The 62,599-nt window shown below is 40.1% G+C and overlaps 1 protein-coding gene and 1 long non-coding RNA gene across 2 annotated transcripts; both read right to left on the minus strand.

Moving 5' to 3' along the window:
* Positions 1-15,739: 15,739 nt before the first annotated feature.
* Positions 15,740-18,890, minus strand: LOC132504427 (uncharacterized). The gene is made up of 3 exons (XR_009534885.1): positions 18,251-18,890; positions 17,611-17,709; positions 15,740-15,950 (listed from the first exon to the last, which is right to left on the minus strand). It is a non-coding gene; the product is annotated as an uncharacterized LOC132504427 (long non-coding RNA).
* A 1,421-nt stretch (positions 18,891-20,311) lies between these two features.
* Positions 20,312-48,886, minus strand: MTPAP (mitochondrial poly(A) polymerase). The gene is made up of 9 exons (XM_060163387.1): positions 48,692-48,886; positions 43,732-43,904; positions 42,973-43,206; positions 41,690-41,914; positions 35,729-35,940; positions 32,284-32,510; positions 23,062-23,154; positions 22,909-22,982; positions 20,312-21,222 (listed from the first exon to the last, which is right to left on the minus strand). Exons 1-9 carry the CDS (start codon positions 48,843-48,845, stop codon positions 20,887-20,889), a joined length of 1,728 nt encoding a protein of 575 aa, XP_060019370.1. The 5' UTR covers positions 48,846-48,886; the 3' UTR covers positions 20,312-20,886.
* Between the last annotated feature and the right edge of the window lie 13,713 nt (positions 48,887-62,599).

The raw sequence follows: 62,599 nt of genomic DNA on the forward strand, positions 1-62,599 counted from the left end.
ACAAATGTTTCCCGGGAATCTCATGTGTCTCTGAGAAGGTTCTGAGGCAGATGAAAGAAAGCCAAGCCCTTGAGTTGATTCCTCAGGGAGTCACCAAATGGATCAAGACACATAACCACAATTATTTGAGAACTGGGTCCATATTACCCCCTCCGCACCAGGAAGCTAACTAAGCATATGGGTTGCTATCTTCATAGTCACTGCCGAGCATAGGAGTAATAAATGGCAAACAGGTGAATTAAAAGGCCACATAACCCTCCCTGAAATTCAGCAGCTTCCTTTTTCATTATGCATCCTCCCATTAAGTTTTTTTTTTGGTTAGATTTCAAACTTCGAGAAAAGTTGATTCTGAAAGATTTTGCCAGCTGAATCCTTGTTTCAGGGGAGGGATGGCATTTCGGAGCTCCCTACCCTACCATGTTCAATGATGACTCTCATGGACAACGGCACGGAGTCAATTTGATGGATAACTGCATGCAAAACAAGGTACTCAATCCATACTCTACACCGCATATAAAAATTAACTCAGAATGAAACATAAACTAAATTTAAAATATGAAACATCTGCAAGATGTAAAATGTAAAAATGTAAAACATCTAAAAGAAAACAAGTGAGGAAATCTGTTGCCTCGGGTTAGGCAGGAGTTAGATGTGACGGCAAAAGCATGGTCCATGAAAGGAGAAACGTGTAAAGAACTTCATCAGAATCTAAAACGCCGGCCCTTTAAAAGACACTGTTAACATAACGCAGAGATAAGCTACAGATTGAAAGAAAATATACCTGACAAAGAACTTGTATCCAAAGTATATAAATAATACTCAAACCTCAAAAAGAAAACAACTCACTTTTTTAATTATGAAAGATTTGAAGAAACACCTCAATAAAGAACATATATAAATATTGAGACCTTCAAGATGGCGGAGGAGTAAGACGCGGAGATCACCTTCCTCCCCACAAATATATCAGAAATACATCTACACGTGGAACAACTCCTACAGAACACCTACTGAAGGCTGGCAGAAGACCTCAGACCTCCCAAAAGGCAAGAAACTCCCCACGTACCTGGGTAGGGCAAAAGAAAAAAGAATAAACAGAGACAAAAGAATAGGGACGGCACCTGCACCAGTGGGAGGGAGCCGTGAAGGAGGAAAGGTGTCCACACACTATGAAGCCCCTTCGTGGGCGGAGATGGGGGGTGGGCAGGGGGGACGCTTTGGAGCCACGGAGGAGCATGCAGCAACAGGGGTGCAGAGGGCAAAGCGGAGAGGTTCCCCCACAGAGGATCGGTGCTGGCCAGCACTCACCAGCCCGAGAGGCTTGTCTGCTCACCTGCTGGGGCGGGCAGGGGCTGGGAGCTGAGGCTCTGGTTTTGGAGGTCAAACCCCAGGGAGAGGACTGGGGTTGGCTGCGTGAGCACAGCCTGAAGGGGGCTAGTGCGCCACAGCTAGCTGGGAGGTCAGACCAGGAAAAAGTCTGGACCTGCCTAAGAGGCAAGAGACCATTGTTTCAGGGTGTACAAGGAGAGGGGATTCAGAGCACCACCTAAACAAGCTCCAGAGACAGGCGCGAGCTGCGGCCATCAGCGTGGACCCCAGAGAAGGGCATGAAATGCTAAGGCTGCTGCTGCAGTCACCAAGAAGCCTGTGTGCGAGCACAGGTCACTATCCACACCTCCTCTCCTGGGAGGCTGTGCTGCCCACCACTGCCAGGGACTTATGATCCAGGGACAACTTCCCCAGGAGAACGCACGGTGCGCCTCAGGCTGCAGCAACGTCACACTGCCCTCTGGTGCCGCAGGCTCACCCCGCATTCAGAGGCCCCTAATCAGCTGCTACTTTAATCCCGTCCTGCCTGGGCGAAGAACAGACGCCCTCAGGTGACCTACACGCAGAGGCGGAGCCAAATCTAAAGCTGAACCCCAGGAGTTGTGCGAACAAAGAAAGGAAAATCTCTCTGTGCGGTATCGGGAGTAGCAGATCATATCTCAACAATCAACTTGATGTACCCTGCATCTGTGGGATACCTGAATAGACAATGATCAACCCAAAATTGAGGCGGTGGACTTCGGGAGCAACTGTAGACTTGGGGTTTGCTTTCTGCATCTAATTTGTTTCTGGTTTTATGTTTATCTTAGTTTAGTATTCAGAGTTTATTATCATTGGTACATTTGTTTATTGATTTGGTTACTCTTTTTTTAGTTTATATATATATATATATATATTTTCCCCCTTTTCTTTTTTGTGAGTATGTGCATGCTTCTTTGTGTGATTTTTGTCTGTAGAGCTTTGCTTTTACCATTTGTCCTAGGGTTCTGTCTGTCCGTGTTTTTTTTTTTTTTCTTTAGTATAGTTTTTAGTGCTTGTGATCATTGGTGGATTTGTTTTTTGGTCTGGTTGCTCTCTTCATTCTTTCTTTTTTTATTACGTTTTAATTTTTAATAATTTAAAAAATTTTAATTTTTTTTCCTTTCTTTCTTTCATGTCCTTCTCCCTTTTCTTCTGAACGGTGTGGCTGACAGGGTCTTGGTGCTCCAGCCTGGTGTCAGGCTTGTGCCTCTGAGGTGGGAGAGCCGAGTTCAGGACACTGGTCCACAAGAGACCTCCCAGCTCCACATAATATCAATCGGCGAGAGCTCTCCCAGAGATCTCCATCTCAACGCTAAGACCCAGCTCCGCTCAACGACCAGCAAGCTACAGTGCTGGACACCCCATGCCAAACAACTAGCAAGACAGGAAAACAAACCCACCCATCAGCAGAGAGGCTGCCTAAAATCATAATAAGATCAACAGACACCCCAAAACACACCACCAGAGGTGGTTCTGCCCATTAGAAAGACAAGATCCAGCCTCATCCACCAGAACACAGGTACCAGTCCCCTCCACCAGGAAGTCTACACAATCCACTGAATCAACCTTACCCACTGGGGGCAGACACAAAAAACAACAGGAACTAAGAACATGCAGCCTGTGAAAAGGAGACCCCAAACACAGTAAATGAATTAAAATGAGAAGACAGAGGAACACACAGCAGATGAAGGAGCAAGGTAAAAACCCACCAGACCAAACAAATGAAGAGGAAATAGGCAGTCTACCTGAAAAAGAATTCAGAGTAATGACAGTAAAGATGATCCAAAATCTTGGAAATAGAATGGAGAAAATACAAGAAATGTTTAACAAGGACGCAGAAGAACTAAAGAGCAAACAAACGATGAACACCACAATAAATGACGAACACCACAATAAATGACGAACACCACAATAAATGAAATTAAATATTCTCTAGAAGGAATCAATAGCAGAATAACTGAGGCAGAAGAACGGATAAGTAACCTGGAAGATAAAATAGTGGAAATAACTACCACAGAGCAGAATAAAGAAAAAAGAATGAAAAGAATTGAGGACAGTCTCAGAGACCTCTGGGACAACATCAAATGCACCAACGTTTGAATTATAGGGGATCCCAGAAGAAGAAGAGAAAAAGAAAGGGACTGAGAAAATATTTGAAGAGATTGTAGTTGAAAACTTCCTTAGGATGGAAAAGGAAATAGTCAATGAAGTCCAGGAAGCACAGAGAGTCCCATAAAGGATAAATCCAAGGAGAAACATTCCAAGAAACATATTAATCAAACTATCAAAAATTAAATACAAAGAAAAAAATATTAAAAGCAGCAAGGGAAAAACAACAAATAACATACAAGGGAATCCCCATGAGGTTATCAGCTGATCTTTCAGTAGCAACTCTGCAAGCGAGAAGGGAGTAGCAGGACATATTTAAAGTGATGAAGGGGGAAAACCTACAACCAAGATTACTCAACCCAGCGAGCATCTCATTCAGATTTGATGGGAGAAATTAAAACCTTAACAGACAAGCAAAAGCTAAGAGAAGTCAGCACCACCAAACCAGCTTTACAACAAATGCTAAAGGAACTTCTCTAGGCAGGAAACACAAAAGAAGGAAAAGACCTACAATAACAAACCCAAAACAATTAAGAAAATGGTAATAGGAACATACATATAATTACCTTAAATGTAAATGGATTAAATGCTCCAACCAAAAGACGTAGACTGGCTGAACGGGTACAAAAACAAGACCCGTATATACACTGTCTACAAGAGACCCACTTCAGACTTAGGGATATATACAGACTGAAAATGAGGGGATGGAAAAAGATATTCCATACAAATGGAAATCAAACGAAAGCTGGAGTAGCAATTCTCATATCAGACAAAATAATTTTAAAATAAAGACTATTACAAGAGACAAAGAAGAACACTAAATAATGATCAAGGGATCAATCCAAGAAGAAGATATAACAACTGTAAATATTTATGCACCCAACATAGGAGCACCTCAATACATAATGCAAATACTAACAGCCATAAAAGGGGAAATCGATGGTAACACAATCATAGTAGGGGACTTTAACACCCACTTTCACCAATGGATAGATCATCCAAAATGAAAATAAATAAGGAAACACAAGCTTTAAATGATACATTAAACAAGATGGACTCAATTGATATTTATAGGACATTCCATCCAAAAGCAATAAGAATACATTTTCTTCTCAAGTGCTCATGGAACATTCTCCAGGATAGATCATATCTTGGGTCATAAATCAAGCCTTGGTAAATTTTAAAAAATGGAAATCATATCAAGTATCTTTTGTGACCACAACGCTATGAGACCAGATATCAATTACAGAAAAAAAATCCGTAAAAAAATACAAACACAGGAAGGATAAACAATACACTACTAAATAACCAAGAGATCACTGAAGAAATTAAAGAGGAAATCAAAAAATACCTAGAAACAAATGACAATGAAAACACGATGACCCAAAACCTATGGGACGCAGCAAAAGCAGTTCTAAGAGGGAAGTTTATAGCAATACAATCCTACCTCACGAAACAAGAAACATCTCAAATAAACAATCTAACCTTACACCTAAAGCAATTAGAAAAAGAAGAACAAAAACAAGCTGACGTTAGCAGAAGGAAAGAAATCATAAAGATCAGATCAGAAATAAAGGGAAAAATGAATGAAACAATAGCAAAATCAATAAAATTAAAACCTGGTTCTTTGAGAAAATAAACAAAATTGATAAACCATTAGCCAGACACATCAAGAAAAAAAAGGGAGAAGACTCATATCAACAGAATTAGAAATGAAAAAGAAGTAACAACTGACGCTGCAGAAATACAAAGAATCATTAGAGATTACTACAAGCAACTATATGCCAATAAAATGGACAAATGGAAGAAATGGACAAATTCTTAGAAAAGCACAACCTTCTGAGACTGAACCAGGAAGAAATAGAAAATATAAACAGACCAATTACAAGCACTGAAATTGAAACTGTGATTAAAAATCTTCCAACAAACAAAAGCTCAGGACCAGATGGCTTCACAGGCGAATTCTATCAAACTTTCAGAGAAGAACTAACATCTATCCTTCTGAAACTTTTCCAAAATATAGCAGAGGGAGGAACACTCCCAAACTCATTCTATGAGGCCACCATCACCCTGATACCAAAACCAGACAAAGATGTCACAAAGAAAGAAAACTACAGGCCAATATCACTGATGAACATAGATGTAAAAATCCTCAACAAAATACTAGCGAACAGAATCCAACAGCATATTAAAAGTATCATACACCATGATTAAGTGGGGTTTATCCCCGGAATGCAAGGATTCTTCAGTATAGGCAAATCAATCAATGTGATAAACCATATTAACAAATTGAAGGAGAAAAACCATATTATCATCTCAATAGATGCAGAAAAAGCTTTTGAAAAAATTCAACACCCATTTATGATAAAAATCCTCCAGAAAGTAGGCATAGAGGGAACCTACCTCAACATAATAAAGGCCATATATGACAAACCCACAGCCAATATTGTTGTCAATTGTGAAAAACTGAAAACACTTCCTCTATGATCAGGAACAAGACAAGGATATCCACTCTCACCACTGTTATTCAACATAGTTTTAGAAGTTTTAGCCACAGCAATCAGAGAAGAAAAAGAAATAAAAGGAATCCAAATCTGAAAAGAGGTAAGCTGTCACTGTTTGCAGATGACATGATACTATACATAGAGAATCCTAAAGATGCTACCGGAAAAATACTAGAGCTAATCAATGAATTTGGTAAAGTAGCAGGATACAAAATTAATTCACAGAAATCTCTTGCATTCCTATACAGTAATGATGAAAAATCTGAAAGAGAAATTAGAGAAACATTTCCATTTACCACTGCAACAAAAAGAATAAAATACCTAGGAATAAACCTACCTAAGGAGACAAAAGACCTGTATGCAGAAAACTATAAGACACTGATGAAAGAAATTAAAGATGGTACAAACAGATGGAGAGATATACCATGTTCTTGGATTGGAAGAATCAACATTGTGAAAATGACTGTACTACCCAAAGCCATCTATAGATTCAATGCAATCTCTATCAAACTACCACTGGCATTTTTCACAGAACTAGAACAAACAATTTCACAATTTGTATGGAAACACAAAAGACCCCAAATAGCCAGAGCAATCTTGAGAAAGAAAAACGGAGCTGGAGGAATCAGGCTCCCGGACTTCAGATTATACTACAAAGCTACAATAATCAAGACAGTATGGTACTGGCACAAAAACAGAAATACAGATCAATGCAACAGGATAGAAAGCCCAGAGATAAATCCACACACCTATGTTCACCTTTTTTTTTTTTTTTTTTTTTTTTTGCGGTATGCGGGCCTCTCACTGTTGTGGCCGCTCCCACTGCGGAGCACAGGCTCTGGACGCGCAGGCCCAGCGGCCACAGCTCACGGGCCTACCCGCTCCGCGACATGTGGGATCTTCCTGGACCGGGACATGAACCCGTGTCTCCTGAATCGGCAGGTGGACTCTCAACCACTGCGCCACCAGGGAAGCCCCTGGTCACCTTATTTTTGATAAATGAGGCAAGAATATACAATGGAGAAAAGACAGCCTCTTCAATAAGTGGTGCTGGGAAAACTGGATAGCTACATATGAAAGAATAAAATTAGAACACTCTCTAACACCATACACAAAAATAAACTCAAAATGGGATTAAAGACCTAAATGTAAGACCAGACACTATAAAACTCTTAGAGGAAAACATAGGCAGAACACTGTATGACATAAATCACAGCAAGATCCTTTTTGACCCACCTCCTAGAGAAATGAAAACAAAAACCAAAATAAACACATGGGACCTTATGAAACTTAAAAGCTTTTGCACAGCAAAGGAAAATATAAACAAGATGAAAAGACAACCGTCAGAATGGGAAAAAATATTTACAAATGAAGCAACTGACAAAGGATTAATCTCCAAAATTTACAAGCAGCTCATGCAGCTCAATATCAAAAAAACAAACAACCCAATCCAAAACTGGGCAGAAGACCTAAATAGACATTTCTCCAAAGAAGACATACAGATTGCCAACAAACACATGAAAGGATGCTCAACATCATTAATCATTAGAGAAATGCAAATCAAAACTACGATGAGGTATCACCTCACACCAGTCAGAATAGCCATCATCAAAAAATCTACAAACAATAAATGCTGGAGAGGGTGTGGAGAAAAGGGAACCCTCTTGCACTGTTGGTGGGAATGGAAATTGATACAGCCACTATGGAGAACATTATGGAGGTTCCTTTAAAAAATCTAAAAATAGAACTACCATATGACCAAGCAATCCCACTACTGGGCAGATACCCTGAGAAAACCATAATTCAAAAAGAGTCATGTACCACAATGTTCATTGCAGCTCTATTTACAATAGCCAGGACATGGAAGCAACCTATGTGTCCATCGACAGATGAATGGATAAAGAAGATGTGGCACATATATACAATGGAATATTACTCAGCCATAAAATGAACTGAAATTGAGTTATTTGTAGTGAGGTGGATGGACCTAGAGTCTGTCATACAGAGTGAAGTAAGTCAGAAAGAAAAAACATATGCTAACACATATATATGGAATCCAAAAAAAAAAAGAAAAAGGTTCTGAAGAACCTAGCAGCAGGACATGAATAAAGACGCAGACGTTGAGAATGGAGTTGAGGACACAGGGAGGGGAAAGGTAAGCTGGGAGAAAGTGAGAGAGTGGCATGGACATATATACACTACCAAATGTAAAACAGATAGCTAGTGGGAAGCAGCCACGTAGCACAGGGAGATCACCTCGGTGCTTTGTGACCATCTAGAGGGGTGGGATAGGGAAGGTGGGAGGGAGACACAAGAGGGAGGGGATACGGGGATATGTGTATACGTATAGCTGATTCACTCTGTTATATGGCAGAAACTAACACACCATTGTACTCCAATAAAGATATTAGAAAAAAATTAGCGAACTAGAAATAATAGGGAAATTCCTTGAAGAAACATTTGCATTTGATATGATTATCTACATAAGCAAATTAAGAGACCATCTAGGCAAGCTGATTTTTTTTAAATTATGGATACAAAGTCAAATAAAATTAGTGTATTTGAACACCACGAACAATAAGTTAGAAAATGTAGTTTTAATGTCTTACTCCAAGTAGCTAACAAAAAATAACATTCCATAGAATAAATCTAACAAAAGATCTGTAAATGCTTTATGAGAACAAATTTCATACTTTATTGAAGGATATAAAGGAAGACCAGTTGGAGAGGTATACCACGTTCATGGATGGGAAAATGCACTATAATAAAGATGCAAATGTTGAAGGTTAATCTATACAATCAATATAATTTCAAAGATTTTTGTTCATAAAACTTGACAAACAGACCCTTATATTCACAAAGAAATGTTGAAGCCCAGAATAGGCAAGACAATTTTGAATAAGAACAGGGATGAAACACCTATAAGATGTGAAGACTGGTTATAAAACTTAATAAAAAAGTTGATTTGGTGAAGAAAGAGATAATTAGAAAAATGTAAAAAATAATTACAAAACCAATCCAGAATATGACAGACTATATTCACAATGAATAAAGCTAGAATACATAAAAAGCTCTTAAAATTAATAGGGAAAATACAAAACTGAGTAGAAAAATGGCAACAGCAATTTACACTAGAGGGAACACAAAATAACTATAAATATTTGGAAAATGTGCTTAGGGAACTGCAGGGTTTTTTTGGTTTTTTTTTTTAAGCCATATCATCAAACTCTCTAAGTTTTTGTAGCGATGTGGAAATTTTGAATTTTTGTATTTCTGGTAGGAGGGAAAGTTTTTACAATCACTTGGCAAAGGAATTTGGAGGTATCTGCTGCATTGCATTGATTCTAAGATGCTTCTCCCTGATCTCCACCCCCTACCCCCATACACACACATTTTAACATTTCTGAAATGCAGATCCATTTTACAATTGTTGGTGTCTTAAGATTTTGAATGATAGCATTTTGGGTACAACTTACATTAAATGTCCTCTCAGTTTTAATAAAATATGTAATAAAGTTGAAAAAAAGGATATATATAAAGTATATAAAGCTATAAGTAGATAATAAGAATGTAATGAAGAAGATATTCATAGGACATTAGCAAGATGGCAGACTAGGAGGTCTCAATCCTAGAACCCCCAAAAAACAACTACTAAAGTTTTTATCTTTGAGGTGTTCTTCGTCCTGTATAGCTTGTGTCCTACGAATCACTGTTTTGCTTTCTTCGATGTAACAGGCTTCTCTCAGCTATCTTGTGTACTATTTTCCTACTGCTGCACGAATTACCACAAATGTAGTGGCTTAAGACACCACAGATTTCTTAACTTACAGTTCCATCGTCAAAGACAGCAGTGCAGTATCTTCAAATACTTCTCCACCTGACCTCTGAATCCCTCATCACATCTTCTTTCCTCCTACTGACCCTTATGATTACATTGCGGCCACTTGGAAAATCCAGAATAATCTCAGGGCCTTTAACTTAATCACACCCACAAAGTCCCTTTAGCCATGTAAAGTGACATGTTCAGTTTCTGGGATTAGAACATAGACATAGTTGGGGCCTTTATTCAGAGCACAGCTATAACCTTTGATTGTTTACTGATGAGGATGATTACTCATATCAATCTTCATCCTTTTTTTTTTTTTTTTTGCAGTACGTGGGCCTCTCACTGTTGTGGCCTCTCCTGTTGCGGAGCACAGGCTTTGGACGCGCAGGCTCAGTGGCCATGGCTCACGGGTCTAGCCGCTCTGCGGCATGTGGGATCTTCCCAGACCGGGGCACGAACCTGTGTCCCCTGCATCGGCAGGCGGACTCTCAACCACTGCACCACCAGGGAAGCCCTCAATCTTCATCCTTTGACTCCAGTCCTGAACAAAGATATTTACACTGTTAAGTGAATAAACAATAATTTAACTTTCACAAGGGAGGTTTTCCCTAATGTATTGATTTTCTATTACTGCATAACAAACTCCCACGAACTTAGCAGCTTAAAACAATATACATTGATTTTCTCAGTTTCTGTGGCTTGAGTCAGAAATCGATTTAACTGGTCCTCTTCTCAGTCTTAGAGTGCTGAAATCGATGTGTTGGCCAAGGTGTCATCTCACCTATGCTCAGGATGCTCTTAAAAGCCCCTACATTTGTTTATTATCTCACAGTTTCCTTGTGGCTGGGAACAAGGCCCCTGATTGCTTGCTGGCTGTTGGTGGGGACGGCTCTCAGCTCTTAGAAGCCACCCTCAGGTTCCAGCCACGTGGCCATGCACAATGAGACAGCTTACTTCTTCGAAGCCAGCAGAAATGTCTCTCTCCAGTCGGCTAGGAGTCATATCAGGTAATAATCACAGAACGATTCAACCATCACCTTCGCCATGTAACACAACCCAATCAAGGGACTGACTCACAGGTCTGATCACACTCAAGGAGAGGGGGTTACACAGGGGTGTCCTCCAGAGGGTGGGAATCTTGGGGCCATCATAGAACCCTGCCTACAACACCATGCATTAATTTTGAATCCTTCTTTTAGAAAAAGAAGTTAAAAATTTTTAAATGGAAGCTGAGCTCTTAAATTTTTCCTAGTACTATTTTTATTTCTTAATACCTTTAAAATCATGGGCTAAGAATGGGGGTGGGATAAGGGAAAGAAAGCAATGTTTATTGATTACCAAATATGTGCCAGGCACTGTGCTAGGTCCTATACTTTCTCCATATCAGAGAAAAGAACTGCATTGAAACCGATGTACTGTAAGAAATGTGACCAAATCAAATATTAAGAGTGTTCTTAAGGCTTTTTTTTTTTTTTCGGTACGCGGGGCTCTCACTGTTGTGGCCTCTCCCGCTGCGGAGCACAGGCTCCGGACGCACAGGCTCAGCGGCCATGGCTCACGGGCCCAGCCGCTCCGCGGCATGTGGGATCTTCCTGGACCGGGGCACGAACCCGTGTCCCCTACATCGGCAGGCGGACTCTCAGCCACTGCGCCACCAGGGAAGCCCTCTTAAGGCTTTTAAGTACAGATAAGAAAATCAGACAATCATAACAAATGCCATTAAATTGATAGGCTAAAACTAGTATTTCAAAATTTTCCTAAATATGTGACCGGGTATGCTTTTGATGGTCTTGGATAACAAATACTCCACATTTTCCAGTGCAATGAACTTTTTATTTTTAAAGCAAAACAGATTTCATTGCACAGAATTTAAAACATACCATAGCTTATGTAACTAAATTTAATGGCCTAAAATATTTTCTCCTAAATCACGCTGCACATATTTTACTAATCTATGAATAAAATTTATTCCAGGATGGTACTGTACGTATTTAATCATAGTCAAATCTTTCTTCATCTAAAGATCAAATATAGCTAATATTGCTTAGAAAACGGAAACTACAGAGGGCTTTAGAATTAAGAAACATTTTAAACCACATTTAAATTCAAATACTACTTAACACAATTTTCACCCTGAAGCGTCGAGAAGTTTGAAGTACTGGCTTTGTTCAGAGCAACCAAGATAAAAACACCGAATTATTTTGCTTTTCAAAATGATTTTATTAAATATTTAGACTTGAGTTAAGGTTTCTGGCAATATGGCAATGCTAGAAGACAAGTATCAAATTATAATTTGAAAACTAACTCAAAATTATGATAGCTATTTTTAATTGCTACCTCTCTGTTACCTAAACAAATATAGGCTGATAATATAGCCGAAAAACTACAAATATGAAATAGCTAAATATTAGAAAAATAACTTATAGAAAAGAAACACGAGTTATTTCACTGATGTAAAAAATGCACTAAAATCTTGCGTTCATAAATAAGATACTCTAACAACATATGCCTAAAATTCAAAAGGGAACTCTATTATAAATCATAAAATTTCCAAGGGGTTTTTGGCCTAAAATGCTTTCATTCTTGGTCTCAGCCCAGATAAATATTTTGGAAAACTGGAAGAAAAATTGTATTTCACAGTTGTTTGAGGTGTCTGAACATGGTTGGAAAAAGAAGATATTTTCCCCATTCTTATTTGGGCACTTTGCCACTCATTCACACATGGCATAAATTTAAACTTTCAAATGGCATGGACAAAATCCTCTATGAGGAAATCACAATCCAGAAGTAAAAGCTGGAAATTTCTGATTTCTGAAGCCGAGCACAGAACAACACCTGCAGAACCTTGTTTCCTCAAGGGTGAACTAGGCTTTCACTTCAGCCAGGTGTCCGCACTGCTAGGTAAAGCCCAACTCAAGGCTTTTTGGCAACTGAGACATCATGTGAAAGCCCCTTAGAAGGAAGTAAACTAAATGAACAGTATACGTCATTCCTATAAAATTAAAAAAAAATATATATATATATATATATATATACACACACACATATGGGATCAGAAGCTGGACTCAAAAAGAACTCAGTGGCTTCCAGTAATGGCAGTCTAGGCAGTACATACCAACTCTCTCTCTCTCTCAGCTGTCTTTGCAGCTGGGCAAGACAAAAAGCAGTTGCTTGAAAGCATCCAAATGCTATCAAGGCAGTGAAAACCTACAGGACTGCAGAGACGCAGACCTACACTAGGTGAGCCTAGCACGTGGGACTGCTTTCCCCACAGGGACGCCTGCGGATGAGGCAATCAGAGCTGAGCAGGGCTTTCAGAAGGATCGCAGGGAAAGGGAGCTCAGGACCTAACGAGGAGAAGGGGCCCCGCTGAGCCCTCCTGGCTTTGGGCGAGGCTGGAATCTGGAACTGAATCCAAATTCAAAATCTTAAGCCCCTTCTGGACCACAGTGATCCAGGATCATAAGTACTCCCACCCACCTTCCAGAAGCAAAAATAAATCCATTCTGAAGGGAAATCAACATCACCCTCCCTCAAGTAATCTATTTTCCACATACAATGTCAACACACAAAACACCACCAGTCAGGCATCCTAGAATAGAAGTCAGCATCATGAAACACAGAAGCAGACCAGATAATCAATCAACTTATCAGACAGACTTTATAAGAAAATCAAAGACAAGACTCAGAATTCTGTCAGAAAATTAGAAAAAATAATTTCAAATACCAGATAGAAATCCTAGAACTGAAAAAACAAAAACAAAAATAAAAACCCTACTGGAATTGAGAACTGAATGAATGGGTTTAAAAAATTAGACACCTCTAAAGAAAAAAACCGATGAGCTGTAATACAGATTAGAAATACCCACAATGAAGAGACAAAGATAGGAAAAAAACAGGAAAGAACATGATTGAAAGTTTTCTAAATCTGATAAATATTCTTCTGTCATTAATGTTGAACAAGTCCACAGCACAGAATCGTACGTGCCAACAAAATCAGCAGCGTCCGTGTTGTGGGGACTCCCTAAGACAGATAACCCCGGATCTTCAATACACCGCGAAAGAAAAAGAGATGGAGTGTAAACCTAAGAATTCAAGAGACCTCAGAAACAGGTCAACCAATCACAACATGGGGACCGTAACTGGATCACAATTCAAACAAACAGTCTTGGGAAAAAACAACTGTGACATCCATAAGACAATGGAAACTTGAACTCTAAGTAGATATGAAGATACTAGAGAATTATTGTTTTGTTTGTTCTTCTTAGGTTTAATAATGATTTGTGATTATGTTAGAAAAAAGCTCTTATCTTTTGCCAGTAACTGACATATTTACAGATAAAATGATAGAATGACTGAAATATACTTAAAATAATAAAGATTGGGTAAGTAAATGGGTTATATATTAAAGCAAATTTGCCACGAGTTAATTATTGAAACAGGTGATGGATTTATGCAAGTTCATTATACTTTTCAGTTTACTTTTGCCTGGGTTCAAAATTCTCCATAATAATAATGTTTTATATAATTATCTGTAAGCTTGACCATCTTTATTACTTGTCCATTTTAACTGCTTCTATGATATAGCTTTGTTCTGCCTATTTCTTATACATTTGTGGAGCTCATTATTAGAAAAATTGGCCCTTTTTCCATTAGGATCAGAATTTTGGTTATGGCTGTTTTGTGGCATAGCTTTCCATTTTAAAGTAGTCAAATTTATCAATATATTCTTTTATAAATGCATGTCATCCTTGAAAAGGCACCCTTCCCTATCCCAAGTTCATAATATTCATCCAGGGTTTCTTTAGGACTTTATGATTTCACTTTCTTCCCCTCCACATTTAAATTCCAACCCACCTGGAGTTTATTTGGGTATTAGAGTGAGACTAGGATCAAACTATTTTTTTTCCAATAGCTACCAGTTGTCCCAACACTATTGAATAATCCATCTTTCTATTGATTTGAAATGTTGCCCTTTATCATATCACTGTAAATTCCCTTATATATCTTGAGTATATTTCTGTTACTGTTCCATTGGTTTGTCTATCTCAAACCAGTAGTATTATTTTAATTACCGTGCCTTATATTTTAATGTTATTTGTTGAATTTTTAAAAATTTTTTCTCCTATTTTTGTATGTTTATTCTTCCTCATACACTTCCAATGACTTTCAAGTTTCTTTAAAAAATTCTTAAAGAATTTTAATTGACTGCATCATCATTAATTGATACGTAGGCAAAACTGTTACCCTTACACTAAGCCTTTCTATCCAAGAACAGAAATCATTTTTCTGGCAATTCAAACCTTCCGTCTCTAGGTATGTCTCAATTTAGCGGGTCTGGTACATAGCAATCACGGGTAAATGTTTACTGAATGAATGACTCTGTTGTACCAGTATTTGGGGGATTAAGTGTCATTAGTAGAGAAGTTTGAAAACTTTCAGAAGTCAGTGGAGTTTATAAACAGAAGACATTTTGATGTTACAGAAAAGAATCCAGTGCTTTGTACTAATTAGAACCTTCAACTGGTATATGTTTTGTACACCTGATATTTAGAATGACCTTAAGCTCTGCACAGTTTCAAGGTATCTTTAGAACTGCAATAAACACATATAATTTAATGTTTATTTACCATAAAAGGTACTTTGACGCCTATTCCTTTGAAAATTGACGGTTTACATGGGTACACAGAAGAGGGAAAACAGTGGGTTGGGAAACTAGCTAATACATTATTGTATTAAGTTAGAAGAGAGGTAATGACATAAACTAAGCTAATGGCAACAGAAATAGAGAGATTAATTAAACAAGGTGAAAAAAAAAAGGAGTCTAAAAGGATCCCAGAGTCTGAGCTATGGTGGCAGAGAATAATGATACCAACAACAGAAATGAGCCAATTATGAGGTTAGCCAGTTTTGAGGAAGAAAATAATTTTAATTTAAAACAGGTTGAGGGACTTTCCAGGTGGTCCAGTGGTTAAGAATCCGCCTTCCAATGCAGGGGACATGCGTTCGATCCCTGGTTGGGGAACTAAGATCCCACATGCCATGGAACAACTAAGCCTGCGCACTCTGGAGCCCGCACATCTCAACTACTGAGCCCGTGCACCACAACTAGAGAGAATCCTGCAACGAACAGCCCGCGTGCCGCAATGAAGACCCAGCACAGCCTAAATAAATAAATAAATAAATAAATAAATAAATAAATAAAACAGGTTGAATTGGAAGTAAAGCACAAAGTCCAGTGCACAATAATGATGAAGTTCTAGAGGTGGGACTAAAATAATCATTTGACAGTCCTATGTCCAGAGATGAGGATAAAGCTCTGGAAATCAGTGTTATATGAAAAATGTGTTCATTTGAACCCATCTTACCACTTAACAACAGATAAGTGAAGTACCACTGCTCACTGTTATTCTAGTCATCACTTTTTTAAAAAAGAAAGATATCAAAATATAAAAATATTTTGATCAAATAAAAAATATACGAAAAATGCTGTAATCCTCTGTTTTAAAAATTCAATTATATAAAGCTGAAGAAGACCCCTCAGTCCTGATAACTGAGCTTTACAACCAGTGATGCCAAGAATCTAGCAGGGAAACGCCAAAGATACTTGCTTTAGGTTTGATTAGAGAACTGGGGGGAAAGGGGACATTATCACATAAATCATAAACAAACAGTCCTTCTCAAATCACCAAAATCAACTGCCAAAGAAGAAACACAAGGTGAAGCTTGTGCTACTTTTAGACTGACAGGCGTATCTATAGAATTATAATACACATCTCACATGAAGTAAAAAAAAAAAAATCAGGCTTTGAGTTTCAAATTCCACTGCAAGACATCAGCCAGCTTCATAATCCACCTTTTACTCAGTTTTTGAGACAAAGAGATGTTAATGTTATTTCACACCACTCTCCAAGCCCACGTGTAAGTTTAGCAAAGATTAATTAAAACTCTAACCATTAGGCACCATTAATCTAAGCCAAGTACCAGTAACTCTGTAATAAGAAGCTTCAAGATGTATGACTTCCATTGTGCCTGACACGTTAATGAATTTGGTGACACAGAACATAACACAAACCTAATTTGTAATCTTTCATTAACTTGCTCCATTTTATTTGACGGCATCCATTGTAGTAAGTTTTCAATGTGTCATACTTCAAAATAAACCCAGAAAATATCATTTATAATTTATATTTTTCATTATGTTGGACTTGCTCTATTCCAAATTAGGTATTTTACCATACTATGTATTCTTCACAGTGTAACATTTACTGTTTCAAATCCCATCTTTCCAATACTCTCTTTAAAACATCTCAGCACCCCATCCTAAAAGATTAGAAACTTTGCCGTGAAAAAAAAAAAAAGTTTAAATGTATTCATCTGAAAGTAGACAGAAAAAGTGAATAATGACTTTAATCTAGTTTTGACCCCACTGAGCACTTAAAGCTGGGTGGATACACATACACACAGATAACATAAGGGATCGCATTTGAAATATAAAGAGTGTATTTTCAAAATAGTTTGTGGTGATTTATATATCCTGTATCATAGATATTTCTGATTAAAGATTCCACCTAAAATAGACATTTTCTGGGAGTTGCTCCATGGGAATTCCAGAGGAACATTGTAATGTTTATATTCGTTGGAATATGTATCCACAAGAAATTGAACTCAGCATGGAAACTAAAATAAGCCTTTCAAGTATTTAAAATAAAATTTCCAACATCATCCCAAGGTGAAAGTGACTTCTGATCATGTTTTCATTCCTGTCCAAGTATATACTGCAAAGAATTTCTCATTAGGAAGGCTTTACATAAAATTACATACCATGACCTGATGATATTTCCTGATGATGGCTTTAAGCCACTTAAACTTTGCCTTCTTGTTAAATACTCTTCTGAGGTATATGAGAGTCAGCTCCTGGACCTGTGTGCAAAATTTAACAGCCAAATTTTATCTAACTCAATGATGGAACCTAAGGTACTCAAATTTGCTAAGAAAAAAGCAGCGGCGCTTGATAACTACTTAGTATCAACAGGTTAATCATCTAAAGTACTGCTTTAACTTTTATTACTCTCGTACACAAAAACCTTCAATGCTCTACCGCTGCAAATATACTCAACCTCCTTAACTCGCTGTCCTTCACCATCTTGCTCAACCTCGACCCTCTGAGTATCACAGCCAAAACCCCACCCCAGCCGGTCAGGCGGCCCGCACTCCAAACGCGCTTCGTCCTCCTGACTCCCATTTACACTGCCTTCTGCTCCCAGAATGACAATCCCTATGGCCCCTCCTTTGGTCTACAGGGATTACAGTTCCTTCAAGGCCTACCCTATTCTATTTGACGAACATCGGCCTCTTCTATCTCGGGTAGAAACAGTTTCTTCCTTGCTACAGCGTTTTGAATGTTCCCCTCCCACAACGGCTCCTGAAGGGGCTGAACCGAGACACTAGGACAGCTACTCACCAACTGAATACGGAACTCTGGAGAGTGGAGAAGAGAGCTGCTACCCGGACGTGCTGCGGCTGCCTGGTGGCTCTTTCTGCGGGTTTTGCTGCAGATGTTCTCTGTGCAGGTTTAAATTATACATGTAAATGTGGCGTTTGCCTACTGTGGCAGCATCAGGCTGTAACGAATTGAATAGAGCTGTATGTCTAAGGCCAAGTGATTTCTAGGAACATGAAGTGACTTGAAACAGTCTAATTCTGGTCTCACCCTAGAGCAAAACAAAGAGCTAAGTAGTGAATGATCGCAGGAAGAAAGTCCAACTGCAACTGTTTTTATCCTCTCTTCTTCTCTATGATGACTGAAGGTCTGTGAATGAGACAGATTACGCGTTGTTTTCCTAGAATGTCTGGACAATTCTCTGATTTCCTAAAAATGGATAATAACTCCACGAATTAGCCTAGTGGGCTATAAAATCAGGAATGATGTATAATGAAATCAATCTGATTCAGGTAGGCTCACATCAAAGTTACTTTCACACAGAGAATAAAACTTATTGTTCATGAGAGTTAGTGGATGAAACCCTCATAATAGCTAGAAAAGAAAAACCTTGAAAAATTTTCCTTACCTTTATTGCTGCAGTTAGTTTTAACTAAGAAATGGCAATGACAAATAACTGCTGATTATCCCCTAAGATGTAATAAAAACTATCTTTTAAAAATTTGGTAAGTGATACAATGAACTTATGAAAAAACATAATACATTTGTTTGTAGTCATATGCAGTTTACTGGAATGAAAACTTCATGTTAAAAGATTAGTGTAGGGACTTCCCTGGTGGCACAGTGGTTAAGAATTCGCCTGCCAATGCAGGTGACACAGGTTCAATCCCTGGTTCGGGAAGATCCCACATGCCGCGGAGCAACTAAGCCCGGGCGCTTCAACTACTGAGTCTGCGCTCTAGAGCCTGTGCTCCGCAACAAGAGAAGCCACTGCAATGAGAAGCCCGCACACCGCAACGAAGAGTAGTCCCCACTCGCCGCAACTAGAGAAAGCCCATGCGCAGCAATGAAGACCAAACACAGCCAAAAATAAATTAAAAAAATAAAAATAAAAAAAAGATCAGTGTAGATTAAAACATCCTATAATTAAACCTCATTCTGAAAAGTAAAACAGACCTAGAGTGTCAAAGTTATTCTATAAATTACAAAAAAGAAAATAAGTGCTAACACATATACATACTTTATGTGCTTAAATGACCATTTTAGACTTAACACCAACCAAAAAATGAAAATGTCCAATCAAATACCTGTGAACAGAAAAAAAAATCATTTCATTTAGAAACTCTTAAATATTTATGCTTTTTAAACCTCTTTTTAACTCTCAATACAGATTTCCGGCCCAACAGAATTAACCTAATTAAAAAACAAATGAAAAACGGCTTTTAATTTAAGGACACCGCCTGTAGAGAAGAACACTGATGCCTGCCTGTTTGTTGGTTTCAGATGTGAAATCAAATAGCACGGCACGTGGGCACAGAACTTACTTGCTTCATGACAATTCTATTAATGAGTTTCCCATAACGCCCCAAGCAGAGCTCATTATCGTTTCTGACCTAAAATTTAGATGGGAAACTATTTTGAAAACCAGTACAAATGCTACATCTGTATTCTGAGTAGCAAGAATAATAATTCTATACCACAAACATTACAAACATGTGCTAAGTGCCAGGCCCATGACCTTGCACTTTCCTATGGGCCTCGCCTAACCTTCACAGCCATCTGGTGAAGGAGGCACTATTATCATCCCCATTTAACAGAAGAGAAAACTGGGGCCCAAAGCGGCTGAGTAATTCACCGTGAAGTCAGCTGGCTCAAGTGTGTATTTTCCAACTCTATATTTGCTGCATAAACTGAAAGTTACTCTACAGGGAATGTAATGGAAATAGTATTTCAATACATACCTATTCCCCACAGGGAGAAAGGAATTCTTAAAAGAGAAGTGAAGGAATATTGGCAATACCACATACTAGTACAAAAAGGATTTTATTTTTGAAAACAGAAAAATTAACTAAGTAATATTTTTAAATACAGCGCACTAGTATTTTCATATATTTGGCTTAGAATACCTAGAATGTAGTAACTGAAGTGTCTGCATTCATCTGTTTTAAAAACATGAACATTTTTGGAAATCAGTACCCATCTGTTTTTATTTATATGTGAATACGAGTACTTTGAAGAATACAAAAATAAAGAGTACTATCAAATTCTGCAACTTTATTGTATTCATTGCCTACGTATGTACATACCTAGAAGTCCTTCTAAATGATTTACACCCAGAGACTGATGCAGATTTCAACAATGGTTTGATTGTAAAACTAATTTTTCCCACTTGCTTTGTATATTTCAATCTTCTTTCACCTGTTCCCATGGCTGGCGTTTTAATACAGTGCCACTGGCTTTCAGACTGAAAACATCGCAGAATGTCAGACCAGTTTAAGGGGCCCAATGAGAAGATCATGAAAAGAGAGACATCGGATGAAAGTGTGATCTGCCAGAATTTCACACCATTCTTCCAGGCAGTCCAGGGATTATCTTAGAGGCTAAAACCAGTTCTGAAAGCGAAGGAGCAGCCATCATGCCTGAGTACTAACTGCTCTTTACCCATTGGTGGCTGTGGAATTTTCTGTACTCTCACTTTTTATGGATTCCAACAAGTTTTTAATTCTTTCACTTGCAGGCTTCTTTTTCTTCTTGGCAAGAGACATACTATTTGCTACAGAAGGTAGCAGCAGGGCTGCCAGCCCCCAGGGCTGATTATTTGATGGCGAAAGGCGATCTTTATCTTCCTGATGTAAAATCCAGGCACTTTCTCTGGCCAGATCTACAAATTTTTGCAGCTGACTTTGACTTACATTTTTGCTAATGTTGAGAGAAGTTTCAAAAGGATTCTGAATGTGCAGTGGAGAAGATTCAGGTTTGTTTTGTTCCCTTCCCTACAGATAATTACAAGGAAGACAAAGATGTATAAATATATGAAGGGCTCAGATATAAAAACTGTTTGGTTTAATAAAACGTCAAAAATGCATAAAATACCAGCATTAACTTTACAGAGTAAAGAGTTTCTTCCCCAAGGGGAGTGGGTATATATGCATGTTATGAGTTAGTGTATATGTGTGTGTGTACTTCTGACTGATTTTTTCCACTGTAGTTTCATGAATATTCTTTAGAGAAAAGTAAATTAGGTTTATGAGCTACGGATGATGATGTCACTGCTCTGATGAGAGGTATCTGGGCTGAGTCAACCAATAAAAGTATTTTTAAAATAACATAATATTTACCTAACAGAATAGAGCTGGGAAAGAAAAAAAATATGAAAAAGAAAAATGGCAGAAAACAAGATACAGTTATGTTTGAAACTTGCTAAAAACATACTTATTACAGTGGGAATAGAAGCACACAAAATCAGAAGCCTTAAATTAAATATAGTAATTAATGTTGCACAAATATGAAATGAGAAAGGAAGAGAAGGAACAAAGGATTATTCATTTAAAAACACTAGACGTTTCCCATCTACATTCCTAAAGATCCAACTTAAATAAGGCTCTGCCAGGTAAGACACAGAAATAAAAAGAAAAGCTAGAGCTCGAGTCACACAAACATCAGTGATCCACTAGCCTATATAATCGTTTCCTCTTGCAAATGACACCACATATATGACTCAGACACTGCAAAACCAGCAGTCAGGTCTCCAACGCGAGCAGCCCGTTAATTCCCTAACTCCTCTCAAGCCGCTGCCCCGCAGGGTCCTGCCTGACCACCATCCCCGAACCTTAAGGGGTAAGGGTGCAGAAAGGGTGAAGAACTCCCTATGCTCCGTGCCCTTTTCCTTCTAGACTGCAGTCCAGAGCGCTGTGCCTCTACCCTCTCCCAACCCCACACTTTCTTTCTTTTTTATTTGTTAAAAACAAGATCTCCATGAGCAGGATAAGGGTTAGGGAAGAATGAAAAAAGGAGAGTTGAAGAAACAAAAACAATATCTGAGTATGTGCTTTATGAAGCCCGTCTTCTAAGGGCTGTAACCAGATACCTACATGATGAGCAGAACAGACCCGGAGCGCCATCTCGAGTATTTCCCACGTGCAAACAAGTTTTGCTCAGGGTTTACTCTGATAGATTCTCTTTAGGGAAAATGTCTGTCATTCCAGCTACTCAGATGAACCCAAATCATAATTCACTTGCCTAAGTAATTTAAACCCTAAGGGTTCAAACTGAGGGAATCACTCACATCTATCTTTGGGACTAGGTATTCTGTTTCTTTCATAGAAACCCAAATCCAGTTTAAAGAGAACTATATGTAAAATCATGCTTTCTAAAAAACTTTCAGAATATATTCCACATTTTGAAGGACACAGTATTAGTAGTAAGTGACACAAAGTTACTTGGCCACGTGACAAAGGCAGAAGTTGAAAAGAGCTGGCCTTTGCTCCTCCAGACACTAGATGACTGATCTTAGCCAAGTCATGTAGCTCCACTAAGGTACCAGCTTTCTTATTACCGTCTATCACCATAGAGGTGACATGCAATGACATTTGTTACAGTGCTTTGAAAACTAAACTCGTTAAATATTAGTGCAGTAGAAGACCATGTAGTTAATAACCAAACATTGAAACAGTATTTACCTGTCGAATATTAATGGAATTTTTATTGAACGCGAAATTTCCAAAATATTCAAAAAATTCTTTCAGTAGTAATTCTGTAAGAAAATAAAACAAGGAAAATAATAAAAAAGTCTGTTTCAGTCCAAAAGGAACAAAGAGCAAGAAAACACCTACCTAGTGTTTCTGAGTTTCCTGAAGGTTTAATTCTATTGAAGTCGCGAACAAATGTACAGTTGTGGCCTTCTATTATACACTTATCTTCTGCATCTTAAATAAACAGAAATGAAAAATATTTAACGTTCTATTTCAAAGATATTCCCTATTTCAGAAATCTATAATCACATAAATCAAAGTTACAGATAAATGTGCCCTATTATTAGTCAGTGTTTTTTATATATAGTATAGACGGTTAGTAGGATTAAAACTCGATTAAAAAAAGATTTGAGAGCAATTTTACTTCGGTAAAATTAACTTCACATGTACTTTAGCAAACTAGAATTGTCTATCAACACTCGATGATTCCTAATCTATCTTTTGAGGTCATCAGTTTTCTAGCTGAAAATGTAGACAGTTCCCATCTTTCACCAACTTAAATCCTGGCACTATCTTTGATCAATAATATTTAATTTCCATTTTCATTCTTATCACCCTTTTGTGCGTTTACTTTCAACAATTCATCCACGATACATACAAATTGAATGTTCTAAGAATTTTGAAAAGCTTCCAGTAATTTCTAAGATGCAGGCCTCTAGAGTGACTGGGATTCAGTACCACACATTTAACAGCACAGTGGACTTAAACATTCACCTTTCCTAACAGTATATACATCTTCAGAGGTAATCATTTCCCTAGTTATCAATAAATATACAGCTACCATGAAATCCTGCAACCATTTTAACCTACCTTCCACGGTACAACATGCAGGCAAACTCCCATTCTGGAAAGTCTAATGAGTGGCCACCTAAAAACGGCTTTCGCCTTCCCTAACTCCAAGCTGGCGCTCCAGCCTTTCTGTTCTGTGCTCCATCGGCACTTGCCCGACTGCGCTATGACTGCGTGCATGCTGTCTGCCCCCTTACCCCAGTCTGGGGCTACAGAGGCCACTGTCCAATCAAGGCAGTGGTGGCCTCCCCTCCCCGCTCCCCTCCAGCCCGTAAGAGCAGAGCCCAGCGTACAGCGGGCTCACAACCAAGAATCTGAACGATCGCTGATATTTGACTCTGAGTGCTTACCTAGAACAGCCAGAAAGAAATTTAGAAAGAGATAAACAAGATTCCTCCCAACTTGTCTCCCCTTTTTTATGATTTTGGTTATTTTTTGGTTAAGACCTGAGTTACTGACTTAAGTTGTCAAAAAGCATTCCAGATTCTACCATTAATTCTAGATTCTAAAATTAATTGCTATTAATTTTAGTAGCAAATTTTATGTACTCTACTATACAACTGAAGAACTTATATACAGTTCCACTTAGATCTACTTTTTATGGGACCTGGGCATATGTTTTATTATTTCAAATTATCAACAGTTTATATTTTTTGTGACACAGGCCAGTCACATATATTGATGCTCTTTTAGCTGCTATGTCCTTTTTTTCCCCCAGAAATGTAATTCTAATAGAAAAATGAGATCCACATTAAAGTATTTCTACATTAAAGTATTTCTAGGAATGTACACTGATGAAAAACAGACTGTGTCTATGACTGCTGGTCTTCACTAAAAGAGTTTTTAACAAAGTAGTAAAACTTAAAGGACAAAAATTATCCTCTGATTTAAGATAGGGCCATTTTTGTTTTTTCAAAATCCCCAAGGCATTCAAACCTAAGAAACAACTCAGCTGTTAAAGTCTTCCCCTTTTTTCTCTCCCTCGTTTTTCTGCTATTAAACTATCACCCAAACAACAGCTACACAGCCCAATATAACAGCCACTAGACACATGCGGCCATTAAAATTAAAAATTCAGTTCCTCAGTCACACTAACCATATTTCAAGTGCCTGATAGCCACAGATAACAAGTGGCTGCCCTAATGTACAACATGACCACAGAAAGTTCTACTGGACAGCACTGCCACAGAGAAATGATGCTCAACCTACTCAGACGTAAGATACCCTATTACTCTGCGTTAATTCCCGCGGCAATGACTTTCTTCTTAAATGTACTGTATGAAACACTGGCAGAAATTCTTAACTAAATATGAACTTTCTCAGCTGTGGACAAAATAGCCGTGTAAGCTCCTTAATTAACTCAGAATAGAGTCCTTCCCCTTAAGTGAGCTTCAAAACTACACGAAAACAATCAGGATTATATATTTACTAAATTTGATTTTCTTGCTTCCTTTGGAAATCTTTAGATTTTCAATGATTGGTACAGCAATTACTGTTTTTCAACATGATACATATGACAAATGAAATCCACTGAATAACATTCTCACAGACATATCCAGACTGATAAACGTACCCACACTTGTCAGGGAACTAATACTGAACTACCATAACTCACAGTCTGCCAGAGAGATCACAACTGGCAAGAGTTGGTATATATTGATAGATTACTAGGGGCTGCAGTAGAGATAATCGTATCTATGGGGTTATATAATTATTTAGGTTCATCTTTCTGTTCGAAAGAGCCAAAATCAACACTGCACCAGCCACATGCATTTCTAACAAACAACCTGAAGTGGACAGGCATCTAAATAAGGGACGTAACAACAGGCATCAAGTTTATATGAAAGCTGATTAATTTTTCTTTGGTAACAAATCCTTTATCATGTCCTACTCTTATAAGAAGAGTTTACTGGAATTAAACTTGAATAGCTACAATTATATAACTAACTACATTCCGCTTCTACTGTAACTATTAACAGCGCCAAGCCTTCCGTAGTAACTGAGAGACGCCAGCAGGTGGCAGGGGACTCCGCCCCACTCACTTGTGAGGCTAACTCTTTAATATCTGGGGGTGGGGCGGGGGTAACACACCCAGGCAGTTGCCGTTTTGCTTCCTTCTAGTCCACCAGCCAGGGTGATTTTTGAAAATGCACATCCAAGGGATCGCCTCTCAAGTACCTGGATCTAACTCTGTGAAGACTCTGAGTGGCATGGGTATATCCCCCCTTGAAAGCAGCTCTAACACCTCGTAGCTCACTCGACTCCAGAATAATTCACACTTAGATGCTGTTCCTCACACGTGTGCATCTGTAACACAGACTACTTACTGCTAATCACCCGTGCTAATCTACAGACGAGGCCAGGTCCTTCTACGCCCCCCTCCCCCATCAGGCCTCGTGCTCCAGTGACACTCAGCCCCTCTGGGGTAAAGATGGCAAAATAAACTTGGGCATCCACCTCTACCCCCTCCCAGAGCACCACTGAAATGACAGTAAGATGACATACAACCTTAAAGGTGGAGAAAAGAAGAGCCAAGAGCAACCAACATTTTTAAGATGAAGAACAGATGCACAAGCAGCAATGACTCAGGCAATGTGCAAACACCGGGTCCTAAACCAGCAGTAAAGAAAGCCAAGAGGAAACCAGATGTCCAGGCAGAGCTCCCAATGGCTCAGGAGCTGAAGCGCCAGGCCCAGCCTGGACGCCTGACGGTGACAGAAGCACTGAGACCCTCCCCCGACCCCAGGTCTCTTCCTGATGGAAAATGTCGCGTTTACCCTGGAGACAGAAGAAAGAACCTCTAGACTGGGAGATGCAAGACACAGCTGACGGTGGGAAAACTGTTCTAAATGCAATAAATGGCACAATAAATGCCAAAGTTTCAGCATGCCAGTAGCCAGGCCTTTTCTGCCAGAGAAAAAGATCGAAAGAGTTCTTTCTGGGGAGCCTGCAGCCCCAGAGGAACGACCTGGATATGGGGACCCAAAGCCCCAGAGAACAGCCCGGCCGGGCCCTGTATCGTGTGTCACAGCCAGCAAGCTCCCCCAGGGCTCAGAGACTCAGATGAGCTTTTAGTTTCTAACTCAAACATGAGCAGAAATTCAAAGATTACCAGACACCTGAGGAAGGCCTCTAACATGAGACTAAACAAAATAAAATGAAGAACTATTTTTAAAAACAGAGGTTAGGTGAAGAAGAATTAATTAACAGAGTATTTGACGCTTCTATTTTGAGAAAAGATTTATTGAGATAACTCATGGCAAGTTTGAGATTCAATTAATGTTAAGTACATGAAAAACTAAGCAAACAAAATAAATAAGGAATATTAAAAACTATTAACTCCAAAAAATATAAGAAGTTGGGCAGGAAAGGAAATTAATTTTAGTTTACTGCATGGATCAGATATGAATAGTGCTTCCATAGTCACAACAGTGTCAAGAGTGCAAGCAAGATCATGCCGTAGCTCTAGTCACAATACGAGGGGTGGAAAACACGTGTGTATGTGTGAGGGCCCTACAGGAGCAAGAGTTATTCCTCCTCTTCCATAAAGGGAAGTCACAGACGGTGCCGAATGCTAAAGAAAAAGGAAAATCAAGAAACGGCAATTCAGGATTTTATTTTGGAAATATGGTTTCAAATATGGAACAGATCAGGTAAAAGAGTTAAAAGTGGTGCCTACAGTGAGAGACTAAAGGAGTAGAAGACACAGGCCCAGAGCGCGAGCTACAGTCACAAAGTCCGCAATAACCATGCGCATCTGTAACTGATAGAACTGAACCTTAAAAGCCACAGTCCTTTTCATCAGACACTATCAAGGGCGTGAAGGGAACCAGTGTGCACATAGTTGAGATACACAGATACGCATATACATACAGAACACGTGACCAAGGACTCACATGCAGAATATGTAAAGAATTCCAACGAATGAATTAGAAAATGACAGATAATCCAACAGAAAAGTAAGTGAAAGACTTACAGAAACTTCACAAGAGATACCCAAATGGCTAATACATATACGAAAAGGTGCTCAATGTTATTAGTCACCGGGGAAAAGGAAATCAAAACAAACCGCGATGCCACGACACATGCAATTAGAAGAACTACATAAAAAAAGATAATCCCAGGTGTTGGCAAAGACCAACAGCATTTACAACTTGTATGCTGGGCCTGCGGGAGTTCACACTGTGGAAAACTGTTTGCCAGTGTCTCTACCAAAGCTCAATATACCCGAAGCCTGAGACTCAGAAACTCTACTCCTCAGATACACTGGACAGAAATGAGTACCTGTGTTCAGTTCTCACCATAAGAAATGCACCAGAACAGGCACAGCAGCGCTACCTGCCACAGTTCCAGACCACAGATCACCCAAACGTCCGCCAAAACAGAACGTGAAAAACTTCTGGAATATTCATATAACAGAATACTACATAGCAATGGAAATGAATGGTCCACAAATGCACTAAGATGAGTGAATCTCCTAAACACAATGTTGAGAGGGAAAAGCCAGACACAGAAGAATATGTACTCTGTGATACCTTTGACATAAGAGACACGAACAGGTAAGATTCATCTACGCTGTCAGAAGAGACTGGGCTGCGGGAAGGTGGACAGTGACCAGAAAGGAGCACAGCTGGTACTTCTAGGTGCTTTATCCAATCTGGGTGGCGGTTGCAGAGGTGTGTTCAGTTTGCGAAAATCTATACACACACACACACACACACAAACACACACACACATATGCACTTTGATGTGTATTATATTTCAGTTGGAAAAAAAGTATAAGCTCTGAAAAGTGCTTGCATTTGAATTCTGACTCTAGCATGTTCTAACTACGTGAACTTAGGAAATTGAGACGATGCATAAAATTTTTTAGCCAAGTGCCTGGTACTCAATACATTGTTACTGGGTCACAGAAAGCTGGCAAATAAAGCTCTCTTCTGTGCTGGGGTCTCCGCATCAAATTTGCTGAAAACACTACCCAGTCGTTTCTTCCTCAAACCTTTAATTTGTCATAGGAAAGAAAAGCAGGAATCTTAAACAAAAGAACTCTAATCAAACAACTGAGTGTAAGAGGAAGATGCTATATTAAAAGCATTAAACACAGAAGTAAATATAACAAAGGTAGCAAAGCCCAAAAAAGGGCAGAAAACCCACGAAAATAAGACACATAGGGGAAAGTAGTAGCGACTAAGAAAAGATAAAGAAACAAAAATTCAAGAATAACCAAAATACGAAACTTGCCATCATGCTCAGTACAAAACCACCTTCAACTTTAAAATGTTCATCCAATCATTTCAATCTATTTACCGAACTTCTCTAAGCCAGGAGCAGAAAATGCAGAGACGAATCAGACAGCCTGCCCTAGAAAAGCCTGGCCAAGGCAGGCAGGTAAAAGAACGACAGCAGTCTACCCGCTGTTACCAGCCAGGTGCGCTCCAGGTACTTGGGAGCCGACAAGGCACTGCCTCCTGGGAGGCAGGGGGGAGAGAGAAGCCAGGAAAGAGCTAACAAGCAAGTCTGTGGACTGGGCATGTCCTCTCTGCCTTGATGATGAGGGGGTCCTCCAGGCAAGAAGAGGAGGCAGGAGGAAAAGGCCACCTCAGGCGAAGGCACAGAGATGTGCAGAAGGGCTGCAGCTCCCGATCGACACACAAGAGGGAAGGTACAAGAGGAGGAGGAAAACGAAGACCACGAAGGACCCGAAACACAAGGATAAGAAGTTTGGACTTCCACTTCTGGATTTCAAACAGCGGTTGACAAAGTCCTAGAAGTGCTAACAGGCGCCCCAGAAATTGACGCTGCCGTCTACTAACAAACAAGCCAGCAGGCAGGCATGCAGGTAGGCACTCGTGTCGACAGGGTCTCACTGCCTTCTTTGTGAAACAACACAAACGACAGCCTCTACTTGAATATCCAATGAGAGGCGCAGTTTAGAAGACAAGGACTGTAACAGGACACGAGTCCCTCAGCTGCTTAGTTATGCAGTGCCCAAGATGGCTTTGATTATTTCACGATTTAACACTGTTTTTATTCTTAGCCATATACTATTGAATGTACATCAGTATGGGACCATTGGTTAAAATCAGAAAGTATAAAAAACATGGATTCTGAAAAATACTTAAATGAGTAGGAAAAAAATATTTTGACAAATTCTCCTCAAAATCATCTTCACCACATCCTTCATATACATTCATCCACAGAAAATTATTTTACAAGTTCAAGATTTCACTAGAACTTCAAAAACCAAAGATAAAAAAGTAGCAACATCAAATTCGCTTTACATTGTTGGCAATTCACACCTATAATGTGCTGTGTGGAAAGAAGCAACTGAAGTGGTCCCAAAGTTTCTCTGACCACGTTTAAAAACATGAAGAATTTTTAACAACTAATTTGGTGTTTTTAAGTAGAAAATGAAGGAATTCACAAACTAATTTTGTCAGTTTTGATGCCATAAGATGTGAATAAATTTAAATTGGGTTTAAAATAGATTTGGAATAAAAACTCAACATGTCTTTTTTTTTTTTTTTTTTTTTCGGTACGCGGGCATCTCACTGCTGTGGCCTCTCCCGTTGCAGAGCACAGGCTCCGGACGTGTAGGCTCAGCAGCCATGGCTCACAGGCCCAGCCGCTCCGCGGCACGTGGGATCTTCCCGGACCGGGGCACGAACCTGTGTCCCCTGCATCGGCAGGCAGACTCGCAACCACTATGCCACCAGGGAAGCCCAACATGTCATTTTTAATTAGTTCACAAATCATATTTTTTCTGAAACAATTAGTGAAAATTAAAAAAAAAAAGATACTAGGAAATTACTGAAGGATTTCAAGAGAGAGACTACTACAATTAGACATGAATTTCTGAAAATCACTCTGTTAAGAATGGAGCAGTGGGAAGGAGAGAAGCAGTATAAACCTCCCCGGGCAGGGATGCGAGGGGCCTGAGCGTGGCAGGGTGGCAGCGCTTGCCAGACTGGAAGAGAACAATCATGATGTTAGCAGCAGTCAGCCCCCAACATAAACCTGCCTCAATTCCTCCTCTTTTTTAGTTTCTACTCTTTCTTAGCTTCTGAACTCCAAGATTCCATGATATTTCCCCAAAGTGGTTTCTAGGAGAGCAGTCAGAAGCGTCAGGGCACACAGCAGGGACTGAGCAGGAAGTGCTATTTCCAGGCTGCTTACTGGTGAGATCTACCCATGTTTTCTGTTTGTTTCTTATCTCTTTACTAGACTGAGTTACCTGAGAACATCGTCTGTGCCAAAAATCACACCTGACACATAGTAAGTCACCAACAGATCTTTAGTGAATGAATGACACCAAACGATGAGATGAGCACCGGCGCGGACGATGCCCTTTAACCCAACCTCAAAGATGAGACACAGGCTCACCACTCCACCTCCCTGAAAACTTGCTACTTTCCATTAACCTGCCACATGGAGCTTTTTTTAAAGCTTACTTTCAAGCTGTACCACCACTTACAGTGTTCACAGGAAAGAAGAGATTACTTCTAATTTGAATAGTAAGGAAAAGTGGCATGGAAGGGAACTTAAAAGAACTTAGAGAAGAAAAGGCACATTCTAGGAAGAAAAACACACAGCATAAATGAAAGAGCTAAGAGGAAATGTTATGAACGTGATATTGGCTGAAACGTGGGAACACATGAAGAAAAATGGTGGGAGAAGAGGTTGGAAAAATTGGATGTGGCTACAGGTGAAAATCTTAAACACCAAGCTAAGTCAACTGCTTGAGGTTTATTCTACAGGGAATAGAATTCCTTTACGGTGATTTTAAACAGGGGCGATTCAGGGATGTACTTTAAAAGAACCATTCGGCAGCAATATATACGAGGGGCAGAAGATGGAGTGCGCATACACTTTGAGCACATCCCTGAATCATCTTCCTTTTAGAATTTAGGACTGTAATACTTTAGTATCTCATCCAGCAGTCTAGCAAAATTTCAATTTATCTAAGATATAAATTAAATAGTATACTAATTTGAAAACCATTCACCTACGATTCCTTATAAGCTTTAACAACAAAAAAAATTTAGGATCTCTATAAAGCAATTATGATCCAATAAAGATGCTAAAACGAAAACAACAAAAAAACATGAAACAGTTTTTAGCATCTCTAAGAGAAATCTGGAAATAGCTTCAGACTTGGAAAGCCATCTCTGAAGCTGGGATCCTATCAGAAGCTGCATCTGGGATATATTTTTTTCCAAGGTCATTCCAAGATTGGTAAACCAAGGGAGAGGTTCCAACTGGCTCAGGAGATTGTAAACAACATTGCCAACTGACACAAGACAGAACTCTCAAAAAATTCTAAAGGCCTCAGCTTCACAAATCATCTGCTCTCATGACCTCTGCTGGACATTAAGAAAATTAAAAGCTCTTAAATTTTAGATTCATAAGGCTTTGAAAATACATGACCACCAAACACACACACATGCTTTTGAAAACACATGGTAATTCTATCCATTCAAATGTCAGAGAGAAAATAGATGCTTCCAGTCTCACCTGCAAGGGTTTTTAGGTAGTCTAGTGTTGGAAGAATAGGGGGTGATCTCCTCTGGAGAAAAAAGATGACCATCACGGTAAGGGAGAAATTTGTAATCCAAGCACCAGGAATACTACTCGTTAACGAATGTGCTCGAGCCCAGCATCGGATACTGAACACCAAGGCTCTCACTCGGGAGTCCAGGGCACCATACATATAAAGGAGTTCAGAACTCTTCAAGGCAATCCTTCAAAAGAGAAAAATAACAGGAATTTTCAAACCCCCGAATTATGATCCCAGAGTAGAATAAAACACATACCTGGGGACATATCTAAATATCTTACTCTACCTGAACATATTCAGAATAACAAGAGCGGATCATCAAAAGCATTATGTATTTGCAATATAACATTTAACGTGAATGGTTATACCTTCATTACCTTAGAACATTCTTCTAACTGCTGACCACCATGATGCAGGTCTAAAGCTTAAAATTTTAAAAACAAAGTTCCTAGACATGAGCTCATAAGTGAAATACTACCTAAGCACTCTTTATTAACTAGCAGTAAAGACACCAGCACATCTGTAAATAAGAGGCTTCACACTTCAGTTGCACACCTGGATTATCTAGTCCTTTTTTTCTTTTTTTTTTTTTTTGAGCTATCAGTTCATGTGTTTATTTGTTGCACCCATTGCTTTTCCAGTGTTTTTAGGGAGCATTTAAGAACCCCTATAGTAAGTTGTCCAGGTATGAGTCTAGAAATTTAGATCAGAGAAGATACAGACAGAATGAACAAAGTCAGCACCAGAATGCATTCGGGCTGTAGGCATTCCAGCCCGATGGTTCTGCAGATTAATTAAAATTTGAGCTGCAAGTTTATTTCTGATCTTCCTACCAGAAGTAGCTAGAAATGAAATGCGGTCATTTGTAGGATTTACACTGGCCACAAGGAGAAACATGATAATTCTTCCAGGGTAAAGATTTCCTGATAACTGAATTTCAAAAACAATTTGATCTCATTGTAGATTATAGGTGAAATAACCTTATACTTTATCATCTAAATCAGGACACTTTAGAATGGGACAGGGGGGTTATCTAGTCCTTTGACAGACAAGGAAAACATTCTACTTATTTTATCAAGAAAGTATAAATGTCTTAAAATTCAGCCCAAATTACTTAAGTTTAATATTTATAAAAACCACAATCCATGAAGATAAAATGTCTATTAAGAAATCAATCTTCAGAGCCTGTTTTCAATAAGTTTTCTAGTCATAATGTTACAGTGCAAAGAATTATAAGAATTATTTTAAAATTAATCTCCTACTGATCAAGACATGTTTTTTAATTACTCAAAGAGCTGAGAGAGGGCACAGCATCATTTCACAGTATCAGCTCCAAACTGTCTACTAAGTACCACCATGGATGGCATTTACCTCCTGAGTTTAAGGAAAAGAACAGAAATGTCAAATTAGAAATTCATGGTGATTAAATGTTTTATCCATGTAAATGAAGGTAAATTAAGCTGAAAAATAAATATCAAATAGTGCAAGGTATCTGATATAAAAAAACAATGAGGGTATAAAAACCTGAAGCATATTAAGACAAAATTTTTAAAACTATACCAACAAGACCATGAAAATAACACTATTACAAAGATAAATGTCCTTTTAGAGACACAGATGTAGAGAACAAACATATGGACACCAAGGGGGGAAAACCACGGGGGGGGGGGTGAGATGAATTGTGCGATTGGGATTGACATGTATACACTGATGTGTATAAAACTGATGACTAATAAGAACCTGCTGTATAAAAAAACAAACAGAAAAACAACTAATACTAAACGTTCTTTGGGTTATTTGTATGGAAATATGTTAATATAAATGTTTCAGACGTTACATGAAATTTCTAAAAATCTTATATGTCCTGGTATAATGTTATAAGTCATAATTCTAGTTATTACTTTAAAATGTATATCTCAGAAATAACTAAATTTCCTTGTCAACTGCATTATTATAAACTTTTGTCAAATCTTTAACCGTGGGCACTTTTAAGTCTTTTGTCATTTACAGACAGTTCTGGGTGTACTCTGATGCTCTTGCAAAAATGTTCCTATAAAAGGGTTTCATCTTCAAGGAATTCATGGAAAAGACTCTGACAAGTACAGGTTTCTGGTAACTGACTATACTGCTGAACTGAATGAATAAGCATTTTCAGAACTCTAATGGAAAACTGATGAACTCATAAAAGTGCTAACAAAAGATCAAGATGAAAAAAAAATTAATTACATGGGACTGAGTGAACTGATGAGGATGATTATAATTTTTGTGACTTTCTATTTGAATAAAAAAAAAATCCCACAAGGACTCAGAAGCAAAATATATACAAATCAATTTTCACTGCAAAGTAAAGGAGCTGTTACAGTGGACGATTCCTGGACTGAATGTCACTATTATGACATAGTGTGAGTGGGTTTCGTGTTTGGTAATTGCAGTCATTGTTGCTTTCGTTATGGTCATCCATTTACGATGCTTGGTGGCAGTCTATCTCTTGTAAAAATAAAATACAGCGTGTATGTGTGAAAAAAAAATTTCAATAGTTTAAAAACTATTCTGATTGCATGGATTTATATAAAGGTGTTTCTTGCTAAAAAAAAAAAATTAATGATGTAATCTTTCACCTCTAAAAAAAAAAGTCATTTTATTCTATTTATATACTATAAAGAAAATATAGTAATGATAGAAATACAGTATATATTTTTATTATTCAAAAGTACTTAGCACTGACTTGTTAGTGAACACTTGAGTTTAATCAAAACTGCTCTAGATTGGATTTTCTGAATCTATTTGTACTTCTGATTATGTATCTAGCAGAGAGTACAGTGAAACCAAACACACGTAATGAGCATACTAGAGTATAAAGAAACAAACTCCTCAGCTGAGAAGTCTTCCCTACTGAGAACCAAAGAAAAGTCGCCAGAGTATAAAAGAACTTGTCATTCTCATCCCATGTGTTTTAAAGCAAACGGGTTGATAATAAAATGAAAACATGCTGAAGAAAAACTACACAGTCTCATTAGGCTGCTCAGACCACCGTCTGACTTAAGCAAATGCTACCTTTGTTTGGACACACAGTCGACTGCATCTGGAAGCAGCTGAGAGCACAAGCCCAAGGTACTGCTTTATTTTCCAAGTGCGCTAGAAGGCTATATACTTCGGAATTTCTGAGTTGTTATCAGGCTACGTAAGTAAGAACAATGAAACACAAGTCTTCTCAGAGGATGTTAGTTAAGCATGTTAACATTTTAATAATTGAAAACCCTACTTTTCAATTCAAGTGTTCAAATTTTAAAAAAATTATTATTAAAGCATATCAAAGAGTCGAAAGCCATTGTTTCTGTACCAGAAAAACTATCCTAATACCTTATAACATTCACATTTAAGATAATAAATAAGAGACCATACCTATTGTTAGTAGTCAAATCACACTGAAATCCAGAGGCCTGGTGTGAGAACCGGACAAGGGGGCACCGAGCATTTAGTATTTTCTGCACTCCCACACAGCCCGGGCCGAAGTGGTCAAGGCATTCTCCTACCACAGACAGGATCTTCTGTGTTGCAATTCTTTCCGAAGGAACGTTTTTCACTTGAAATTCCATCAGAAAATTTCCTGAGACCTGAATAATAAAAACATTTGTAAACAGGAGCTTTTCATAAAAAGGAATTTCTTAAAAAAACTTTTCTAAAAGGATGCTCTAAGTCATTTCTGGCCAAAACACACACACACACACACACACACACCCCCCCCAACAAAACCCAAAACAAAGAAAATCAATAACCACACAAACACATACACAAAAAATTCTTCATGCGATCACAGCCAAAAGCAGACCAAAAATCTTCAGCTCTCAAAATAGACAACCTACAGACTAGGAGAAAATATTTGCAAACGACGTGACCGACAAGGGCTTAATTTCCAATCTATACAAACAGTTCATACAACTCAATAACAAAAAAGCAAACAACCCAATCAAAAAATGGGCAGAAGACCTAAATAGACATTTCTCCAAAGAAGACATACAGATGGCCAACAAACACATGAAAGAATGCTTAACATCACTAATTATTAGAGAGATGCAAATCAAAACTACAGTGAGGTATCACCTCACACCCATCAGAATGGCCATCATTAAAAAGTCGACAAATAATAAATGCTGGAGAGGGTGTGTAGAAAAGGGAACCTTCCTACTCTGTTGGTGGGAATGGAAATTGATACAGCCACTATGGAGAACAGTATGGAGGTTCCTTAAAAAACTAAAAATAGAACTACTATACAACCCAGCAATCCCACTACTGGGCATACACCCTGAGAAAACCATAATTCAAAGAGTCATGTACCACAATGTTCATTGCAGCTCTATTTACAATAGCCAGGACATGAAAGCAACCTAAGTGTCCATCGACAGATGAATGGATAAAGACAATGTGACACACACACACCCACACACAATGGAATACTACTCAGCCATTAAAAAGGACAAAATAATGCTATCTGCAGCAACACGGATGGACCCAGAGATTATCATACTAAGTGAAGTCAGAAAGAGAAAGACAAATATGTGATACCTTTTGTGTGTGGAATCTAACATATGATACAAATGAACTTATTTATAAAACAGAAACAGACTCAGAAGACATAGAAGACCAACTTATGGTTACCCAAGGGGGTGGGGGAGGGATAAATTAGGAGTTTAGGATTAGCAGATACAAACTATTGATACTATACATAAAATAAACAAGGTCCTACTGTATAGCACAGGGAACTATATTAAATATCCTGTGATAAACCATAATGGAAAAGAATATGAAAAAGAATATATGTATGTATAGCTGAATCACTTTGCTGGACACCAGAAATCAACACAACATTGTAAACCAACTATACTTCAATAAAAATACTTTCAAAATATCTTCAGTTTTCTTTTGTTTCTCTAGAGTAAAAATACTAACCTGAAAAATCATTGGCTTTTTATAATTAACTTACATACCACAGTATATATCATAAAGTAATACAATAGTAGAACCATAGATTCTATAAATTCTGTGAACATACATGTGCCCTTTCCAAGTTAGCCTTTCCATTTTAATAAGATCTGTAAACCCACAGTAGTTATAACAGGAAATATATGCACGAGGACAGTAGATCAATAGAAGAAAACAGTACAAACAGACCTAACTACAGAAATTTAATAGTTAATAAAATGAACTCTGCAAATTACTGCAGGAAAATTGCTATTGAAACAATGAGCCAAGTGGCCATTAAAAAAATACACTAGACTAGTCCAAAACCAAAGTAAATTCAACACAGACCAAAGACTTAAACATAAAAGGTTTTAATCAATAAAGTACCAGAACACAATGGGGCAAAGTTTCTACAATCTTGGAGTGAAGGATTCTCTAAGCATGACATGAAATTCCAGAACACACAAAAGAATACGGATGAATAAAAATTAAAACCATCTTCAGGCCAAACATATATTCCTTACTAGATAAAAGACAAATGAAGACAATAATACATATCATATAAAGGGCTAACTTTCCTAATTTATGAAGGGAAGGGACGAAAATGGAAGGGACGAAAGCCCACCCAATTCTAAAAATGGACAAAAACACTTGAATAAGAAACTAACAGAAGAAATAAAAATGAGTAAGAAACATAGAAAGAGATGTTCTTGTTGTCCAGAAACTAAGAAGAAATTAAAATAACAATGAGATTTTTCATTTATCAGTCTGGCAAAGACAAAAAGGGCGACAGGACCAGTGTTGGTGGGTGAGGGGAAACACATACATCCCGTCAGTGGGAGTGTAAACCGGGACATACTTTTGGGACAACTTCAGTATTGAAATAGCAAAATACATATCAATAAGCTTTTGATTAGCTATTCAAATCCTAGGAAATCACCCCAAAGGAACGCTCATACAGATGAGCTGATTTGCAAGGCTGTCCCCTCACTGCAGCATTATTTGTGTGGTAGACACTTTTTAAGAGCTCTGTCTAGCTTAGTAAAGCCTCCTACCCCTCTTTGAGAACTCAGTCCCCCTGAAAGGATCATGGCCCTGACAACACATGTGGACCAGGCAGGGCGGCTGATGTGAGCACTGTAGGGGCACACCCTCATCCAGCCAGCCGTCTCCACCAGGAACTGCAGCTGAGGTTATGAGGCAACCACGTGGTTGAAACATAACTCAGAAGCTTTGGGGCAGGCACAGTCTACACCATGAGGATGAAAATGTAAAGAAAATCGAAGCGGGTGGGGAAAGGGGAGTGAAGGGAAGGAAGATATTAAGTAAATCAAATACGTGGAGAAGAAGCAGAACCCTTCGTGGACTCTTGATTGGTTATACTTCCTAGTGCTGTCCTTTCCTAAGACTCACCCACATTCCTGACCCTGGGCTCTGGGATGCTTCCTCTACTTCTTTTGTTTGCTTGTTTAAGCTGCTTTGGGTTGGTTTCTGTTATGCACAACCTAAGAATATTACCTAATATAGTTGGCAATAAAGTGGGGAAAAAAGATACCGTCCCCTGTCTAACAAATAAAGCACTGGTTAAGTAAATTATGGTACATTCGTTCAACAGAACATTCTGCATCCATTGAAAAGGATGCAGTAGACTGAGATGCTGAGACACTATTAAGTGGGGGGAAAAAATCACGTTAAAAGCTGTATAGATTATATTATAATCTCTTCCTAACTGCCCTCAACTCAGGCTGAAGAATAAAACAAGCCCAGAGAGCCACACACCAAGGGGGAGTGCTGGGACACACGGAGCACCAAGAGGTAAGAGGGAGAGGCTCACAACTGCATACAGTGGTCAGGAAGCTGCTTTATGGAGGATGAGTTTAAAAGTGCTCCTGGTTTAAAATTTATTCTTATTTATTTAAAAATAAAAGTGTTCCTGTTTTTCATGTTTCATTTTTAAAATGTTTCTATTAGCAAAGCTATTATCATCTTAAACAAGCATATATTTCAGAGTATATGTTTATAACAACACTGCGTAAGTTAAACCTACATACGAAATAATGTTAAATTGTTTAGTGAGACTGGAGCACCGTCTTTTAAAATATCTTTTCCTAACAGCTCTCTATTTCAGAAATCTAAGATCCAACTAAGTTTCCAACTCCTTCCTCTGCTTCCAACAGAAAAAAATGTATTTCTTACTGTCTAGCAATCCTCTCAAACACCCCATGAGCTGGCATTACAGCACTATGCCAATTTTATGGCTAGGAAAATCGAGGCACAGAGAAGGTAAATAACTTTCCCAGGGTCATACAGCTGGTAAGTAAAAGAACTGCTATTCTGCCCTCCCGAGCCCAAGCTTTCACCATTACAACACATTATAATGCACTTCAATTATCTGGCAAGTTCTTTTATTTAATATAAAAATAGCCTAAAATAATTTAAGTGTCCCTGCCAGGAATTTAATACAATTTCAAGGACATGTTAGTCTTAATCAGACTGACCCGTTTCACTTTCATGTGTTTCGTATTTCTTGGCCAGTTTCAACTATGTAATTACATGCTGAGCAGATAAAGTATGGCGGGCGCTGTGTGGGATGAGAAAATGAACAGACATGGATCCTGCCCTGCCCACGCTTAGGATACAGTGAGAGACACAGATCAACCACGAACTAAACGTAACACAGAAGGAATCTGGAGACAGAAGTATGAGCTACACTACAAAAACGGAGTGATTAATTTTGACCGGAGCAGAGGAAACAATCAAGTATGGTTTAAGACGGTGGAGTCAGAACGAGGCCTTGAAACCCGTGTAGGAATGGTACCCAGGCGTGGAAGGGAAGCGCACTCCTCAGTGAAGACACAGAACGACGGTTCAGTGGCCATTCATATCCTAAAAGTGCCCCACAACTGGTAATTAAATGATGTGATTGGAAAACTGGGTGTGTGAAGATAGAGAAAGACAAACGATTACTAAAATCAATTATGAGACAGATCATTTCAATTCTGTGTTAAAACCAAGAACTGTTCTAAGCTTGTGGATGATCCAATCTGTGTTTTAAGATAACTCCAGCAGAGACTGAGGGCTGGAATACCAAGGCATGACACGAGAAGCACGTGGAAAGCAGGATGTTGCTACAACCATCTAAGTGAGAATTTATAAGGGACCGTGTCACCATAGCTTTGAGTATGTAAATGAAGAGGTAGACCTGAAAGATTAGCTTAGATATCTTCGCTTAGACGACGGCAAATGTCAGGAAAGCTAAAATGCCACTGATTAACATGTGACACATACCTAAGAACTTTTATAAAAACTTATAAAGAATATTTACAAGGAGATGAAGATAAAGTTTTGTTTTCAAAATGTCAAGTTTGAAGTTTCAACTGGACATCTACACAGAGACGATTACTAGTTTGAAATACATAAGAAAGAACAGTCCTAAAAAGCTAAGATTTTACAAAAACACAGAAGCCTTTTCAAATCAAAGTTGTAATGAAATTAAAGCACCTCATATTGTTTGGGATGATGACAGACACACTGATTAAGTTTACTCTGTCAGACACGCATGTTAATAAGAACATAAATGGGATATACAATTTCTAAACTGTAACAGGAAGGGAGGAAAGGGCAGACTAAAGAAAGAATCCAACAGGAGGAGGAAAGGAAAGGAATGAAAAGCAAAGAAAAAGCATAGAAAATAGGAAATAAAAAATAAGACAGTAGAAATAAATCCAAAAATTACCAGTCATAATAAATAAGAAGACTCCCAGATTGGAGTAAAAGCATAGAATTCAGTATCTGCTATTTATACCCAAAACGTAACAACACATGTGAAGGCTGGAAATACTGATGCAGGAGGAGAAGGTGCGTGAGACAAGTAACGAGCCGCCATCTTCACCAAGAAAAAAGAATTGAAAGAAAAGGCATTTAGAGATGATGGACAAAATTTAATGATAAATGAACAACCCAATAAAAAGGTATAATAATCATATACCTATATGTAGCTAACATAGTCTTTGAATAAAACAAATATCAAAAGAATTCTGAGAAATGAAGAGAAACAAAAATCATGAGATGTAAAAAGCATTTCACTAAATCACGCAGATGAAAAAATTAGTTAATACACACATAATCTGAATAACACAGTAAGGAACCCTGGCCTACCCCAAAAAATTCTCAACCCTCAAAGAGAACAATCATTTTATTACATGTTTAAGATATTCACAAAAAAATGATAACATTAGACCAATACAAAGAAAGACTTTACAATTCCAAAGAATCAGTATCAAACAGACCCTACTCTTTAACCATACTGCTTCTTAAGCTTAGAAATCAAGTTGTAATTTTATTAAATCCAAAGATTTCCTTTATTTTTTCTGACAACGTTGTGATTTAAAGAAATGTAATTACCTTGTGAGTACTAAATTTTTCAATTTCATCTAGATCCAAAAACATGTCCAAATCACATCCTAATTTTCCAAAACTGTTCACTGAAGAGCCAAAGGGTCTGACGGTGCAGTCCGGAAAATACGCAGCGGCTACATCTTCAATAAGAGAGCAGGTGAGATACCGGAGCTTGGTGTTCTCCTCTGTGAGCTCGAATTCCCTCAGGAGAGTGTTCAGCTGATCATCGACCTAGCTGGCCAGAACAAAAACAAGAGAATATAGAAAATGTTAAGGTCACGTGAAGTAATTGTCATTTTACTTCCTGAAATTTGATGGCTCAGGAGACCTACCTTAAAAAGGCGCAATCTTTTTACATGTAGCCTTAAAAGTGGATTTTACAAATGCCCTTTAAAAAGCACTAAGGAATGAGGACACCAGCAAAAAACAAAAGTTGCCTAGAATTAAAACTACTGTTTTTCTTAGGCCATGAGTATAAAGTATTGTTTTAGAAAATGCAAACAGTAAAATGCCCCAGTAGAGGAGGTCAAAGCAACCACAAAGCTGGACATTTAAATGAAGTTGGGGGGAGAGAAGAACCAATGTTAAAGGCAAGTAACACCAGAAATAAGCAAGGCTCCAAGGAATGCAGGCCCAAGGTCCCCCAGTTCCTCCGAACAGCAGTCCTGTATGTTCCCTAGAAGGCTGGTGATAGAACGATCACACACTGTGAAGGCGCATGCTGGAGCTGAATATTTAAAATGAAAACCACAGCCTTAAATGCCCACATTTGAAAATAATATTGAAAATAACTGAACTAAACACTTAACTCAAGAAAAATAAATAACAGAAAGCAGAGGAAATACAAAAGGTTTTTTCTTTAAAAATTAGAAAATCAACCCCCAAAATAGTATTTTGATAACTAAAACCATGAACATATTCTTGGAAAGGACTAGCTAAACCTTTGACAAGTCTGAGTAAGAAAAACCAAAACTACTATAAACATTACTAGAGCAGAAAAAAAGAGATAAAACCAGAAATAAGGTATTTTAAAATTTATAAAAGAATGCCATGTACGATTATATGCCATGTTGACAAGAGAAAGAAAGCCAGAATAATCCAAAGGCCCAAAACTTTGGAAGAATGTGGTTCCTTCTGAGGATTACAAATGGGATATGGTGGCAGGGAGTCAGGAAGGATTACTTTTACTTTTCACTCAGTAGGAATATCTAATAATAAAAACTTACAATATACAAAACAAGTCAAACACACACACATATCAAGTCGGGGAAGGACACCTATAAACTTACACTTTCTGCACAACAAAGTAATTCAAAAAGCTTCTTGCTTGAAGGAGAAGACTGATTCCTACATCGAATACTTGACTGCTCAGAAGTCTGGTTTAATGGAGTCTTCAACTTTAAATTGAAGTAACGTGATCTGAATGGAATTGCAGCCTCTGTGCCCAGGCTTGGAGTACGAGTTACATTCTGCAGTGAAGCTACGCTTTCCTTCTGACTGAATTCTACAACAGCATAAAGACCCTATACCAAAAACACAAGAAGAACAGAACACACTTCAAAACTCTAGTTTTAACATAGTATTTTAGTTCATATTTCAAAGCAATTATCATAACAGGCAAAATACTAATTTTTAAAATTTACAATGATACACTTCTAACACGAGCAATGGTTTTAACCATTATAAGCAGATTAAGAAAAGGAACATTATAAAGTGGTATTAGTTAAGAGAAGCTGAAAATAATGCTGAAATAGAAAATTAAAAGGCAAAACAAAGATCTCCCACTGGCTTCTACACCTAAGGTAATGGAACGATTTAAAGTATTCAAATTATGGAACGATTCAGGTATAATTATGCTTATAATTCTGTGATACTCCTATAAGGATTTCTATTCTCATATCAAAAAAACTCATTGAAGAAATTTACACAAAGATAGATGCAGGATATCAAAAAAGAATCTAACTTTACCATATTGCAGAGGCAACAGAGCAAAAAATAACTTTAAAAAAAGTATGAATGTTAAGTTAGATTGTTTTTCAAATACTTACAAAGCTTTCATAGAAGAAGTGGTTGTTAATAGATCCATGTTGGGATAAGTACTTGAGAAACTTCTTCTCGCTGATTTTATTTGGGCAGTGGATTAACACAGTCCGCTGGGCCTGTTCTCGTCTCTCTTTTTGCACCTCAGAGAATCTCTTTTTTGGAGTCCTGTCTTCAGAGCCTATGAATGAGACAAAGACATTCCCAACACACACACGTAAAATTCAAAGCATCTCTTGGTGTGGTATACAAAGATTTTACACCTGACCACACCAACTTCATCCTCATTCCGTCTGCTTTCTTCTCCTTGATAAGGGGGAAGCTATACTATTCCCAGTCTTCCTATTACCATTCTCTTGTGATTACCATTAAATTGTCCACTCTGTCTTGACTGACTATACTCAAGGCAGAGCGCTAAAAAGGGAGCACTCCACACAATTTTAAAAGTAAAACCACTTCCACAAATACACACATACAAAGTTTGTATAAGCTGTAACATTCCAAAACCTGAAAAAAAATGATTACAAGCCTGAGTGCAACGAGACAATGAGTTTAGAAGTTTAATGCATTAAAGTAACTTATTAGTTTTGGGGACTTCCCTGGTGGTCCAGTGGGTGAGACTCTGCGCTCGCGATGCAGGGGGTCCAGGTTTGATCCCTCACTGGGGAACCAGATCCCACACGCCGCAGCTAAGAAGTCCGCACGCTGCAACTAAAAGATCCCACACACCGCAATGAAGATCCCCACACAGTAACTAAGACCCGGCGCAGCCAAAATTAATTAATTAATTAATATTTAAAAATAAAATAAGTGATTAGTTTTTCTCTGTAAAGGGTCTTGATCTGGCTCAAACAATTAACAATGAGTTACACACTATCATGTGCTCTGCATCACAGGGAAGTCTGCGAGCCTGAACCCTAGCTGCTGCCCATAAAGAGCTTGTGATACTTTTTACTAAAGAAATAGACGGGTTTTTTTTCCCCATTAAAAACCATCCAGGGGTTAGGGAGTTTACAATCACAGGAAATGAAGGCAAGAGCTGTGATAGGCAAGACGTAAATACTCCACTGACCACAAAGGAAAGATCAACAAGTGAGCTAAACACAAGGAAAACGAAAATCATTCAAGTTCTAATTCCAAAGAGATTAAATGTAACCGATGCACAGAAATCAGCAAAAGCTTTCAGCCTCATCTTCTTTCAAAAGGTCACAAAACTGACGGAAATACTGCACACACACTGAACCTTCATTTCAGCAAACCCCAAGACATCCTCATGGACAAGACAGAGGAAGGCAGGCGGTACGCGCCGGTGGGGCCCTCCAGCCTGCTGGGCTGCATCCACCTCGAGGCAGGTCTCCGCAGAGCACTCTTGGCCCTGCCCTACTCCACACTTCTAACAACTGATCAAACGTACTGCGCGTCTTCCCTACACTCACCGTAGAGGTGCTAGACGTGCACCTCCTAAATACGTGTCCTCTCCTCTCCTCCGGATGCCAATTCTTCCACATCAGTCTCTCATCTCAGGCCTGGAACACAGCAGCCTGATCGCTAAACTGGTCTCATTCGCTCCCGTCTTGTCCTTCTCAAGCCGCTCTCCGCACTGCTGCCGAAGTCAGCTTCCTAAGGTAATCGTTTTCAGAGAGTCTTCTTCTCTGACTTCCCTGCTGCATTCGTGATGAGGTCTGAGCCCCACAGCCCGGCTATGAAGCTGCCGGCATCTCGGCCCCCTCCTCAGCCATGTCAACCTCAGCCCCACCTCCTCCATGATGCTCACGCACGCTGCCCTTCACGGGGCACCACCACACACACTTGAACTCTTCAGTCTTCTCCTCTCTGGCTGGAATGCCCACCTTCTCATTTTCTGCCCTGCAAACTCCCATTCATCCTCCAAACTGTGCTCAGCTCTGTGAAGAGCTGACCCTGCAAGGCAGAATTGCTTCCACCTCTGCACTACCTCACTTCGACATCTATGGAAGAAGGTAAGTCACGGTGCTGTGTTTACGTAACAGCACGGAAGAATGTCTGTCTTCCACGCTGAGGGCAGGGATTACTCTCACTCACTTGGACCTCAGTCTGCTGACAGCCCTTCCAACTGGTCCTTCTTTTTCTTATGGTCCAGGCTTTCCTCACCCGCTTTTCCAGCTGGAATTACCACCTCTATCTTCTTGTCTCTGATATTTACCGAGTCTACACTGACGTCCAACTGCTTACTGTAAAAGTCAAGTCAAGCTGTAAACTTTCAGAGAGTAAAAGCATAAATCCTCCCCTTGTTCCCTCCAATACCCACTTATTAGGTGTGACATAAACATATACATTTGTATCTCTCCGGAGATAAACATTTTTCACACAATTACTGAAAATGTACTATACATTCTCTTCTGTAACATGCTTTTAAATATTTAATACATAGTTGATATCTTTTTGTGTCAGTAGATATATATTTACCTCATTTTTAAAATAACTGCATAAACATTCTTAGGTTTATGGTAATTTAATCAATCTTCTGATAAATACGGAGATGGTTTACCTTTTTCACTACCACAAACAATACTGCAATATCACTGGTATACAATGTTTTGCACTATTATGCAGGTATCCCTGCAGCTGGATTACTGGGGAAGAGCAGGACTGCGTGCGAGAGGGAGACAGAGAAGTGTGATGACAGATGGGGCGACAGGCTTGAACAGGACTGATGGCTCTAACCTTGAACAGCAGTAGGCACGACGGAGTAGACGGGACAAAGTCATGAGGGGGACAAAAAGTTCAGGTAGCATAAGTACATGAGCTTGCAAAAGGCTTGTCAAATCTACAAACAACACAAAGTTGGGAGGAAAAACTAATAAGTGTTAGTATTTTAAGACAGACTCAAATTTGCAACGGTCTTGATAACAGAATCTGAAAACCATAAGCACAAAACACACTGTCCTGCGTTTAGAATTAAAAACAACATAAAGACACAAGCACATAATGAGGGGGGGGATTCAGCCAGCAGTAGATGGACAAAAGAAGACCAAAAGTTTGATCTGATGAAGGCTCAAAATGAGCCAAGGGAATGTCTTAGCTTCCGGGGTGAGGAAAGGGAGAAGACACATATAGATATCAAATCCAAACCCAAGGGGGTAAGAGCACTTCCTTCCTATTTACTGGTCAGGCCAAACTTTTGGCAACGAGTTCTCACACTGAGTGAAAAACTGAACTGGAGATTTCTCAATTTCCTTCTAATTATAAAAGTATATGCTTCTAACCTAGGGGTAAGACAGGAATAAAGACACAGACCTACTAGAGAATGGACTTGAGGACATGGGGATCGGGAAGGGTAAACTGTGACAAAGTGAGAGAGTGGCATGGACATATATACACTACCAAACGTAAAACAGATAGCTAGTGGGAAGCAGCCGCATAGCACAGGGAGATCAGCTCGGTGCTTTGTGACCACCTAGAGGGGTGCAATAGGGAGGGTGGGAGGGAGACGCAAGAGGGAAGAGATATGGGAACATATGTATATGTATAACTGATTCACTTTGTTATAAAGCAGAAACTAACACCATTGTAAAGCAATTATACTCCAATAAAGATGTAAAAAAAAAGTATATGCTTCTAAGTGAGTTATAATAATCACCTTCTTCTCTTTAAAAATGGAAAAGAAATTCAAAGGAGGATTTTGTTACTTGTTATGCCTCACAAGAGTCCCTGGATATTTAGCCAGTCATATTATCCTAATGATACAAAATGAAACACATTTCCTGAGAAAAACAACAAAGCTCTACTAAGTGAAGCCTTGGAATCAGAAGGGTTTATTCTCACCTTTGCTACTGAATAGCTAAGCATGATCCACTTACCAGCCAGCTGTACCAGCCTGTTTCCACATCTATAAAATGGAGTAATAGTAATTCCTTCCATACCTAGTTCACAGAGTTTTATATCTCAAAGAGCATATGAAAATACTCTAAAATTTAAACCACTATACACATGTTAAATCACAATAGCTCCTTTGGCAAAAGCCTTACTCACATTTTCAGTCACTTAAGAGTTTTTAACAGAAACAGCTTCTACTAAATACAGTCCAATCAGCATTTCAATGAACTGTCATGGTAATTGATATTTCCAACGCTCTGTCAATTTGAGTCTCTCATACAGTCTGATGAGGACAGCAACCCTATCATTTACTTTACGGGAAAATACCGTACTTGTTTAGCCTTCTTTAGCACTGTTCCCACAAATAATCTCATACCTTAAAACTACAGCTCCAAGAAATGGTAGAAATCAACACCTTTTATTTAACAGCGGGACTCGAGGTCTAAATTAACTCAGCAGCAAGTCCCTAGGCTCTCTGCGCCTCTGTCTCCATCTCCAAAATGGAGACCGTGATACAATCCTGCCAGATTGTTTTAAGAATAGTAAATAACATAAACGCAGCTCTTGGATCACAAGAGGGGGGACTGGGCTTCTCAACACACCAGCCTATAAACTTAGAACGCCTGCCTGTTCCAGTCCAGGCAAATCTGTTACCAAGCTGATTCTCGGTAGAATCAGAAAAATAAAGCAAACGTCAGTAACTGCAGAGGCAGAGCCTCCACTGGAGGACCAGGGGTCCTGGTTATTCATCAAGGCTTCACTCCGCTCGGCCTCCATCGGCAACTTGCGAGCATCAACCTCAGTTACATCCGTGAACGAAGAAGCGACTGGCTCAACTGTGGCCTCACTACCGTAACTGGCAACAGCGTTTCGCCCAGCTGTCAGACACTAGCAAACTCTGCTCCTGGCCTGCGCTGCGGAGCTCTGAACGACTTCATCACTGGGCACGCAGTCCCCGAAGGAAGGAACGTCCCACACCGCGCCGCCGCCACGCCGCCGGAAGCACGGCGGCAGCCCTAGGTTCCCCGAGCGAGGCCGGGACACTGCCGTGCGGTCCCCCCGCCGCTTCCACCGGCCCTGCGCCCGCCCGCGACCCCAGCCCCGGCGCCATACCTGTCTCCGCCCTCCCCGAGGACTGCTCTTCCCTCCCGACGGCTGCGGCCACCGTTCCTGGGCAACTGAGAAGCCTGCAGAGAGGACGCTGGACTTGACTTCTCCGAGCACGGAGGGGCAAACTGGTCAACAGCCCCAAACCACGAGCCGCCATCGTCAGAAGTGCAAGAGCGCGGACGAAAGGGCGCCGCTTCCGCGCATGCGCCCGGAGGAGGTGGGGAAGGATGGGAAGCCTAGAGGGTCAAACTAGGCGAAGGACGCTCGCTTATACAAGAGAGCGAGTTGCGGCTTGAATGAGGCTTTCGCACGTGTCTGATTTCCCGTCCCACGGTTCTCTAAAAGAAGGCTCCCAGGAGAACAAGCACGCCACCTACTTTTTCAAACTGAGTCATGAAAATAGAACCAGAGAGCAAGGGCATGAGGAAGGAGCACTGACTTGCGAATCTATACTTAGAAGATGATAAACGACACTTTTTCTTTACCAAACACTGTTCTAAGTGCGCTACGTGGGTTGACTTTTTTAATCCTTACAACAAGCCTGTGACGTAGGAACTCTTATCTCCATTTATTTATGGGGAGGTTAAGGCATAGAGACGTTGAGTAACATTCCTAAAGTTCTACAGCCAGGCAGGGGCAGAAATGGAAGTTAAACCTAGGTTTCCTTATACAGGGTTTTTTTCTTTCCCTCCTTTCCTCCCCTTCCTTCCTTCCTCCCTCTCCCGCTCGCTCCCTCTTTCACACTTTCTGTAACAGTTTGACTGAGATTTAAGTCATATACTACACAATTCACCCCTTTAGGTGTACCATTCAATGGTTTTTAGTATATTCACAGAGATGGGCAATAATCACAATTATGCTTAGAACGCTTCATCACCTCCAAATAAGAAGACAGCCATGTAAAGTCAGACACACAGGGAGGATACCAGGTGATAACAAGGCGGAGATTGGAGGGATGTAGCCAAAAAACAAAGAACACCAAAGTTGGCCAGCAAACCACAGAAGCTGGGAACAGACAAGAAAGAATTCTTCTGTAGGTTTCAGAGGGAACATAACCCTGCTAACACCTTCACTTTGGATTTCTATCTTTCAGAACGGTGAGACAATAAATGGGAAAGTAGGGGCTGAGGGGCATAGAAATGAGAGACTTTTAGCATCTCGGTATTTTTTAAAAAAACAAACAGGTATTATTTTTATCATTAAAAAGAAAAAGGAATCCTATGCAGGTTGGAAAGCCAATAGCAAAAGAATTAGCGAATTCTTAAATTGTGTCTACATTTCATATGCCACTAAAATACTTTTTACACGGTAAGCTAGTCTTTGATAACATGTGAACGTGTGTGATATAAGGCTCCAGAAACCATATATTCAGGTTGTGCCCATGTAATTATTAACTCCACACTCTTTCACTCTCAAAAGTGTTCCCATTCGGATGATAATTGTCCGGCTACCTTACTAATGCCCTTTCAGATCCTGGTTTCCTGTTCAAGTCACCAAGAAGGATTTTCACATTCAAAGCTGAATATATCGACTGAGAACAGCTCAGCAAGCAGAGATGCCAGGGAAAGCTTTACTAGCAAAGAAAAGCAAACTTATAGTCACTGGGATTTTGAAAAGAATGAGCTATCACAATCTTGCAATTTCTGTGAAATTATGTTTTTTATCTATAAAATCATGAAAAGTTTGCATTCTCTACAATATTTATATTTTCGCTGCAATAGAAAAATAACACTTTTCCTCACTATAGAATTAAATTAGTCAGCCCTCTCTATCCACCGTTTCCACATCTGCAGGTTCAACCAATCACAGATGGAAAACATTTGAAAAATAAAATTCCAGAAAGTTCTAAAAAGCCAAACTTGAATTCTCCCCATGAAAGCAACTCTTTACATAGCATTTACAGTGTATTATAAGTAATCTAGAAATGATTTAAAGTACAGTTAGCTCTTGAACAACACGGCTTTGAACTGCCTGAGTCTACTTAACATGTGAATTTTTTTCAATAAATATATTGGAAAGTTTTCGGGACATTTGTGACAATTTGAAAAAACTTACAGGTGAAACTCATAGCCTGGAAATATCAAGAAAAATAAGAAAAAGTTTATGTTATGAATTCATAAACTATATGTAGATACTAGTATATCCTTACATAGGCATAAGGTGAGTGATTTTTTTTTATTTATTTATTTTTGGCTCCCTTGGGTCTTTGTTGCTGTGTGTGGGCTTTCTCTAGTTGCCGCGAGTGGGGGCTACTCTTAGTCGTGGTGCGCAGGCTTCTTATTGTGGTGGCTTCTCTTGTTGCAGGAGCACGGGCTCTAGGCGTGCGGCCTTCAGTAGTTGTGGCACGTGGGCTCAGGCTCAGTAGTTGTGGCTCGCGGGCTTATTTGCTCTGCGGCATGTGGGATCTTCCCGGACCAGGGCTCGAACCTGTGTCCTTTGCACTGGCAGGCGGATTCTTAACCACTGCACCACCAGGGAAGCCCTAGAAGCTATCTACTTAAGAAACTAAAAGCTTCTTTTAAAATCATATTCTCTTTTAGTTAATCTTTATGAGTAGGTTGTAGAAACCAGGGAATCAAGGTTGGCATGATGTTCTGTGACATACAATCGATGAAAATATGAAAATTGATCATCTGACAAGCCAGTTGTTAGATATATTCAATGTGCTCATTATATAAACTCCTGCTCCAGAAGTTCAAGCCAGGAGGCCTTTGGTGAATTAGAGCCTGGGTATCAGCTGCCCATCCCAAACACTCACTAAAATTCAGTCTTAGAATTCGTTGGGATTTATAATGGACAAATACGACTGCCAAAGTATGTCTCATGGTTATATTATGCAGGGAGATCAACTGTTCCCATGCAGTTTCACAGAAATGATGATAAACTGTTTCCCCACTTCATTGGTATCTAGGAGGTCATCCCCTGTCAACCTTTAAAGCAATCGCTCAGGCCGTTCTATTCAGATCGGCGGAGCCCCTTATCCCTTCCCTGAGTCTGTCTATCTCAGGTTGTTCAAGAATCCCAGGCACAGGCTTCTGCCAGCGGACGGTCTGGTCAACCGACACCGGGAGAAAGAACTGAGGGAATCTCATCAATTCTGACGACACAGGCCTCCCTTCCGCGGATGCTGTTTCTATTATGGCCACACGGGGTCACTGTTGGAAACTGGTGATTTCAAGCAGTGCAGCTCAGACCCCTCCAAAGCTGGCGTGAAGCCCTGCTTACTGTTGGGGTCTCAACGTCCCAGCAAAATAGCTTACCTTCATTTTTAACTTACTCTGGGCCCGTATTGTATGCTGTCTAATTGCATCGTTTAATTTAAACCTCACAATATGCCTGTGTTAAAAAAACAAAATTCCACCGAGTGTATTTGAAGCTCTGATTAGTTTCATTCAACGGTTCCTGAACAGGGCAGCACCCAACCTTGCAACTAAGAGGCACCCCAGGGGGTTATACAAAATGGAGAGTTATTATGGAGAGACGGGCGGGACAAGGGAGCTATTAACAAAAGAAAGGAAAGGATTATTTTCAGGCCAGGACAATTTTTTGGGGGGGCAGTGTGGGAAGGGAATAGCAGGGATTTTATCAAACAGCTGGCCTCTTCCTCTGGGGGGCCGCGGGGGGAATGGACAGGGCCCACGTGATAGAGGATGTCACTGGTGCTGACCGGGAAATTCCAGACTGGTTGATTACGATTACATTTCCAGGGGAGGTTGAAACTGCAAACAGGTGAGGTATTAAGTCGAGGCTTGATATCTTGGGCTTTAGCCCAAGTGATGCCATTCTGGGCCTGTAGTTTTTCTCTGTAACACCCGTGGATTTTATTATTATCCCCATTTGATACCTGCAAAACTTGAGATGTAGAAAGATTACATAAAATGACTAAGATCCTTTGGTGATCCTAACCCAGGTTTGACTGACTTTAAGTCCGTCCTTTCAACACATCCTTGCTTTCTGACCCGGTAATTCCATTTCTAGGAATCTGTCCTAATTAGAGGTGCACTTAAAGGTTTACATACAAAGATATTTGATGCAGAACATAATGGTAGGAATAGTGGAGACAATCCAAAGGGCCACCAAGGAGGGACTAGTTAATTTATAATCCATCCATGGGTGAGAATATTAAGATTATATTTATCAAGTGATTAATTATTAGCGAGTCACAGTTTTAAGCATTTTGTTTTTTGACTCAGTTAACCTTCGCAAAACCTTAGGATATCCATATTATTATCATATTTCATCTAACCTAAGACATCCTCATTATAAGACACTCCATTATTTTATGCACCTCTAAGAAAAATCTGCCAATTAATGTAGGACACAATGCTTTTTAAAAAATTGTCAATGGAGAGGTGCACTCTGATTTCAGCAATATCAAAATATGGGGAAAATGTTCATCTTAGAATTGATAAAATAAACTATTATCATGCTCATTTTATGGGTGAGGAAACTGAAGCATAGATTAAATAATTTGCCCAAGGTAAAAGAAAAAAAAAAGGCTGTGAGTAAAGGTAGAATAGTAATTAGGGTAACCAACAGTCCCCGCTTGGTCAATATCTCTTTCTTTCTCAAGAAAAAGTATGATATTTTAACAGTACTTTTTAAAAACAACAACAGAAGACCCTTAAAGAAAGAGTAGTTCAGGCACCTCAAATCACGGGAAATATTTCTATTAGGACCACAAGAATCTCTTCTATTAAGTGAACTAAGCAGAGCTCTGAGCTACAAAGTTGCCTTAATGGAAAGTGTTCTGTATCTTCATTCCCCCTGAGATGCTTTCTATAAAGCAGTGGCACTGACAGCTTTTCTCTTTCTCCTGTGACTTGTTTTAAGTGGTTGCTGCTGTCTGGGGAACATGAAGATGGAACATTAGGTTGAGAGTCCTGTACAAATGCTTATAATCAGATGTTTTCAAATGTGAACATAGGCTTTGGAAATGTGATACCGATGGTCCTGCAGTTTTCCTTCGTATATTTCACACTAAGTGTTCTTTCTCTTCGGGGATGCTAGGATTTCTGAAGTTGGTCCAGGGACCTGATTCTTGCATCAGAAGCATTTGGTGAGCTTGCTAAAATAGAGAGTTCTGGGTTGTACCCCCAGACTTACTTAATCAGACTATCCAGGGGTGGGATTCAGGAATCTGCATTTTTTTACGAGCTGTTAGTGTTAGGTATGCTCAAGCTTCAGAATCACTGCTCTGTGTGTGCCTCTGGGTGTGTGTGTGTGTGTGTGTGTGTGTGTGTGTGTGTGTGTGTGTAGAATCCCACGGAATTCTACACTTTTCTGAAGAAGTTGTTTACCCCATGAAAAAACACCCCATCTAATCCAGTCATTGCTAGAGTTATTATGTACTTTTCTCCACGGAGATGCTGTTTGCCATATTTGTAATGCAGGGGAGGAAAACTTTTCCTCTTTCCTTCTAAGTTCTTTGGCTGATCTAATCATTAAATTGACACAAGACACACCGAACAGAAGAAAAACAAACTGAATTTTTGTATGGAAGGGAGTCCATAAATACATGAGACTCAAAGAAGTGACTAAAGCAAGCAGCTTTTTTTTTTTTTTTTTTTTTTTGCGGTACGCGGGCCTCTCACTGTTGTGGCCTCTCCCGTTGCGGAGCACAGGCTCCGGACGCGCAGGCTCAGCGGCCGTGGCTCACGGGCCCAGCCGCTCCGCGGCATGTGGGATCCTCCCGGACCGGGGCACGAACCCGTGTCCCCTGCATCGGCAGGCGGACTCGCAACCACTGCGCCACCAGGGAAGCCCAAGCAAACAGCTTTTATACCTTTTAGACAGAGAAACAGTAATTTGTGAAGAACCCACAACACGAAGAAGTGTGGGCTCGGGGCAGTAAATTAGTGAGCAAGTGACATTTGTTTCCACAGCCTTCTCAGCCTTGAATTCCCTTTCTCTGGTGATAAGGATGTCTTTCTACCCTCCTGGTACAGGGAGGATAACTTCACGTGGGACACTTATTTCCTGCTTCCAGGGGGAAAAAGGAGGGTCAGTGTGTCTTGTACCAGCTGTTTTTCAAGTGAACTTAATTCAGAATAATCAATACACTAAACTGGTATATTTTGAGGTGGCGTATTTTACTTCCTCTTAATAGTAATGATAATAATGGCTATATTTGCCTATACTATTTTTTTTTTTCTGTGTTGGGTCTTCATTGCTGCGCATGGGCTTTCTCTAGTTGCAGCGAGTGGGGGCTACTCTTCGTTGTGGTGCGCGGGCTTCTCATTGAGGTGGCTTCTCTTGTTGTGGAGCACGGGTTCTAGGCGTGCGGGCTTCAGTAGTTGTGGCACACAGGCTCAGTAGTTGTGGCTCACGGGATTAGTTGCTCCGTGGCATGTGGAATCTCCCCGGACCGGGGATGGAACCCGTGTCCCCTGCACTGGCAGGCGGATTCTTAACCATGCACCAGCAGGGAAGTCCATGCTTATGCTATTTTTTTTTTTTACTTAGATTACAAAGAGTTCTACTGATTCACTTATAGGTGAGTTTTCATTGTGATCCTGTCTTTAATGATGAGGTCCATGACCTTAGATGCCAACAAACCCATGAACTCAGACACGTAGTCACCAGCACAGAAATATTCATTTTTATTCTTGCCACATTTAATGCTAACTCATATCTTATTTTCTTAAAAAAAAAAAAAGGAAAGGAAAGAAAGAAGAAAGAAAATTTCTTTGAAGGGGCAAGAGGGAAGTGAGATGGCGGTACCAGGTTTCTTTCCTCTGCAGGCCGGTGTCCCTTCTCTGGGCCATCTGTCACTGGCTGCATTGCCCACACATCTGGAAATGTTGCTGCCAGCAAGCCACAAGAATGCCTTTTTCTGGGCAGAAATGCCTGCCAGGGGCTGCAGAGCAGAGGAGAGTAGCCTTGAGCTGGAGGGGGCTAGTATCTGGGAAGAGTGTGATTCCCATCCTTGGGATGCAGCCGCATCTTCCTGGATCCTTCTCCCACTCCTGCTTGGTCTGTGGGATATCCCCAGCTGGGATAGGAAAAGAGCAGCCTGCTTGAGGAGCCACAGAGCTAAAGGCGCAAACACATTAAACTTCGGTGTCTTCCCGTCTGTTTCAGTGTTCTAAAAAAATGAGCATTCCGTGGAGATCTCTGAGACCTAAACATGGACCTTTAAATTGACCTTTCTAAAGAGATTCTTAAGATCTTCCTAACACCTCTGCAAACTCTGTAGAACAGTCGATGTTTTCTTAGTTGGGTATTTCCTTCAAAATGCCCTGGCTGTGATCAATTTCAGATAATTTTCCAAGAACCCCAGGGAGATTTGCAGAGGGATAATCCAGTTCACTGGTAAAAATGATACCACTACCACACAGCTGATGATGCAATAAATAAAGCAAGTGTTAGAAACCAGGCACCAAAGAAAACCGGAAGGTTTGGTTACTTAAAGAGAAAAACCACAGCGATACAGCTTCGAACTGCTGGATTGGTTACCAGGTTTCTCCACACACTGACCCAGGGTTTCTGTAACTAACCTGAGCCCTACTCAGTTGCAAGAAAAACCCAACCACTGGCAAGCTTGACTCTATTTCCCCTGTGTAGAAGATGTTAACTTTTATCATTCTACGTACGCTATATTTTCCCCTTATAACCTCTCACTGTTTTCTCCATTTAAACATTGGAATAAAAACCACATTTATGATGCATCCTGGTTTCATAAGTAAGGACACTAAAGCCCAGAAGATTAAGTAGCTTTTCCAAATCACACAGTTAGGGAATGACAAGGAAGAAAAAAAAGAAAAGAGAGAGAGAAAGAAAGGAAGGAAGAAAGAAAGAAAGAAAAAGAAAAAAGAAAAAGAAAAGGCATCCGGATGTTATGTAACTGACACTAAAACCCTTGTTCTTTCTTTCACCCCAGACTTTGCATCAGGGAAAAAAAAGAAAGATACCAGATACTATGTAATTGATTATATTTGATTACAGTGTATTTGTGGGAACAATATAGAGCAACATTTCTTTATATTATGCTTCTCTAAAAGGAGATGCATGTTATAGTAATAATAGATGGGATTTGTGGGTGACAAAAGTTAGCCTCTAGACATATTTCTTCTCTTTGCTAGTAACATGGTTTTGGCTAAGTCACTGCCCTGACATCATCTTTATCATTTATAAAAGTGAAGGTGTTAAATTAAATCACCTCCAAGATCTTTGCTGACTTTGAGACTTGACGACATCAGCTCATAACAAAATTGAAGCCTGGATTTAAGTGATCAACAGCTACACCTACATGGTGACTTCTGACCTACATCAGGCTGCTGTCATCTACATCGTCATCTTTATGCGAGGGGCACATTCTCAGAAAGGTCCTCTCTGAACTTCGCAAGATCCAGTTCATAAGCATCTTTCACTTCCCTTTACTTCCTCCACCTTGTTCATTTCCGTCATGGTACTTGTCAGAAGTTGACCTCCTATATGTGTTTGTTTCTTCAGTGTTCTGCTGTCCCCAGGCTACAGGTTCCCTGAAGGCCATTGAGTTTGTCCACTGCTGTTTCCCAGCTCCTGGAACTGTACCTGCCTGTACAGTACTCGCTCGAGTGTTTGCTGAATAAACAAATGAGTGAGCAAATTGCCTTCTGAATAGTGCGGTGGTTACTCTTTGCTTCTCACTTGCAAAGCTAATTTTAGAAGCAGTCGCCAGGGGTAAAGGCAACAAAATCTTAATTTCTGTGCATTACAAAAAAAAAATCAGAATGACGTTCCCTACAGTGTTGACAGTAGTCATGGCTGACCTGAGTATTGGGACAGGGGGCACATTCCATCATCTCTATTTACCAGAATGTCTTTACTGAACATAACTTGTTTTGCCATCAGATTGAAATTTTTACGAAGTACAGATTCTTGGTGTGATCTCTAATTTGGAGTTCTTTGGGGGGCAGTTAAAGCTACAACCTGAGCACCGGGAACAGGGGCGCTTACATGTGGTGTGTCTGGAGCTTCTCCGACTTTATTATCTACGGCTAAGGACAGGCATCTTACTTTACCAGCCCCTCTCAGAGGTCTGTGCCCTGGAATATGCTCATGAATCTTGGATCTGGTGGGTGAAGCCCAGGTTGTTGACTCTCCTGCAGTTCAATTAGCTAGAACCACCCATAGTGGCAGGTTTCAAGCAACCAAGATGGGGTTTGGGGGAGGCTGGTGTGGCCTCTGAGAGCAGGGCTGCAGGCAGAAGTAGGGAGGACTGGCCAGCAGCTTCACGGACAATAAATAAAGAGCAGCAGATGCACGGTGAGGTTTGTCCCTGGAGTCTACTGATTCCCATAAGTGGCTCTTGAATGAATGACTTGTAGCCCCCGCTATGTCAAAGAATATCATAAATCTAATGGCTGCATGGGCTTCTGTTTTTTTAGTTTGTTTATTTGTTTATTTACTTATGTAGTTTTTAAATTTATTTTTAAATTTTTATTTTATATTGGAGTATAGTTGACGCAGCGTTTTGAAAGTAGCAAGTGTGGGTTAGAATTATGGCTCCGTGTATTATCTGAGTAATCTCAGATAAATGACTTACTGTAAATTTCAGATTCCTCAAATGTCAGACAGGCCTAATGACAGTCACTTTCAAGGTTATTGTATGAATGATAAGAACTGACAAATATATGAACGTACTGTGTTTTTCATAAGTATTTTAGTATAAAGACACATAATAATGGATTTCACTTTGCTCCTGGTGTCAAAGCAGTGAGTTGTTGATAGCACTTGATGTTATTTTAAAAAAAAAAGGAAAGGAAAGTGTAAAAAGCAAAATGAAAACCAAGTAATTTTTATTTGTTTCCCTTTCTGTAAATAAAGAAACTAAAGCTCCATGAGTTTATTGATTTGCCTACAGTCACAGAGACAGAAAGTGGCAAAGCACAGGTGTGAATGCAGGACATGTTCTTTTTGCCTGCCCCATACTCCCCTTCTCTTGGAGCTTTCTGAAATTCATATCTCAGGGGCCCAAGCCCCTTTATACTGACCAAGAATTCCCCAGGGGATTCCTAAGAGGCAGTGGGCAACCCTGATCGTAAACCCAGCCAGCCTCAGCTTGGGAGTTTAGATTAGGAAGGAAAGTGTCTGCTGCCACCGCTCCCGAGGGGTCAGCCCAGGCTGCAGCCTCGCTCTCAGGACAGACCCTCCATGCCCTTCTCCCCTTCCCATGGCTTTACTGTTAGAACAGAGATGAAGCTCCAGGAATGACAGAGAGATGGGGGCCCACGATCACCCTTCATTGCTGGAGATTTTGCTACTTGGGTAGAAATAAAAGTTATTCCGATGAATTATTGAGTGTTAGAGAAGGGAGGGTAGAGTCCAAAAACGAATAACCTAGAGTGTGTCAGAAGTACCTAAAAAGGGCGTCACAAGTACCTGGATGCAGTTCTGTGCCGGCAGAGGTTTAACAGCCGGCTTTGTGAAAGCCCTGCCCTGGTGTGTAGCATTTGCTGGTTTCTGTGGTGTAAATACTCCCACGATGGCCTATTTTCAGTTGCTAACTCGAGGCCACCTAGTGCAGAGTTGGAAAGAGACATACAGGAACCCCTCACGGTGCAGTACTTCCACCATGTGGATGTAATAGACATGAGTGAGAGCCTGGAAAGCAATAAAATGCAACAAAATAGTCGGGAAGTGGTAAGTTTTTCATATTTATTACATTGTCTTTAATATATATTTCATTTACTTGTAATTTTATATAATTTTATTTTTAGTCATGACTCTATTTAACAACCAGCTGTCACAGTTCCTGAAGAGTTTATCCCCGGCTCTGTGAGCTGATAGAAGCAGGTTCCGTCCATCCTCTGTAGGGCTTTGGGTGAGGACCCTTGTTTTGGGGAGAGCCTTGGCCTCGGGGGGCTGTGCTCTGTGCCAGGGCTGGGTGGGTGAGTGGGAAAAACTGCCGGTCCATCCGCCCTCAGCATCCGTGAGAACATTTCAGGACGCTCTTAAGCCCCAGCAGTGCCTCTAAGCACACATCATCCCACCCAGAACCGGGCTGAGAGGGGGCAGGAAGTCCCTCTGGGCTCCCACAGCCCCCAAGAGACATTAAAGCTGGTTTCCCTCAAGCATAAGCAAAACTAGCGTTCTGTTTCTGAGTTTTCCTGGGCTCAGCCCTCTTCCACATCTCTACCCCCTGGGAGACAGCTGAAATGCTTTCAGAACCTCTCCTCCCGTGGTTAGAGATAAAAGATTGTCCAGCTGAAGACCCAGTAGAGGTATGTCTGACATTTATTCATGGCAGAAGGGAGCCAGAGGCTAGAGCCTGGAAAGGAAGACCAACCTCCCGCAAAGGAGAGGCCAGATGGGAAAGCGGTGGGGGCCCTTTCCCAACGGGCCGAGGTTCAGTCCTGTTCTCCTCCGAATGGCACCAGCAGACCCAGCCACGCACCGTGGCGCCTCTGCGTCCATCTAACCCCGTGCTGGTAGATGCAAGACATCGCTTCTTTGAACTTGGGATCAGACGTGGATTAGCGTCTGGTTTCCTTGGACACATCAGTTAGCCTCTTTAAAGTCATGTAAATCCTACTGGCAAAAAAGAGAGACTGGTGCCCGTCTCAGGAAAGCAATGGGCACAGTGCTCGGGACGCAGCTAGTGCCTAAAAGACGACAGCTACTAGCATTATTTTTAATACGGTCGGAACGTATCAGGATGCTTCATTATTATGCAGTCCATCCATCGAAGCATCTTGATACTTAGAAAAAAGTTCTCATGAACATTAATCCCGGGCTTTGGTTAAGAAGGGGGAGAAGTCTCCCCAAGACACGCTGAGAGGAAACTTGGCAATTGTTCTTAGTGTTGTAACTGCAACGGCAAACCCCAAAATGTGTTTAACTCACTTGGTTTCAACTAATCACGTGAGAATAAGCATGAAACACCTTTTTTTAAAGGCTGTTGAAATACTAATCCGGCCAATTTCCTAACATGTAATGTGTGAAGAGCACCGTTTCAAAGGAGGTCAGTAATGATTGTTTTTGGAGAGGATGCTCTTCTGGTGTTTGTTTTTTTGTTTTTTTTTTTCTACCTCTACATTTACACTTGCAGATCAGCCTGTGCTTAATTTTTTAAAACAATTCCTTGCCTCACCCAAGCAATAAGTTGCCGGTAGTCCCTCACATCGTGTTTGCAGGTGATGTGTGGTCCTGGGATGAGGGGACTCTGGCTAATAAGGAGTCGTGGGAGATGCTTAGGAGATAATTTCCACAAACCCATCAGGGACTGCTCCAACATTTGGCCCCATGCAGTTTGGGGGAGCCTCACTGCTGAGCCCTTTTCCCCCCCTCTAAAAATGGGAAAAAATGAAAGTTATTGCACTGGCCGGAGGAGAGAGCCTTGAACAGTTCCTGGGGGCATCCCAACCCATGTGGTAATCTCGGAAGCTCGAGATTAAGAAATGCTGTACCAGGAGTTTCCATTTGGGGGGTGGAGGAGAGAAGCACAGGGCAGTAGTTTCTGTTTTCAAAGTGTGGTTCATGGACCTCACATTTGGGGAAGTCACAGCACAAAGCAACGAACAAAAAAACATAATACATTTCATACAGAACGGCGTGATGTAGGTTCTTTGAGAGACCCGAGTTTTAGCTCTCTGCACATGAGAACAAAAGGTGTCTGACTCACACCTAGGCCCAGTTTAAACACGGCCTTCAGAGATAAACAACGGCCACAGCTGAGAGCATCTGGAAGCAGGGGATTTCTCCCCCCATCTCCCCCATGTGAGGTCTCCATCTCTGCTCCGGGCCCCATTGCCCTCCTTCCTTGCTGTTCCCACTTTGCACAGTGATGGCAGAATTTGTGAGTACAGAAGGTGAGGAGAGACACGGGAGGGATGAGGACAGAAGGGACTGTCCCTTTCATCCTTGTCTGCCCTCTGGGTGGTCTGCAGGGGAAAGCCTTGCATGCCGATGTGGCAGGAATATAGATACCCCCGGATTCCTTAAGGCATTCGGGTGCCTCTGCAATCTTCTCTGGGATGCCGTAGGGTGGCCAGGGCGGCGGGGACGGCAGAGCAGAATGTGATGTTGCACGCGTGGTGGTCCCCACAGCTCTGCTGGAATCCTAATCCACCTCAAAATGCTGCGAGAGGCCAGCAGGTTCATCGCCAGCAGCTGCAGGGGGCCCGGGCCGGGTTGGAGGAAGCAGTTTGTGTTTCAGGTACCAGAGGAGCAGGGCCAGAGTCCAAGGAGCATCAGCCTTGGGAGTGGGGGGACAGGGTGGGTCTGGCGGTCCTGAATCTCCTCCCCTGGGTGCTTCATCCTTCCATCTGCTGTGTCTTTTTAGTGGCATCCAAGCTAAATTCTCTGACAGTGCATATGCAAGTTTTGCAAATTACAGCTTTGTAACTTAGAAAGACTTAATATGAAAAAGTTCAATTATCACTGAAATCCACTCACATTATCATAAGAAACTTACCTCCGTCAATGAAAAAAATAAGACCTACTGGACTTCTAAAATACAATTTCAACTGTTCAAAAAAGTTAAAGATTGTAATAGTGGTTTTAAATTGATTACTCACGTGTCTGTACAGTTTCTCATCTGAAGGTTATTGTCAGAAGTTTAAAGAGGTCATTGTTTAAACCTCTTGATGGGTAAATATGTATAGCTGCAACAAAAGCCAGACAGAAAAAATTTATGCTCATGAAATCAGGCTCAAGTTTCTCTTAACTTTAAAAATATCTTTGGCTTCCCTGGTGGTGCGGTGGTTGAGAGTCCGCCTGCCGATGCAGGGGACACGAGTTCGTGCCCCGGTCCGGGAAGATCCCACATGGCGGCTGGGCCGGTGAGCCATGGCCGCTGAGCCTGCGCGTCTGGAACCTGTGCTCCGCAACGGGAGAGGCCACAGCAGTGAGAGCCCCAAATCTTATTTAAAGCTTTATTGAAATTCAGTATTTAATGATCTTCCTCAAACCCTTTTGTATTTTACT

This window comes from Lagenorhynchus albirostris, chromosome 1 (assembly GCF_949774975.1).
Source record: "Lagenorhynchus albirostris chromosome 1, mLagAlb1.1, whole genome shotgun sequence".
NCBI lineage: Eukaryota > Metazoa > Chordata > Mammalia > Artiodactyla > Delphinidae > Lagenorhynchus > Lagenorhynchus albirostris.

Bases quoted from the DNA above. Each gene is read 5' to 3' on its own strand.
- MTPAP (XM_060163387.1), bottom strand. From the start codon at position 48,845: ATGGCGGCTCGTGGTTTGGGGCTGTTGACCAGTTTGCCCCTCCGTGCT. The intron at 43,207-43,731 runs GTAAGTATTTGA...TTTTTGGTATAG, and splicing joins ACTTCTTCTATGAAAGCTTT to GGTCTTTATGCTGTTGTAGA. The intron at 35,941-41,689 runs GTAATTACATTT...TTTATTATTCAG, and splicing joins AAAAATTTAGTACTCACAAG to GTCTCAGGAAATTTTCTGAT.